This window comes from Sceloporus occidentalis, unplaced genomic scaffold (genome assembly GCF_023333645.1).
Source record: "Sceloporus occidentalis isolate IW3139 unplaced genomic scaffold, rSceOcc1.0.p SCAF_98, whole genome shotgun sequence".
NCBI classification, from domain to species: Eukaryota; Metazoa; Chordata; class Lepidosauria; order Squamata; family Phrynosomatidae; genus Sceloporus; species Sceloporus occidentalis.
In genome coordinates, this window is record NW_028317078.1 from 1693275 (window position 1) to 1763303 (window position 70029).

Here is a 70029-nt window from a genome sequence, read left to right on the forward strand (position 1 = left end):
AACAGAGTGTAAGAGAGTGTAGGAGACAGTAACAGAGTGTAGGAGAGTGTAAGAGACAGTAACAGAGTGTAAGAGACAGTAACAGAGTGTAAGAGACAGCAGCAGAGTGTAAGAGAGTGTAACATAGTGTAAGAGAGTGAAAGAGACAGTAGCAGAGTGTAATAGACAGTAAAAGAGTGTAGGAGAGTGTCAGAGACTGTAACAGAGTGTAAGAGTCAGCAGCAGAGTGTAAGAGAGTGTAACATAGTGTAAGAGAGTGTAAGAGACAGTAGCAGAGTGTAATAGACAGTAACAGAGTGTAAGACAGTGTTATAGACAGTAGCAGAGTGTAAGAGACAATAGCAGAGTGTAAGAGACAGTAACAGAGTGTAAGAGACAGTAACATAGTGTAAGAGACAGTAACAGAGTGTATGAGAGTGTAGTAGAGTGTAAGAGACAGTAACAGAGCGTAAGAGATAGTAGCAGAGTGTAAGAGACAGTAGCAGAGTGAAAGAGACAGTAGCAGAGTGTAAGAGACAGTAACAGAGTGTAAGAGATAGTAGCAGAGTGTAAGAGAGTGTAAGAGACAGTAACAGTGTGTAAGAGGGTGTAACAGCGTGTAAGAGAGTGTAACAGCATGTAAGAGAGTGTAACAGAGTGTAAGGGAGTGTAAGAGACAGTAACAGAGTGTAAGGGGGTGTAAGAGACAGTAGAAGAGTGTAGGAGAGTGTAGGAGAGTGTAATAGACAGTAACAGAGTGTAAGAGACAGTAACAGAGTGTAAGAGACAGCAGCAGAGTGTAAGAGAGTGTAAGAGACAGTAAGAGAGTGTAACAGAGTGTAAGAGACAGTAACAGAGTGTACGAGACAGTAACAGAGTGTAAGAGACAGTAACAGAGTGTAAGAGACAGTAACAGAGTATACGAGAGTGTAGTAGAGTGTAAGAGACAGTAACAGAGCGTAAGAGACAGTAGCAGTGTGTAAGAGACAGAAGCAAAGTGAAAGAGAGAGTAGCAGAGTGTAAGAGACAGTAGCAGAGTGTAAGAGACAGTAGCAGAGTGTAAGAGTGTAAGAGACAGTAACAGAGTGTAAGAGAGTGTAACAGCGTGTAAGAGAGTGTAACAGAGTGTAAGAGACAGTAAGAGAGTGTAACAGAGTGTAAGAGACAGTAACAGAGTGTAGGAGAGTGTAAGAGACAGTAACGGAGTGTAAGAGACAGTAACAGAGTGTAAGAGACAGCAGCAGAGTGTAAGAGAGTGTAACATAGTGTAAGAGAGTGTAAGAGACAGTAGCAGAGTGTAATAGACAGTAACAGAGTGTAATAGAGTGTAAGAGACAGTAGCAGAGTGTAATAGACTGTAACAGAGTGTAAGAGAGTGTAAGAGACAATAGCAGAGTGTAATAGACAGTAACAGAGTGTAAGAGAGTGTTATAGACAGTAGCAGAGTGCAAGAGACAATAGCAGAGTGTAAGAGACAGTAGCCGAGTGTAATAGACTGTAACAGAGTGTAACAGAGTGTAAGAGACAGTAGCAGAGTGTAATAGACTGTAACAGAGTGTAAGAGAGTGTAAGAGACAATAGCAGAGTGTAATAGACAGTAACAGAGTGTAAAAGAGTGTTATAGACAGTAGCAGAGTGTAAGAGACAATAGCAGAGTGTAATAGACTGGAGCAGAGTGTAACATAGTGTAAGAGAGTGTAAGAGACTGTAGCAGAGTGTAATAGACAGTAACAGAGTGTAAGAGAGTGTTATAGACAGTAGCAGAGTGTAAGAGACAATAGCAGAGTGTAAGAGACAGTAGCAGAGTGTAATAGACAGCAGCAGAGTGTAAGAGAGTGTAAGAGACAGTAGCAGAGTGTAATAGACAGTAACAGAGTGTAAGAGAGTGTTATAGACAGTAGCAGAGTGTAAGAGACAATAGCAGAGTGTAAGAGACAGTAGCAGAGTGTAATAGACTGTAGCAGAGTGTAACAGTGTAAGAGAGTGTAAGAGACAGTAGCAGAGTGTAATAGACATTAACAGAGTGTAAGAGAGTGTTATAGACAGTAGCAGAGTTTAAGAGACAGTAACAGAGTGTAAGAGACAGTAACAGAGTGTAAGAGGGTGTAAGAGACAGTAGCAGAGTGTAGGAGAGTGTAAGAGAGTGTAAGAGACAGTAACAGAGTGTAAGAGACAGTAACAGAGTGTAAGAGACAGCAGCAGAGTGTAAGAGAGTGTAACAGAGTGTAAGAGACAGTAACAGAGCGTAAGAGACAGTAGCAGAGTGTAAGAGACAGAAGCAGAGTGAAAGAGAGAGTAGCAGAGTGTAAGAGACAGTAGCAGAGAGTAAGAGACAGTAGCAGAGTGTAAGAGAGTGTAATAGACAGTAACAGAGTGTAAGAGAGTGTAACAGCATGTAAGAGAGTGTAACAGAGTGTAAGAGAGTGTAAGAGACAGTAACAGAGTGTAAGAGACAGTAACAGAGTGTAAGAGACAGCAGCAGAGTGTAAGAGTGTGTAACATAGTGTAAGAGAGTGAAAGAGATAGTAGCAGAGTGTAATAGACAGTAACAGAGTGTAATAGAGTGTAAGAGACAGTAGCAGAGTGTAAGAGACAATAGCAGAGTGTAAGAGACAGTAGCAGAGTGTAATAGACTGTAGCAGAGTGTAACAGAGTGTAAGAGAGTGTAAGAGACAATAGCAGAGTGTAATAGACAGTAACAGAGTGTAAGAGAGTGTTATAGACAGTAGCAGAGTGCAAGAGACAATAGCAGAGTGTAAGAGACAGTAGCAGAGTGTAATATACAGTAACAGAGTGTAAGAGACAGTAACAGAGTGTAAGAGACAGCAGCAGAGTGTAAGAGTGTAAGAGACAGTAACAGAGTGTAAGAGAGTGTAACAGAGTGTAAGAGACAGTAACAGAGTGTACGAGACAGTAACAGAGTGTACGAGACAGTAACAGAGTGTACGAGACAGTAACAGAGTGTAAGAGACAGTAACAGAGTATACGAGAGTGTAGTAGAGTGTAAGAGACAGTAACACAGCGTAAGAGACAGTAGCAGTGTGTAAGAGACAGAAGCAAAGTGAAAGAGAGAGTAGCAGAGTGTAAGAGACAGTAGCAGAGTGTAAGAGACAGTAGCAGAGTGTAAGAGTGTAAGAGACAGTAACAGAGTGTAAGAGAGTGTAACAGCGTGTAAGAGAGTGTAACAGAGTGTAAGAGACAGTAAGAGAGTGTAACAGAGTGTAAGAGACAGTAACAGAGTGTAGGAGAGTGTAAGAGACAGTAACGGAGTGTAAGAGACAGTAACAGAGTGTAAGAGACAGCAGCAGAGTGTTAGAGAGTGTAACATAGTGTAAGAGAGTGTAAGAGACAGTAGCAGAGTGTAATAGACAGTAACAGAGTGTAATAGAGTGTAAGAGACAGTAGCAGAGTGTAAGAGACAGTAGCAGAGTGTAATAGACTGTAGCAGAGTGTAACAGAGTGTAAGAGAGTGTAAGAGTCAATAGCAGAGTGTAATAGACAGTAACAGAGTGTAAGAGAGTGTTATAGACAGTAGCAGAGTGCAAGAGACAATAGCAGAGTGTAAGAGACAGTAGCAGAGTGTAATAGACTGTAACAGAGTGTAACAGAGTGTAAGAGAGTGTAAGAGACAGTAGCGGAGTGTAATAGACAGTAACAGAGTGTAAGAGAGTGTTATAGACAGTAGCAGAGTGTTATAGACAATAGCAGAGTGTAAGAGACAGTAGCAGAGTTTAATAGACAGCAGCAGAGTGTAAGAGAGTGTAAGAGACAGTAGCAGAGTGTAATAGACAGTAACAGAGTGTAAGAGAGTGTTATAGACAGTATCAGAGTGTAAGAGACAATAGCAGAGTGTAAGAAACAGTAGCAGAGTGTAATAGACTGTAGCAGAGTGTAACATAGTGTAAGAGAGTGTAAGAGACAGTAGCAGAGTGTAATAGACAGTAACAGAGTGTAAGAGAGTGTTATAGACAGTAGCAGAGTGTAAGAGAGTGTAAGAGACAGTTACAGAGTGTAAAAGAGTGTAACAGAGTGTAAGAGAGTGTAAGAGACAGTAACATAGTGTAGGAGAGTGTAAGAGACAGTAACAGAGTGTAAGAGACAGTAACAGAGTGTAAGAGGGTGTAAGAGACAGTAGCAGAGTGTAGGAGAGTGTAAGAGAGTGTAAGAGACAGTAAGAGTGTAAGAGACAGTAACAGAGTGTAAGAGACAGCAGCAGAGTGTAAGAGAGTGTAACAGAGTGTAAGAGACAGTAACAGAGCGTAAGAGACAGTAGCAGAGTGTAAGAGACAGAAGCAGAGTGAAAGAGAGAGTAGCAGAGTGTAAGAGACAGTAGCAGAGTGTAAGAGACAGTAGCAGAGTGTAAGAGAGTGTAAGAGACAGTAACAGAGTGTAAGAGAGTGTAACAGCATGTAAGAGAGTGTAACAGAGTGTAAGAGAGTGTAAGAGACAGTAACAGAGTGTAGTAGAGTGTAAGAGACAGTAACAGAGTGTAAGAGACAGCAGCAGAGTGTAAGAGAGTGTAACATAGTGTAAGAGAGTGAAAGAGACAGTAGCAGAGTGTAATAGACAGTAACAGAGTGTAGGAGAGTGTCAGAGACAGTAACAGAGTGTAAGAGTCAGCAGCAGAGTGTAAGAGAGTGTAACATAGTGTAAGAGAGTGTAAGAGACAGTAGCAGAGTGTAATAGACAGTAACAGAGTGTAAGAGAGTGTTATAGACAGTAGCAGAGTGTAAGATACAGTAGCAGAGTGTAAGAGACAGTAACAGAGTGTAAAAGACAGTAACAGAGTGTAAGAGACAGTAGCAGAGTGAAAGAGACAGTAGTAGAGTGTAGTAGAGTGTAAGAGAGTGTCACATGGCATATACCATCCTCTAGGATCACATAGTCCTGAATGATCTCAGTATACTGTGAACGTCTTTGGGGATCTCTTCGCGTAGACCTCGTAAACCTGTGTAAGAGACAGTAAAAGAGTGTATGAGACAGTAGTGGAGTGTAAGAAAGTGTAACAGAGTATAGGAGACAGTAACAGAGTGTAAGAGAGTGTAAGAGACAGTTACAGAGTGTAAGAGAGTGTAAGAGAGTGTAACAGAGTGTAAGAGACAGTAACAGAGTGTAAGAGACAGCAGCAGAGTGTAAGAGAGTGTAAGAGACAGTAGCAGAGTGTAATAGACAGTAACAGAGTGTAAGAGAGTGTTATAGACAGTAGCAGAGTGTTATAGACAATAGCAGAGTGTAAGAGACAGTAGCAGAGTGTAATAGACAGCAGCAGAGTGTAAGAGAGTGTAAGAGACAGTAGCAGAGTGTAATAGACAGTAACAGAGTGTAAGAGAGTGTTATAGACAGTAACAGAGTGTAAGAGACAATAGCAGAGTGTAAGAGACAGTAGCAGAGTGTAACATAGTGTAAGAGAGTGTAAGAGACAGTAGCAGAGTGTAATAGACAGTAACAGAGTGTAAGAGAGTGTTATAGACAGTAGCAGAGTGTAAGAGAGTGTAAGAGACAGTTACAGAGTGTAAGAGAGTGTAAGAGAGTGTAAGAGAGTGTAAGAGACAGTAACATAGTGTAGGAGAGTGTAAGAGACAGTAACAGAGTGTAAGAGACAGTAGCAGAGTGTAAGAGAGTGTAAGAGAGTGTTATAGACAGTAGCAGAGTGTAAGGGACAATAGCAGAGTGTAAGAGACAGTAGCAGAGTGTAATAGACTGTAGCAGAGTGTAAAATACTGTAAGAGAGTGTAAGAGACAGTAGCAGAGTGTAATAGACAGTAATAGAGTGTAAGAGAGTGTTATAGACAGTAGCAGAGTTTAAGAGACAGTAACAGAGTGTAAGAGACAGTAAGAGTGTAAGAGGGTGTAAGAGACAGTAGCAGAGTGTAGGAGAGTGTAAGAGAGTATAAGAGACAGTAACAGAGTGTAAAAGACAGCAGCAGAGTGTAAGAGACAGTAACATAGTGTAAGAGAGTGTAACAGAGTGTAAGAGACAGTAACAGAGTGTACGAGAGTGTAGTAGAGTGTAAGAGACAGTAACAGAGCATAAGAGACAGTAACAGAGCATAAGAGACAGAAGCAGAGTGTAAGAGACAGAAACAGAGTGAAAGAGAGAGTAGCAGAGTGTAAGAGACAGTAGCAGAGTGTAAGAGAGTGTAAGAGAAATTAACAGAGTGTAATAGAGTGTAACAGCGTGTAAGAGAGTGTAACAGAGTGTAAGAGAGTGTAGGAGACAGTAACAGAGTGTAGGAGAGTGTAAGAGACAGTAACAGAGTGTAAGAGACAGTAACAGAGTGTAAGAGACAGCAGCAGAGTGTAAGAGAGTGTAACATAGTGTAAGAGAGTGAAAGAGACAGTAGCAGAGTGTAATAGACAGTAACAGAGTGTAAGACAGTGTTATAGACAGTAGCAGAGTGTAAGAGACAATAGCAGAGTGTAAGAGACAGTAACAGAGTGTAAGAGACAGTAACAGAGTGTAAGATACAGTAACAGAGTGTATGAGAGTGTAGTAGAGTGTAAGAGACAGTAACAGAGCGTAAGAGATAGTAGCAGAGTGTAAGAGACAGTAGCAGAGTGAAAGAGACAGTAGTAGAGTGTAAGAGACAGTAGCAGAGTGTAAGAGACAGTAACAGAGTGTAAGAGATAGTAGCAGAGTGTAAGAGAGTGTAAGAGACAGTAACAGTGTGTAAGAGGGTGTAACAGCGTGTAAGAGAGTGTAACAGCATGTAAGAGAGTGTAACAGAGTGTAAGGGAGTGTAAGAGACAGTAACAGAGTGTAAGGGGGTGTAAGAGACAGTAGAAGAGTGTAGGAGAGTGTAGGAGAGTGTAAGAGAGTGTAATAGACAGTAACAGAGTGTAAGAGACAGTAACAGAGTGTAAGAGACAGCAGCAGAGTGTAAGAGAGTGTAAGAGACAGTAACAGAGTGTAAGAGAGTGTAACAGAGTGTAAGAGACAGTAACAGAGTGTACGAGACAGTAACAGAGTGTAAGAGACAGTAACAGAGTGTAAGAGACAGTAACAGAGTATACGAGAGTGTAGTAGAGTGTAAGAGACAGTAACAGAGCGTAAGAGACAGTAGCAGTGTGTAAGAGACAGAAGCAAAGTGAAAGAGAGAGTAGCAGAGTGTAAGAGACAGTAGCAGAGTGTAAGAGACAGTAGCAGAGTGTAAGAGAGTGTAAGAGACAGTAACAGAGTGTAAGAGAGTGTAACAGCGTGTAAGAGAGTGTAACAGAGTGTAAGAGACAGTAAGAGAGTGTAACAGAGTGTAAGAGACAGTAACAGAGTGTAGGAGAGTGTAAGAGACAGTAACGGAGTGTAAGAGACAGTAACAGTGTGTAAGAGACAGCAGCAGAGTGTAAGAGAGTGTAACATAGTGTAAGAGAGTGTAAGAGACAGTAGCAGAGTGTAATAGACAGTAACAGAGTGTAATAGAGTGTAAGAGACAGTAGCAGAGTATAAGAGACAATAGCAGAGTGTAAGAGACAGTAGTAGAGTGTAATAGACTGTAGCAGAGTGTAATAGACTGTAGCAGAGTGTAACAGAGTGTAAGAGACAATAGCAGAGTGTAATAGACAGTAACAGAGTGTAAGAGAGTGTTATAGACAGTAGCAGAGTGCAAGAGACAATAGCAGAGTGTAAGAGACAGTAGCAGAGTGTAATAGACAGTAACAGAGTGTAAGAGACAGTAACAGAGTGTAAGAGACAGCAGCAGAGTGTAAGAGTGTAAGAGACAGTAACAGAGTGTAAGAGAGTGTAACAGAGTGTAAGAGACAGTAACAGAGTGTACGAGACAGTAACAGAGTGTAAGAGACAGCAGAAGAGTGTAAGAGAGTGTAACATAGTGTAAGAGAGTGAAAGAGACAGTAGCAGAGTGTAATAGACAGTAACAGAGTGTAGGAGAGTGTAACAGCGTGTAAGAGAGTGTAACAGAGTGTAAGAGAGTGTAAGAGACAGTAACAGAGTGTAGGAGAGTGTAAGAGACAGTAACAGAGTGTAAGAGACAGTAACAGAGTGTAAGAGACAGTAACAGAGTGTAAGAGACAGCAGCAGAGTGTAAGAGAGTGTAACATAGTGTAAGAGAGTGTAAGAGACAGTAGCAGAGTGTAATAGACAGTAACAGTGTGTAAGAGAGTGTTATAGACAGTAGCAGAGTGTAAGAGACAATAGCAGAGTGTAAGATACAGTAGCAGAGTGTAAGAGACAGTAACAGAGTGTAAAAGACAGTAACAGAGTGTAAGAGAGTGTAAGAGACAGTAACAGAGTGTAAGAGAGTGTAACAGCATGTAAGATAGTGTAACAGAGTGTAAGAGAGTGTAAGAGACAGTAACAGAGTGTAGTAGAGTGTAAGAGACAGTAACAGAGTGTAAGAGACAGTAACAGAGTGTAAGAGACAGCAGCAGAGTGTAAGAGAGTGTAACATAGTGTAAGAGAGTGAAAGAGACAGTAGCAGAGTGTAATAGACAGTAACAGAGTGTAAGAGAGTGTTATAGACAGTAGCAGAGTGTAAGAGACAATAGCAGAGTGTAAGATACAGTAGCAAAGTGTAAGAGACAGTAACAGAGTGTAAGAGACAGTAGCAGAGTGAAAGAGGCAGTAGTAGAGTGTAGTAGAGTGTACCAGAGTGTCACATGGCATATACCGTCCTCTAGGATCACATAGTCCTGAATGATCTCAGTATACTGTGAACGTCTTTGGGGATCTCTTCGCGTAGACATCGTAAACCTGTGTAAGAGACAGTAAAAGAGTATATGAGACAGTAGCGGAGTGTAAGAGAGTGTGACAGAGCATAGGAAACAGTAACAGAGTATAGGAGACGGTAACAGAGTGTAAGAGAGTGTAAGAGACAGTAACAGAGTGTAAGAGACAGTAACAGAGTGTAAGAGACAGCAGCAGAGTGTAAGAGAGTGTAACATAGTGTAAGAGAGTGAAAGAGACAGTAGCAGAGTGTAATAGACAGTAACAGAGTGTAGGAGAGTGTAACAGCGTGTAAGAGAGTGTAACAGAGTGTAAGAGAGTGTAAGAGACAGTAACAGAGTGTAGGAGAGTGTAAGAGACAGTAACAGAGTGTAAGAGACAGTAACAGAGTGTAAGAGACAGTAACAGAGTGTAAGAGACAGCAGCAGAGTGTAAGAGAGTGTAACATAGTGTAAGAGAGTGAAAGAGACAGTAGCAGAGTGTAATAGACAGTAACAGAGTGTAGGAGAGTGTCAGAGACAGTAACAGAGTGTAAGAGTCAGCAGCAGAGTGTAAGAGAGTGTAACATAGTGTAAGAGAGTGTAAGAGACAGTAGCAGAGTGTAATAGACAGTAACAGAGTGTAAGAGAGTGTTATAGACAGTAGCAGAGTGTAAGAGACAATAGCAGAGTGTAAGATACAGTAGCAGAGTGTAAGAGACAGTAACAGAGTGTAAAAGACAGTAACAGAGTGTAAGAGACAGTAGCAGAGTGAAAGAGACAGTTGTAGAGTGTAGTAGAGTGTAAGAGAGTGTCACATGGCATATACCGTCCTCTAGGATCACATAGTACTGAATGATCTCAGTATACTGTGAACGTCTTTGGGGATCTCTTCGCGTAGACCTCGTAAACCTGTGTAAGAGACAGTAAAAGAGTATATGAGACAGTAGTGGAGTGTAAGAAAGTGTAACAGAGTATAGGAGACAGTAACAGAGTGTAAGAGAGTGTAAGAGACAGTTACAGAGTGTAAGAGAGTGTAAGAGAGTGTAACAGAGTGTAAGAGACAGTAACAGAGTGTAAGAGACAGCAGCAGAGTGTAAGAGAGTGTGAGAGACAGTAGCAGAGTGTAATAGACAGTAACAGAGTGTAAGAGAGTGTTATAGACAGTAGCAGAGTGTTATAGACAATAGCAGAGTGTAAGAGACAGTAGCAGAGTGTAATAGACAGCAGCAGAGTGTAAGAGAGTGTAAGAGACAGTAGCAGAGTGTAATAGACAGTAACAGAGTGTAAGAGAGTGTTATAGACAGTAGCAGAGTGTAAGAGACAATAGCAGAGTGTAAGAGACAGTAGCAGAGTGTAAGAGAGTGTTATAGACAGTAGCAGAGTGTAGGAGAGTGTAAGAGAGTGTAAGAGACAGTAGCAGAGTGTAATAGACAGTAACAGAGTGTAAGAGAGTGTTATAGACAGTAGCAGAGTTTAAGAGACAGTAACAGAGTGTAAGAGACAGTAACAGAGTGTAAGAGGGTGTAAGAGACAGTAGCAGAGTGTAGGAGAGTGTAAGAGAGTGTAAGAGAGTGTAAGAGACAGTAACAGAGTGTAAGAGACAGTAACAGAGTGTAAGAGACAGCAGCAGAGTGTAAGAGAGTGTAACAGAGTATAGGAGACAGTAACAGAGTATAGGAGACAGTAACAGAGTGTAAGAGAGTGTAAGAGACAGTTACAGAGTGTAAGAGAGTGTAACACAGTGTAAGAGACAGTAACAGAGTGTAAGAGACAGTAGCAGAGTGTAATAGACTGTAGCAGAGTGTAACATAGTGTAAGAGAGTGTAAGAGACAGTAGCAGAGTGTAATAGACAGTAACAGAGTGTAAGAGAGTGTTATAGACAGTAGCAGAGTGTAAGAGACAATATCAGAGTGTAATAGAGTGTAGCAGAGTGTAATAGAGTGTAGCAGAGTGTAAGAGAGTGTAAGAGACAGTAGCAGAGTGTAATAGACAGTAACAGAGTGTAAGAGAGTGTTATAGACAGTTGCAGAGTGTAAGAGACAATAGCAGAGTGTAAGATACAGTAGAAGAGTGTAAGAGACTGTAACAGAGTGTAAGAGACAGTAACAGAGTGTAAGAGACAGTAACAGAGTGTAAGAGACAGTAGCAGAGTGAAAGAGACATTAGTAGAGTGTAGTAGAGTGTAAGAGAGAGTCACGTGGCATACACCGTCCTCTAGGACCACATGGTCCCGAATGATCTCAGTATACTGTGAACGTCTTTGGGTATCTCTTCGCGTAGACATCGTAAACCTGTGTAAGAGACAGTAACAGAGTATATGAGACAGCAGCAGAGTGTAAGAGAGTGTAACATAGTGTAAGACAGTGTAAGAGACAGTAGCAGAGTGAAAGAGACAGTAGCAGAGTGTAAGAGACAGTAGCAGAGTGTAAGAAACAGTAACAGAGTGTAAGAGATAGTAGCAGAGTGTAAGAGAGTGTAAGAGACAGTAACAGTGTGTAAGAGGGTGTAACAGCGTGTAAGAGAGTGTAACAGCATGTAAGAGAGTGTAACAGAGTGTAAGGGAGTGTAAGAGACAGTAACAGAGTGTAAGGGGGTGTAAGAGACAGTAGAAGAGTGTAGGAGAGTGTAAGAGAGTGTAAGAGAGTGTAAGAGAGTGTAATAGACAGTAACAGAGTGTAAGAGACAGTAAAAGAGTGTAAGAGACAGCAGCAGAGTGTAAGAGAGTGTAAGAGACAGTAACAGAGTGTAAGAGACAGTAACAGAGTGTAAGAGACAGTAACAGAGTATACGAGAGTGTAGTAGAGTGTAAGAGACAGTAACAGAGTGTACGAGACAGTAACAGAGTGTAAGAGACAGTAACAGAGTATACGAGAGTGTAGTACAGTGTAAGACACAGTAACAGAGCGTAAGAGATAGTAGCAGAGTGTAAGAGACAGTAGCAGAGTGAAAGAGACAGTAGCAGAGTGTTAGAGACAGTAGCAGAGTGTAAGAAACAGTAACAGAGTGTAAGAGACAGTAGCAGAGTGTAAGAGAGTGTAAGAGACAGTAACAGTGTGTAAGAGGGTGTAACAGCGTGTAAGAGAGTGTAACAGCGTGTAAGAGAGTGTAACAGAGTGTAAGAGAGTGTAAGAGACAATAACAGAGTGTAAGAGGGTGTAAGAGACAGTAGCAGAGTGTAAGAGAGTGTAAGAGAGTGTTATAGACAGTAGCAGAGTGTAAGAGACAATAGCAGAGTGTAAGAGACAGTAGCAGAGTGTAATAGACTGTAGCAGAGTGTAACAGTGTAAGAGAGTGTAAGAGACAGTAGCAGAGTGTAATAGACAGTAACAGAGTGTACGAGAGTGTTATAGACAGTAGCAGAGTTTAAGAGACAGTAACAGAGTGTAAGAGACAGTAACAGAGTGTAAGAGGGTGTAAGAGACAGTAGGAGAGTGTAAGAGAGTGTAAGAGAGTGTAAGAGAGTGTAAGAGACAGTAACAGAGTGTAAGAGACAGTAACAGAGTGTAAGAGACAGCAGCAGAGTGTAAGAGAGTGTAACAGAGTATAGGAGACAGTAACAGAGTATAGGAGACAGTAACAGAGTGTAAGAGAGTGTAAGAGACAGTTACAGAGTGTAAGAGAGTGTAACATAGTGTAAGAGACAGTAACAGAGTGTAAGAGACAGCAGAAGAGTGTAAGAGAGTTGAAGAGACAGTCGCAGAGTGTAATAGACAGTAACAGAGTGTAAGAGAGTGTTATAGACAGTAGCAGAGTGTAAGAGACAATAGCAGAGTGTAATAGACTGGAGCAGAGTGTAGCATAGTGTAAGACAGTGTAAGAGACTGTAGCAGAGTGTAATAGACAGTAACAGAGTGTAAGAGAGTGTTATAGACAGTAGCAGAGTGTAAGAGACAATAGCAGAGTGTAAGAGACAGTAGCAGAGTGTAATAGACAGCAGCAGAGTGTAAGAGAGTGTAAGAGACAGTAGCAGAGTGTAATAGACAGTAACAGAGTGTAAGAGAGTGTTATAGACAGTAGCAGAGTGTAAGAGACAAAAGCAGAGTGTAAGAGACAGTAGCAGAGTGTAATAGACTGTAGCAGAGTGTAACATAGTGTAAGAGAGTGTAAGAGACAGTAGCAGAGTGTAATAGACAGTAACAGAGTGTAAGAGAGTGTTATAGACAGTAGCAGAGTGTAAGAGAGTGTAAGAGACAGTTACAGAGTGTAAGAGAGTGTAACAGAGTGTAAGAGAGTGTAAGAGACAGTAACATAGTGTAGGAGAGTGTAAGAGACAGTAACAGAGTGTAAGAGACAGTAGCAGAGTGTAAGAGAGTGTAAGAGAGTGTTATAGACAGTAGCAGAGTGTAAGGGACAATAGCAGAGTGTAAGAGACAGTAGCAGAGTGTAATAGACTGTAGCTGAGTGTAAAATAGTGTAAGAGAGTGTAAGAGACAGTAGCAGAGTGTAATAGACAGTAATAGAGTGTAAGAGAGTGTTATAGACAGTAGCAGAGTTTAAGAGACAGTAACAGAGTGTAAGAGACAGTAAGAGTGTAAGAGGGTGTAAGAGACAGTAGCAGAGTGTAGGAGAGTGTAAGAGAGTGTAAGAGACAGTAACAGAGTGTAAGAGACAGCAGCAGAGTGTAAGAGACAGTAACAGAGTGTAAGAGAGTGTAACAGAGTGTAAGAGACAGTAACAGAGTGTACGAGAGTGTAGTAGAGTGTAAGAGACAGTAACAGAGCATAAGAGACAGTAACAGAGCATAAGAGACAGAAGCAGAGTGTAAGAGACAGAAACAGAGTGAAAGAGAGAGTAGCAGAGTGTAAGAGACAGTAGCAGAGTGTAAGAGAGTGTAAGAGAAATTAACAGAGTGTAATAGAGTGTAACAGCGTGTAAGAGAGTGTAACAGAGTGTAAGAGAGTGTAGGAGACAGTAACAGAGTGTAGGAGAGTGTAAGAGACAGTAACAGAGTGTAAGAGACAGTAACAGAGTGTAAGAGACAGCAGCAGAGTGTAAGAGAGTGTAACATAGTGTAAGAGAGTGAAAGAGACAGTAGCAGAGTGTAATAGACAGTAAAAGAGTGTAGGAGAGTGTCAGAGACAGTAACAGAGTGTAAGAGTCAGCAGCAGAGTGTAAGAGAGTGTAACATAGTGTAAGAGAGTGTAAGAGACAGTAGCAGAGTGTAATAGACAGTAACAGAGTGTAAGACAGTGTTATAGACAGTAGCAGAGTGTAAGAGACAATAGCAGAGTGTAAGAGACAGTAACAGAGTGTATGAGAGTGTAGTAGAGTGTAAGAGACAGTAACAGAGCGTAAGAGATAGTAGCAGAGTGTAAGAGACAGTAGCAGAGTGAAAGAGACAGTAGCAGAGTGTAAGAGACAGTAACAGAGTGTAAGAGATAGTAGCAGAGTGTAAGAGAGTGTAAGAGACAGTAACAGTGTGTAAGAGGGTGTAACAGCGTGTAAGAGAGTGTAACAGCATGTAAGAGAGTGTAACAGAGTGTAAGGGAGTGTAAGAGACAGTAACAGAGTGTAAGGGGGTGTAAGAGACAGTAGAAGAGTGTAGGAGAGTGTAGGAGAGTGTAATAGACAGTAACAGAGTGTAAGAGACAGTAACAGAGTGTAAGAGACAGCAGCAGAGTGTAAGAGAGTGTAAGAGACAGTAAGAGAGTGTAACAGAGTGTAAGAGACAGTAACAGAGTGTACGAGACAGTAACAGAGTGTAAGAGACAGTAACAGAGTGTAAGAGACAGTAACAGAGTATACGAGAGTGTAGTAGAGTGTAAGAGACAGTAACAGAGCGTAAGAGACAGTAGCAGTGTGTAAGAGACAGAAGCAAAGTGAAAGAGAGAGTAGCAGAGTGTAAGAGACAGTAGCAGAGTGTAAGAGACAGTAGCAGAGTGTAAGAGTGTAAGAGACAGTAACAGAGTGTAAGAGAGTGTAACAGCGTGTAAGAGAGTGTAACAGAGTGTAAGAGACAGTAAGAGAGTGTAACAGAGTGTAAGAGACAGTAACAGAGTGTAGGAGAGTGTAAGAGACAGTAACGGAGTGTAAGAGACAGTAACAGAGTGTAAGAGACAGCAGCAGAGTGTAAGAGAGTGTAACATAGTGTAAGAGAGTGTAAGAGACAGTAGCAGAGTGTAATAGACAGTAACAGAGTGTAATAGAGTGTAAGAGACAGTAGCAGAGTGTAATAGACTGTAACAGAGTGTAAGAGAGTGTAAGAGACAATAGCAGAGTGTAATAGACAGTAACAGAGTGTAAGAGAGTGTTATAGACAGTAGCAGAGTGCAAGAGACAATAGCAGAGTGTAAGAGACAGTAGCCGAGTGTAATAGACTGTAACAGAGTGTAACAGAGTGTAAGAGACAGTAGCAGAGTGTAATAGACTGTAACAGAGTGTAAGAGAGTGTAAGAGACAATAGCAGAGTGTAATAGACAGTAACAGAGTGTAAGAGAGTGTTATAGACAGTAGCAGAGTGTAAGAGACAATAGCAGAGTGTAATAGACTGGAGCAGAGTGTAACATAGTGTAAGAGAGTGTAAGAGACTGTAGCAGAGTGTAATAGACAGTAACAGAGTGTAAGAGAGTGTTATAGACAGTAGCAGAGTGTAAGAGACAATAGCAGAGTGTAAGAGACAGTAGCAGAGTGTAATAGACAGCAGCAGAGTGTAAGAGAGTGTAAGAGACAGTAGCAGAGTGTAAGAGACAGTAACAGAGTGTAAGAGAGTGTTATAGACAGTAGCAGAGTGTAAGAGACAATAGCAGAGTGTAAGAGACAGTAGCAGAGTGTAATAGACTGTAGCAGAGTGTAACAGTGTAAGAGAGTGTAAGAGACAGTAGCAGAGTGTAATAGACATTAACAGAGTGTAAGAGAGTGTTATAGACAGTAGCAGAGTTTAAGAGACAGTAACAGAGTGTAAGAGACAGTAACAGAGTGTAAGAGGGTGTAAGAGACAGTAGCAGAGTGTAGGAGAGTGTAAGAGAGTGTAAGAGACAGTAACAGAGTGTAAGAGACAGTAACAGAGTGTAAGAGACAGCAGCAGAGTGTAAGAGAGTGTAACAGAGTGTAAGAGACAGTAACAGAGCGTAAGAGACAGTAGCAGAGTGTAAGAGACAGAAGCAGAGTGAAAGAGAGAGTAGCAGAGTGTAAGAGACAGTAGCAGAGAGTAAGAGACAGTAGCAGAGTGTAAGAGAGTGTAATAGACAGTAACAGAGTGTAAGAGAGTGTAACAGCATGTAAGAGAGTGTAACAGAGTGTAAGAGAGTGTAAGAGACAGTAACAGAGTGTAAGAGACAGTAACAGAGTGTAAGAGACAGCAGCAGAGTGTAAGAGTGTGTAACATAGTGTAAGAGAGTGAAAGAGATAGTAGCAGAGTGTAATAGACAGTAACAGAGTGTAATAGAGTGTAAGAGACAGTAGCAGAGTGTAAGAGACAATAGCAGAGTGTAAGAGACAGTAGCAGAGTGTAATAGACTGTAGCAGAGTGTAACAGAGTGTAAGAGAGTGTAAGAGACAATAGCAGAGTGTAATAGACAGTAACAGAGTGTAAGAGAGTGTTATAGACAGTAGCAGAGTGCAAGAGACAATAGCAGAGTGTAAGAGACAGTAGCAGAGTGTAATATACAGTAACAGAGTGTAAGAGACAGTAACAGAGTGTAAGAGACAGCAGCAGAGTGTAAGAGTGTAAGAGACAGTAACAGAGTGTAAGAGAGTGTAACAGAGTGTAAGAGACAGTAACAGAGTGTACGAGACAGTAACAGAGTGTACGAGACAGTAACAGAGTGTAAGAGACAGTAACAGAGTATACGAGAGTGTAGTAGAGTGTAAGAGACAGTAACACAGCGTAAGAGACAGTAGCAGTGTGTAAGAGACAGAAGCAAAGTGAAAGAGAGAGTAGCAGAGTGTAAGAGACAGTAGCAGAGTGTAAGAGTGTAAGAGACAGTAACAGAGTGTAAGAGAGTGTAACAGCGTGTAAGAGAGTGTAACAGAGTGTAAGAGACAGTAAGAGAGTGTAACAGAGTGTAAGAGACAGTAACAGAGTGTAGGAGAGTGTAAGAGACAGTAACGGAGTGTAAGAGACAGTAACAGAGTGTAAGAGACAGTAGCAGAGTGTTAGAGACAGTAGCAGAGTGTAAGAAACAGTAACAGAGTGTAAGAGACAGTAGCAGAGTGTAGGAGAGTGTAAGAGACAGTAACAGTGTGTAAGAGGGTGTAACAGCGTGTAAGAGAGTGTAACAGCGTGTAAGAGAGTGTAACAGAGTGTAAGAGAGTGTAAGAGACAGTAACAGAGTGTAAGAGGGTGTAAGAGACAGTAGCAGAGTGTAAGAGAGTGTAAGAGACAATAGCAGAGTGTAAGAGACAGTAGCAGAGTGTAATAGACTGTAGCAGAGTGTAACAGTGTAAGAGAGTGTAAGAGACAGTAGCAGAGTGTAATAGACAGTAACAGAGTGTAAGAGAGTGTTATAGACAGTAGCAGAGTGTAAGAGACAGTAGCAGAGTGTAAGAGACAATAGCAGAGTGTAAGAGACAGTAGCAGAGTGTAATAGACTGTAGCAGAGTGTAACATAGTGTAAGAGAGTGTAAGAGACAGTAGCAGAGTGTAATAGACAGTAACAGAGTGTACGAGAGTGTTATAGACAGTAGCAGAGTTTAAGAGACAGTAACAGAGTGTAAGAGACAGTAACAGAGTGTAAGAGGGTGTAAGAGACAGTAGGAGAGTGTAAGAGAGTGTAAGAGAGTGTAAGAGAGTGTAAGAGACAGTAACAGAGTGTAAGAGACAGCAGCAGAGTGTAAGAGAGTGTAACAGAGTATAGGAGACAGTAACAGAGTATAGGAGACAGTAACAGAGTATAGGAGACAGTAACAGAGTGTAAGAGAGTGTAAGAGACAGTTACAGAGTGTAAGAGAGTGTAACATAGTGCAAGAGACAGTAACAGAGTGTAAGAGACAGCAGAAGAGTGTAAGAGAGTTGAAGAGACAGTCGCAGAGTGTAATAGACAGTAAGAGTGTAAGAGAGTGTTATAGACAGTAGCACAGTGTAAGAGACAATAGCAGAGTGTAATAGACTGGAGCAGAGTGTAACATAGTGTAAGACAGTGTAAGAGACTGTAGCAGAGTGTAATAGACAGTAACAGAGTGTAAGAGAGTGTTATAGACAGTAGCAGAGTGTAAGAGACAATAGCAGAGTGTAAGAGACAGTAGCAGAGTGTAATAGACAGCAGCAGAGTGTAAGAGAGTGTAAGAGACAGTAGCAGAGTGTAATAGACAGTAACAGAGTGTAAGAGAGTGTTATAGACAGTAGCAGAGTGTAAGAGACAATAGCAGAGTGTAAGAGACAGTAGCAGAGTGTAATAGACTGTAGCAGAGTGTAACATAGTGTAAGAGAGTGTAAGAGACAGTAGCAGAGTGTAATAGACAGTAACAGAGTGTAAGAGAGTGTTATAGATAGTAGCAGAGTGTAAGAGAGTGTAAGAGACAGTTACAGAGTGTAAGAGAGTGTAACAGAGTGTAAGAGAGTGTAAGAGACAGTAACATAGTGTAGGAGAGTGTAAGAGACAGTAACAGAGTGTAAGAGACAGTAGCAGAGTGTAAGATAGTGTTATAGACAGTAGCAGAGTGTAATGGACAATAGCAGAGTGTAAGAGACAGTAGCAGAGTGTAATAGACTGTAGCAGAGTGTAAAATAGTGTAAGAGAGTGTAAGAGACAGTAGCAGAGTGTAATAGACAGTAATAGAGTGTAAGAGAGTGTTATAGACAGTAGCAGAGTTTAAGAGACAGTAACAGAGTGTAAGAGACAGTAAGAGTGTAAGAGGGTGTAAGAGACAGTAGCAGAGTGTAGGAGAGTGTAAGAGAGTGTAAGAGAGTGTAAGAGACAGTAACAGAGTGTAAGAGACAGTAACAGAGTGTAAGAGACAGCAGCAGAGTGTAAGAGAGTGTAACAGAGTATAGGAGACAGTAACAGAGTATAGGAGACAGTAACAGAGTGTAAGAGAGTGTAAGAGACAGTTACAGAGTGTAAGAGAGTGTAACATAGTGTAAGAGACAGTAACAGAGTGTAAGAGACAGCAGAAGAGTGTAAGAGAGTTGAAGAGACAGTCGCAGAGTGTAATAGACAGTAACAGAGTGTAAGAGAGTGTTATAGACAGTAGCAGAGTGTAAGAGACAATAGCAGAGTGTAATAGACTGGAGCAGAGTGTAACATAGTGTAAGAGAGTGTAAGAGATTGTAGCAGAGTGTAATAGACAGTAACAGAGTGTAAGAGAGTGTTATAGACAGTAGCAGAGTGTAAGAGACAATAGCAGAGTGTAAGAGACAGTAGCAGAGTGTAATAGACAGCAGCAGAGTGTAAGAGAGTGTAAGAGACAGTAGCAGAGTGTAATAGACAGTAACAGAGTGTAAGAGAGTGTTATAGACAGTAGCAGAGTGTAAGAGACAATAGCAGAGTGTAAGAGACAGTAGCAGAGTGTAATAGACTGTAGCAGAGTGTAACATAGTGTAAGAGAGTGTAAGAGACAGTAGCAGAGTGTAATAGACAGTAACAGAGTGTAAGAGAGTGTTATAGACAGTAGCAGAGTGTAAGAGAGTGTAAGAGACAGTTACAGAGTGTAAGAGAGTGTAACAGAGTGTAAGAGAGTGTAAGAGACAGTAACATAGTGTAGGAGAGTGTAAGAGACAGTAACAGAGTGTAAGAGACAGTAGCAGAGTGTAAGAGAGTGTAAGAGAGTGTTATAGACAGTAGCAGAGTGTAAGGGACAATAGCAGAGTGTAAGAGACAGTAGCAGAGTGTAATAGACTGTAGCAGAGTGTAAAATAGTGTAAGAGAGTGTAAGAGACAGTAGCAGAGTGTAATAGACAGTAATAGAGTGTAAGAGAGTGTTATAGACAGTAGCAGAGTTTAAGAGACAGTAACAGAGTGTAAGAGACAGTAAGAGTGTAAGAGGGTGTAAGAGACAGTAGCAGAGTGTAGGAGAGTGTAAGAGAGTGTAAGAGACAGTAACAGAGTGTAAGAGACAGCAGCAGAGTGTAAGAGACAGTAACAGAGTGTAAGAGAGTGTAACAGAGTGTAAGAGACAGTAACAGAGTGTACGAGAGTGTAGTAGAGTGTAAGAGACAGTAACAGAGCATAAGAGACAGTAACAGAGCATAAGAGACAGAAGCAGAGTGTAAGAGACAGAAACAGAGTGAAAGAGAGAGTAGCAGAGTGTAAGAGACAGTAGCAGAGTGTAAGAGAGTGTAAGAGAAATTAACAGAGTGTAATAGAGTGTAACAGCGTGTAAGAGAGTGTAACAGAGTGTAAGAGAGTGTAGGAGACAGTAACAGAGTGTAGGAGAGTGTAAGAGACAGTAACAGAGTGTAAGAGACAGTAACAGAGTGTAAGAGACAGCAGCAGAGTGTAAGAGAGTGTAACATAGTGTAAGAGAGTGAAAGAGACAGTAGCAGAGTGTAATAGACAGTAAAAGAGTGTAGGAGAGTGTCAGAGACAGTAAAAGAGTGTAAGAGTCAGCAGCAGAGTGTAAGAGAGTGTAACATAGTGTAAGAGAGTGTAAGAGACAGTAGCAGAGTGTAATAGACAGTAACAGAGTGTAAGACAGTGTTATAGACAGTAGCAGAGTGTAAGAGACAATAGCAGAGTGTAAGAGACAGTAACAGAGTGTAAGAGACAGTAACATAGTGTAAGAGACAGTAACAGAGTGTATGAGAGTGTAGTAGAGTGTAAGAGACAGTAACAGAGCGTAAGAGATAGTAGCAGAGTGTAAGAGACAGTAGCAGAGTGAAAGAGACAGTAGCAGAGTGTAAGAGACAGTAACAGAGTGTAAGAGATAGTAGCAGAGTGTAAGAGAGTGTAAGAGACAGTAACAGTGTGTAAGAGGGTGTAACAGCGTGTAAGAGAGTGTAACAGCATGTAAGAGAGTGTAACAGAGTGTAAGGGAGTGTAAGAGACAGTAACAGAGTGTAAGGGGGTGTAAGAGACAGTAGAAGAGTGTAGGAGAGTGTAGGAGAGTGTAATAGACAGTAACAGAGTGTAAGAGACAGTAACAGAGTGTAAGAGACAGCAGCAGAGTGTAAGAGAGTGTAAGAGACAGTAAGAGAGTGTAACAGAGTGTAAGAGACAGTAACAGAGTATACGAGACAGTAACAGAGTATACGAGAGTGTAGTAGAGTGTAAGAGACAGTAACAGAGCGTAAGAGACAGTAGCAGTGTGTAAGAGACAGAAGCAAAGTGAAAGAGAGAGTAGCAGAGTGTAAGAGACAGTAGCAGAGTGTAAGAGACAGTAGCAGAGTGTAAGAGTGTAAGAGACAGTAACAGAGTGTAAGAGAGTGTAACAGCGTGTAAGAGAGTGTAACAGAGTGTAAGAGACAGTAAGAGAGTGTAACAGAGTGTAAGAGACAGTAACAGAGTGTAGGAGAGTGTAAGAGACAGTAACGGAGTGTAAGAGACAGTAACAGAGTGTAAGAGACAGCAGCAGAGTGTAAGAGAGTGTAACATAGTGTAAGAGAGTGTAAGAGACAGTAGCAGAGTGTAATAGACAGTAACAGAGTGTAATAGAGTGTAAGAGACAGTAGCAGAGTGTAATAGACTGTAACAGAGTGTAAGAGAGTGTAAGAGACAATAGCAGAGTGTAATAGACAGTAACAGAGTGTAAGAGAGTGTTATAGACAGTAGCAGAGTGCAAGAGACAATAGCAGAGTGTAAGAGACAGTAGCCGAGTGTAATAGACTGTAACAGAGTGTAACAGAGTGTAAGAGACAGTAGCAGAGTGTAATAGACTGTAACAGAGTGTAAGAGAGTGTAAGAGACAATAGCAGAGTGTAATAGACAGTAACAGAGTGTAAGAGAGTGTTATAGACAGTAGCAGAGTGTAAGAGACAATAGCAGAGTGTAATAGACTGGAGCAGAGTGTAACATAGTGTAAGAGAGTGTAAGAGACTGTAGCAGAGTGTAATAGACAGTAACAGAGTGTAAGAGAGTGTTATAGACAGTAGCAGAGTGTAAGAGACAATAGCAGAGTGTAAGAGACAGTAGCAGAGTGTAATAGACAGCAGCAGAGTGTAAGAGAGTGTAAGAGACAGTAGCAGAGTGTAATAGACAGTAACAGAGTGTAAGAGAGTGTTATAGACAGTAGCAGAGTGTAAGAGACAATAGCAGAGTGTAAGAGACAGTAGCAGAGTGTAATAGACTGTAGCAGAGTGTAACAGTGTAAGAGAGTGTAAGAGACAGTAGCAGAGTGTAATAGACATTAACAGAGTGTAAGAGAGTGTTATAGACAGTAGCAGAGTTTAAGAGACAGTAACAGAGTGTAAGAGACAGTAACAGAGTGTAAGAGGGTGTAAGAGACAGTAGCAGAGTGTAGGAGAGTGTAAGAGAGTGTAAGAGACAGTAACAGAGTGTAAGAGACAGTAACAGAGTGTAAGAGACAGTAACAGAGTGTAAGAGACAGCAGCAGAGTGTAAGAGAGTGTAACAGAGTGTAAGAGACAGTAACAGAGCGTAAGAGACAGTAGCAGAGTGTAAGAGACAGAAGCAGAGTGAAAGAGAGAGTAGCAGAGTGTAAGAGACAGTAGCAGAGAGTAAGAGACAGTAGCAGAGTGTAAGAGAGTGTAATAGACAGTAACAGAGTGTAAGAGAGTGTAACAGCATGTAAGAGAGTGTAACAGAGTGTAAGAGAGTGTAAGAGACAGTAACAGAGTGTAAGAGACAGTAACAGAGTGTAAGAGACAGCAGCAGAGTGTAAGAGTGTGTAACATAGTGTAAGAGAGTGAAAGAGATAGTAGCAGAGTGTAATAGACAGTAACAGAGTGTAATAGAGTGTAAGAGACAGTAGCAGAGTGTAAGAGACAATAGCAGAGTGTAAGAGACAGTAGCAGAGTGTAATAGACTGTAGCAGAGTGTAACAGAGTGTAAGAGAGTGTAAGAGACAATAGCAGAGTGTAATAGACAGTAACAGAGTGTAAGAGAGTGTTATAGACAGTAGCAGAGTGCAAGAGACAATAGCAGAGTGTAAGAGACAGTAGCAGAGTGTAATATACAGTAACAGAGTGTAAGAGACAGTAACAGAGTGTAAGAGACAGCAGCAGAGTGTAAGAGTGTAAGAGACAGTAACAGAGTGTAAGAGAGTGTAACAGAGTGTAAGAGACAGTAACAGAGTGTACGAGACAGTAACAGAGTGTACGAGACAGTAACAGAGTGTACGAGACAGTAACAGAGTGTAAGAGACAGTAACAGAGTATACGAGAGTGTAGTAGAGTGTAAGAGACAGTAACACAGCGTAAGAGACAGTAGCAGTGTGTAAGAGACAGAAGCAAAGTGAAAGAGAGAGTAGCAGAGTGTAAGAGACAGTAGCAGAGTGTAAGAGACAGTAGCAGAGTGTAAGAGTGTAAGAGACAGTAACAGAGTGTAAGAGAGTGTAACAGCGTGTAAGAGAGTGTAACAGAGTGTAAGAGACAGTAAGAGAGTGTAACAGAGTGTAAGAGACAGTAACAGAGTGTAGGAGAGTGTAAGAGACAGTAACGGAGTGTAAGAGACAGTAACAGAGTGTAAGAGACAGCAGCAGAGTGTAAGAGTGTAAGAGACAGTAACAGAGTGTAAGAGAGTGTAACAGAGTGTAAGAGACAGTAACAGAGTGTACGAGACAGTAACAGAGTGTACGAGACAGTAACAGAGTGTACGAGACAGTAACAGAGTGTAAGAGACAGTAACAGAGTATACGAGAGTGTAGTAGAGTGTAAGAGACAGTAACACAGCGTAAGAGACAGTAGCAGTGTGTAAGAGACAGAAGCAAAGTGAAAGAGAGAGTAGCAGAGTGTAAGAGACAGTAGCAGAGTGTAAGAGACAGTAGCAGAGTGTAAGAGTGTAAGAGACAGTAACAGAGTGTAAGAGAGTGTAACAGCGTGTAAGAGAGTGTAACAGAGTGTAAGAGACAGTAAGAGAGTGTAACAGAGTGTAAGAGACAGTAACAGAGTGTAGGAGAGTGTAAGAGACAGTAACGGAGTGTAAGAGACAGTAACAGAGTGTAAGAGACAGCAGCAGAGTGTTAGAGAGTGTAACATAGTGTAAGAGAGTGTAAGAGACAGTAGCAGAGTGTAATAGACAGTAACAGAGTGTAATAGAGTGTAAGAGACAGTAGCAGAGTGTAAGAGACAGTAGCAGAGTGTAATAGACTGTAGCAGAGTGTAACAGAGTGTAAGAGAGTGTAAGAGACAATAGCAGAGTGTAATAGACAGTAACAGAGTGTAAGAGAGTGTTATAGACAGTAGCAGAGTGCAAGAGACAATAGCAGAGTGTAAGAGACAGTAGCAGAGTGTAATAGACTGTAACAGAGTGTAACAGAGTGTAAGAGAGTGTAAGAGACAGTAGCGGAGTGTAATAGACAGTAACAGAGTGTAAGAGAGTGTTATAGACAGTAGCAGAGTGTTATAGACAATAGCAGAGTGTAAGAGACAGTAGCAGAGTTTAATAGACAGCAGCAGAGTGTAAGAGAGTGTAAGAGACAGTAGCAGAGTGTAATAGACAGTAACAGAGTGTAAGAGAGTGTTATAGACAGTATCAGAGTGTAAGAGACAATAGCAGAGTGTAAGAAACAGTAGCAGAGTGTAATAGACTGTAGCAGAGTGTAACATAGTGTAAGAGAGTGTAAGAGACAGTAGCAGAGTGTAATAGACAGTAACAGAGTGTAAGAGAGTGTTATAGACAGTAGCAGAGTGTAAGAGAGTGTAAGAGACAGTTACAGAGTGTAAAAGAGTGTAACAGAGTGTAAGAGAGTGTAAGAGACAGTAACATAGTGTAGGAGAGTGTAAGAGACAGTAACAGAGTGTAAGAGACAGTAACAGAGTGTAAGAGGGTGTAAGAGACAGTAGCAGAGTGTAGGAGAGTGTAAGAGAGTGTAAGAGACAGTAAGAGTGTAAGAGACAGTAACAGAGTGTAAGAGACAGCAGCAGAGTGTAAGAGAGTGTAACAGAGTGTAAGAGACAGTAACAGAGCGTAAGAGACAGTAGCAGAGTGTAAGAGACAGAAGCAGAGTGAAAGAGAGAGTAGCAGAGTGTAAGAGACAGTAGCAGAGTGTAAGAGACAGTAGCAGAGTGTAAGAGAGTGTAAGAGACAGTAACAGAGTGTAAGAGAGTGTAACAGCATGTAAGAGAGTGTAACAGAGTGTAAGAGAGTGTAAGAGACAGTAACAGAGTGTAGTAGAGTGTAAGAGACAGTAACAGAGTGTAAGAGACAGTAACAGAGTGTAAGAGACAGCAGCAGAGTGTAAGAGAGTGTAACATAGTGTAAGAGAGTGAAAGAGACAGTAGCAGAGTGTAATAGACAGTAACAGAGTGTAGGAGAGTGTCAGAGACAGTAACAGAGTGTAAGAGTCAGCAGCAGAGTGTAAGAGAGTGTAACATAGTGTAAGAGAGTGTAAGAGACAGTAGCAGAGTGTAATAGACAGTAACAGAGTGTAAGAGAGTGTTATAGACAGTAGCAGAGTGTAAGATACAGTAGCAGAGTGTAAGAGACAGTAACAGAGTGTAAAAGACAGTAACAGAGTGTAAGAGACAGTAGCAGAGTGAAAGAGACAGTAGTAGAGTGTAGTAGAGTGTAAGAGAGTGTCACATGGCATATACCATCCTCTAGGATCACATAGTCCGGAATGATCTCAGTATACTGTGAACGTCTTTGGGGATCTCTTCGCGTAGACCTCGTAAACCTGTGTAAGAGACAGTAAAAGAGTGTATGAGACAGTAGTGGAGTGTAAGAAAGTGTAACAGAGTATAGGAGACAGTAACAGAGTGTAAGAGAGTGTAAGAGACAGTTACAGAGTGTAAGAGAGTGTAAGAGAGTGTAACAGAGTGTAAGAGACAGTAACAGAGTGTAAGAGACAGCAGCAGAGTGTAAGAGAGTGTAAGAGACAGTAGCAGAGTGTAATAGACAGTAACAGAGTGTAAGAGAGTGTTATAGACAGTAGCAGAGTGTTATAGACAATAGCAGAGTGTAAGAGACAGTAGCAGAGTGTAATAGACAGCAGCAGAGTGTAAGAGAGTGTAAGAGACAGTAGCAGAGTGTAATAGACAGTAACAGAGTGTAAGAGAGTGTTATAGACAGTAACAGAGTGTAAGAGACAATAGCAGAGTGTAAGAGACAGTAGCAGAGTGTAACATAGTGTAAGAGAGTGTAAGAGACAGTAGCAGAGTGTAATAGACAGTAACAGAGTGTAAGAGAGTGTTATAGACAGTAGCAGAGTGTAAGAGAGTGTAAGAGACAGTTACAGAGTGTAAGAGAGTGTAAGAGAGTGTAAGAGAGTGTAAGAGACAGTAACATAGTGTAGGAGAGTGTAAGAGACAGTAACAGAGTGTAAGAGACAGTAGCAGAGTGTAAGAGAGTGTAAGAGAGTGTTATAGACAGTAGCAGAGTGTAAGGGACAATAGCAGAGTGTAAGAGACAGTAGCAGAGTGTAATAGACTGTAGCAGAGTGTAAAATACTGTAAGAGAGTGTAAGAGACAGTAGCAGAGTGTAATAGACAGTAATAGAGTGTAAGAGAGTGTTATAGACAGTAGCAGAGTTTAAGAGACAGTAACAGAGTGTAAGAGACAGTAAGAGTGTAAGAGGGTGTAAGAGACAGTAGCAGAGTGTAGGAGAGTGTAAGAGAGTATAAGAGACAGTAACAGAGTGTAAAAGACAGCAGCAGAGTGTAAGAGACAGTAACATAGTGTAAGAGAGTGTAACAGAGTGTAAGAGACAGTAACAGAGTGTACGAGAGTGTAGTAGAGTGTAAGAGACAGTAACAGAGCATAAGAGACAGTAACAGAGCATAAGAGACAGAAGCAGAGTGTAAGAGACAGAAACAGAGTGAAAGAGAGAGTAGCAGAGTGTAAGAGACAGTAGCAGAGTGTAAGAGAGTGTAAGAGAAATTAACAGAGTGTAATAGAGTGTAACAGCGTGTAAGAGAGTGTAACAGAGTGTAAGAGAGTGTAGGAGACAGTAACAGAGTGTAGGAGAGTGTAAGAGACAGTAACAGAGTGTAAGAGACAGTAACAGAGTGTAAGAGACAGCAGCAGAGTGTAAGAGAGTGTAACATAGTGTAAGAGAGTGAAAGAGACAGTAGCAGAGTGTAATAGACAGTAACAGAGTGTAAGACAGTGTTATAGACAGTAGCAGAGTGTAAGAGACAATAGCAGAGTGTAAGAGACAGTAACAGAGTGTAAGAGACAGTAACAGAGTGTAAGATACAGTAACAGAGTGTATGAGAGTGTAGTAGAGTGTAAGAGACAGTAACAGAGCGTAAGAGATAGTAGCAGAGTGTAAGAGACAGTAGCAGAGTGAAAGAGACAGTAGTAGAGTGTAAGAGACAGTAGCAGAGTGTAAGAGACAGTAACAGAGTGTAAGAGATAGTAGCAGAGTGTAAGAGAGTGTAAGAGACAGTAACAGTGTGTAAGAGGGTGTAACAGCGTGTAAGAGAGTGTAACAGCATGTAAGAGAGTGTAACAGAGTGTAAGGGAGTGTAAGAGACAGTAACAGAGTGTAAGGGGGTGTAAGAGACAGTAGAAGAGTGTAGGAGAGTGTAGGAGAGTGTAAGAGAGTGTAATAGACAGTAACAGAGTGTAAGAGACAGTAACAGAGTGTAAGAGACAGCAGCAGAGTGTAAGAGAGTGTAAGAGACAGTAACAGAGTGTAAGAGAGTGTAACAGAGTGTAAGAGACAGTAACAGAGTGTACGAGACAGTAACAGAGTGTAAGAGACAGTAACAGAGTGTAAGAGACAGTAACAGAGTATACGAGAGTGTAGTAGAGTGTAAGAGACAGTAACAGAGCGTAAGAGACAGTAGCAGTGTGTAAGAGACAGAAGCAAAGTGAAAGAGAGAGTAGCAGAGTGTAAGAGACAGTAGCAGAGTGTAAGAGACAGTAGCAGAGTGTAAGAGAGTGTAAGAGACAGTAACAGAGTGTAAGAGAGTGTAACAGCGTGTAAGAGAGTGTAACAGAGTGTAAGAGACAGTAAGAGAGTGTAACAGAGTGTAAGAGACAGTAACAGAGTGTAGGAGAGTGTAAGAGACAGTAACGGAGTGTAAGAGACAGTAACAGTGTGTAAGAGACAGCAGCAGAGTGTAAGAGAGTGTAACATAGTGTAAGAGAGTGTAAGAGACAGTAGCAGAGTGTAATAGACAGTAACAGAGTGTAATAGAGTGTAAGAGACAGTAGCAGAGTATAAGAGACAATAGCAGAGTGTAAGAGACAGTAGTAGAGTGTAATAGACTGTAGCAGAGTGTAATAGACTGTAGCAGAGTGTAACAGAGTGTAAGAGACAATAGCAGAGTGTAATAGACAGTAACAGAGTGTAAGAGAGTGTTATAGACAGTAGCAGAGTGCAAGAGACAATAGCAGAGTGTAAGAGACAGTAGCAGAGTGTAATAGACAGTAACAGAGTGTAAGAGACAGTAACAGAGTGTAAGAGACAGCAGCAGAGTGTAAGAGTGTAAGAGACAGTAACAGAGTGTAAGAGAGTGTAACAGAGTGTAAGAGACAGTAACAGAGTGTACGAGACAGTAACAGAGTGTAAGAGACAGCAGCAGAGTGTAAGAGAGTGTAACATAGTGTAAGAGAGTGAAAGAGACAGTAGCAGAGTGTAATAGACAGTAACAGAGTGTAGGAGAGTGTAACAGCGTGTAAGAGAGTGTAACAGAGTGTAAGAGAGTGTAAGAGACAGTAACAGAGTGTAGGAGAGTGTAAGAGACAGTAACAGAGTGTAAGAGACAGTAACAGAGTGTAAGAGACAGTAACAGAGTGTAAGAGACAGCAGCAGAGTGTAAGAGAGTGTAACATAGTGTAAGAGAGTGTAAGAGACAGTAGCAGAGTGTAATAGACAGTAACAGTGTGTAAGAGAGTGTTATAGACAGTAGCAGAGTGTAAGAGACAATAGCAGAGTGTAAGATACAGTAGCAGAGTGTAAGAGACAGTAACAGAGTGTAAAAGACAGTAACAGAGTGTAAGAGAGTGTAAGAGACAGTAACAGAGTGTAAGAGAGTGTAACAGCATGTAAGATAGTGTATCAGAGTGTAAGAGAGTGTAAGAGACAGTAACAGAGTGTAGTAGAGTGTAAGAGACAGTAACAGAGTGTAAGAGACAGTAACAGAGTGTAAGAGACAGCAGCAGAGTGTAAGAGAGTGTAACATAGTGTAAGAGAGTGAAAGAGACAGTAGCAGAGTGTAATAGACAGTAACAGAGTGTAAGAGAGTGTTATAGACAGTAGCAGAGTGTAAGAGACAATAGCAGAGTGTAAGATACAGTAGCAAAGTGTAAGAGACAGTAACAGAGTGTAAGAGACAGTAGCAGAGTGAAAGAGGCAGTAGTAGAGTGTAGTAGAGTGTACCAGAGTGTCACATGGCATATACCGTCCTCTAGGATCACATAGTCCTGAATGATCTCAGTATACTGTGAACGTCTTTGGGGATCTCTTCGCGTAGACATCGTAAACCTGTGTAAGAGACAGTAAAAGAGTATATGAGACAGTAGCGGAGTGTAAGAGAGTGTGACAGAGCATAGGAGACAGTAACAGAGTATAGGAGACGGTAACAGAGTGTAAGAGAGTGTAAGAGACAGTAACAGAGTGTAAGAGACAGTAACAGAGTGTAAGAGACAGCAGCAGAGTATAAGAGAGTGTAACATAGTGTAAGAGAGTGAAAGAGACAGTAGCAGAGTGTAATAGACAGTAACAGAGTGTAGGAGAGTGTAACAGCGTGTAAGAGAGTGTAACAGAGTGTAAGAGAGTGTAAGAGACAGTAACAGAGTGTAGGAGAGTGTAAGAGACAGTAACAGAGTGTAAGAGACAGTAACAGAGTGTAAGAGACAGTAACAGAGTGTAAGAGACAGCAGCAGAGTGTAAGAGAGTGTAACATAGTGTAAGAGAGTGAAAGAGACAGTAGCAGAGTGTAATAGACAGTAACAGAGTGTAGGAGAGTGTCAGAGACAGTAACAGAGTGTAAGAGTCAGCAGCAGAGTGTAAGAGAGTGTAACATAGTGTAAGAGAGTGTAAGAGACAGTAGCAGAGTGTAATAGACAGTAACAGAGTGTAAGAGAGTGTTATAGACAGTAGCAGAGTGTAAGAGACAATAGCAGAGTGTAAGATACAGTAGCAGAGTGTAAGAGACAGTAACAGAGTGTAAAAGACAGTAATAGAGTGTAAGAGACAGTAGCAGAGTGAAAGAGACAGTTGTAGAGTGTAGTAGAGTGTAAGAGAGTGTCACATGGCATATACCGTCCTCTAGGATCACATAGTACTGAATGATCTCAGTATACTGTGAACGTCTTTGGGGATCTCTTCGCGTAGACCTCGTAAACCTGTGTAAGAGACAGTAAAAGAGTATATGAGACAGTAGTGGAGTGTAAGAAAGTGTAACAGAGTATAGGAGACAGTAACAGAGTGTAAGAGAGTGTAAGAGACAGTTACAGAGTGTAAGAGAGTGTAAGAGAGTGTAACAGAGTGTAAGAGACAGTAACAGAGTGTAAGAGACAGCAGCAGAGTGTAAGAGAGTGTGAGAGACAGTAGCAGAGTGTAATAGACAGTAACAGAGTGTAAGAGAGTGTTATAGACAGTAGCAGAGTGTTATAGACAATAGCAGAGTGTAAGAGACAGTAGCAGAGTGTAATAGACAGCAGCAGAGTGTAAGAGAGTGTAAGAGACAGTAGCAGAGTGTAATAGACAGTAACAGAGTGTAAGAGAGTGTTATAGACAGTAGCAGAGTGTAAGAGACAATAGCAGAGTGTAAGAGACAGTAGCAGAGTGTAAGAGAGTGTTATAGACAGTAGCAGAGTGTAGGAGAGTGTAAGAGAGTGTAAGAGACAGTAGCAGAGTGTAATAGACAGTAACAGAGTGTAAGAGAGTGTTATAGACAGTAGCAGAGTTTAAGAGACAGTAACAGAGTGTAAGAGACAGTAACAGAGTGTAAGAGGGTGTAAGAGACAGTAGCAGAGTGTAGGAGAGTGTAAGAGAGTGTAAGAGAGTGTAAGAGACAGTAACAGAGTGTAAGAGACAGTAACAGAGTGTAAGAGACAGCAGCAGAGTGTAAGAGAGTGTAACAGAGTATAGGAGACAGTAACAGAGTATAGGAGACAGTAACAGAGTGTAAGAGAGTGTAAGAGACAGTTACAGAGTGTAAGAGAGTGTAACACAGTGTAAGAGACAGTAACAGAGTGTAAGAGACAGTAGCAGAGTGTAATAGACTGTAGCAGAGTGTAACATAGTGTAAGAGAGTGTAAGAGACAGTAGCAGAGTGTAATAGACAGTAACAGAGTGTAAGAGAGTGTTATAGACAGTAGCAGAGTGTAAGAGACAATATCAGAGTGTAATAGAGTGTAGCAGAGTGTAATAGAGTGTAGCAGAGTGTAAGAGAGTGTAAGAGACAGTAGCAGAGTGTAATAGACAGTAACAGAGTGTAAGAGAGTGTTATAGACAGTTGCAGAGTGTAAGAGACAATAGCAGAGTGTAAGATACAGTAGAAGAGTGTAAGAGACTGTAACAGAGTGTAAGAGACAGTAACAGAGTGTAAGAGACAGTAACAGAGTGTAAGAGACAGTAGCAGAGTGAAAGAGACATTAGTAGAGTGTAGTAGAGTGTAAGAGAGAGTCACGTGGCATACACCGTCCTCTAGGACCACATGGTCCCGAATGATCTCAGTATACTGTGAACGTCTTTGGGTATCTCTTCGCGTAGACATCGTAAACCTGTGTAAGAGACAGTAACAGAGTATATGAGACAGCAGCAGAGTGTAAGAGAGTGTAACATAGTGTAAGACAGTGTAAGAGACAGTAGCAGAGTGAAAGAGACAGTAGCAGAGTGTAAGAGACAGTAGCAGAGTATAAGAAACAGTAACAGAGTGTAAGAGATAGTAGCAGAGTGTAAGAGAGTGTAAGAGACAGTAACAGTGTGTAAGAGGGTGTAACAGCGTGTAAGAGAGTGTAACAGCATGTAAGAGAGTGTAACAGAGTGTAAGGGAGTGTAAGAGACAGTAACAGAGTGTAAGGGGGTGTAAGAGACAGTAGAAGAGTGTAGGAGAGTGTAAGAGAGTGTAAGAGAGTGTAAGAGAGTGTAATAGACAGTAACAGAGTGTAAGAGACAGTAAAAGAGTGTAAGAGACAGCAGCAGAGTGTAAGAGAGTGTAAGAGACAGTAACAGAGTGTAAGAGACAGTAACAGAGTGTAAGAGACAGTAACAGAGTATACGAGAGTGTAGTAGAGTGTAAGAGACAGTAACAGAGTGTACGAGACAGTAACAGAGTGTAAGAGACAGTAACAGAGTATACGAGAGTGTAGTACAGTGTAAGACACAGTAACAGAGCGTAAGAGATAGTAGCAGAGTGTAAGAGACAGTAGCAGAGTGAAAGAGACAGTAGCAGAGTGTTAGAGACAGTAGCAGAGTGTAAGAAACAGTAACAGAGTGTAAGAGACAGTAGCAGAGTGTAAGAGAGTGTAAGAGACAGTAACAGTGTGTAAGAGGGTGTAACAGCGTGTAAGAGAGTGTAACAGCGTGTAAGAGAGTGTAACAGAGTGTAAGAGAGTGTAAGAGACAATAACAGAGTGTAAGAGGGTGTAAGAGACAGTAGCAGAGTGTAAGAGAGTGTAAGAGAGTGTTATAGACAGTAGCAGAGTGTAAGAGACAATAGCAGAGTGTAAGAGACAGTAGCAGAGTGTAATAGACTGTAGCAGAGTGTAACAGTGTAAGAGAGTGTAAGAGACAGTAGCAGAGTGTAATAGACAGTAACAGAGTGTACGAGAGTGTTATAGACAGTAGCAGAGTTTAAGAGACAGTAACAGAGTGTAAGAGACAGTAACAGAGTGTAAGAGGGTGTAAGAGACAGTAGGAGAGTGTAAGAGAGTGTAAGAGAGTGTAAGAGAGTGTAAGAGACAGTAACAGAGTGTAAGAGACAGTAACAGAGTGTAAGAGACAGCAGCAGAGTGTAAGAGAGTGTAACAGAGTATAGGAGACAGTAACAGAGTATAGGAGACAGTAACAGAGTGTAAGAGAGTGTAAGAGACAGTTACAGAGTGTAAGAGAGTGTAACATAGTGTAAGAGACAGTAACAGAGTGTAAGAGACAGCAGAAGAGTGTAAGAGAGTTGAAGAGACAGTCGCAGAGTGTAATAGACAGTAACAGAGTGTAAGAGAGTGTTATAGACAGTAGCAGAGTGTAAGAGACAATAGCAGAGTGTAATAGACTGGAGCAGAGTGTAACATAGTGTAAGAGAGTGTAAGAGACTGTAGCAGAGTGTAATAGACAGTAACAGAGTGTAATAGAGTGTTATAGACAGTAGCAGAGTGTAAGAGAGTGTAAGAGACAGTTACAGAGTGTAAGAGAGTGTAACAGAGTGTAACAGAGTGTAAGAGACAGTAACAGAGTGTAGGAGAGTGTAAGAGACAGTAACGGAGTGTAAGAGACAGTAACAGAGTGTAAGAGACAGTAGCAGAGTGTTAGAGACAGTAGCAGAGTGTAAGAAACAGTAACAGAGTGTAAGAGACAGCAGCAGAGTGTAAGAGAGTGTAAGAGACAGTAGCAGAGTGTAATAGACATTAACAGAGTGTAAGAGAGTGTTATAGACAGTAGCAGAGTTTAAGAGACAGTAACAGAGTGTAAGAGACAGTAACAGAGTGTAAGAGGGTGTAAGAGACAGTAGCAGAGTGTAGGAGAGTGTAAGAGAGTGTAAGAGACAGTAACAGAGTGTAAGAGACAGTAACAGAGTGTAAGAGACAGCAGCAGAGTGTAAGAGAGTGTAACAGAGTGTAAGAGACAGTAACAGAGCGTAAGAGACAGTAGCAGAGTGTAAGAGACAGAAGCAGAGTGAAAGAGAGAGTAGCAGAGTGTAAGAGACAGTAGCAGAGAGTAAGAGACAGTAGCAGAGTGTAAGAGAGTGTAATAGACAGTAACAGAGTGTAAGAGAGTGTAACAGCATGTAAGAGAGTGTAACAGAGTGTAAGAGAGTGTAAGAGACAGTAACAGAGTGTAAGAGACAGTAACAGAGTGTAAGAGACAGTAACAGAGTGTAAGAGACAGCAGCAGAGTGTAAGAGTGTGTAACATAGTATAAGAGAGTGAAAGAGATAGTAGCAGAGTGTAATAGACAGTAACAGAGTGTAATAGAGTGTAAGAGACAGTAGCAGAGTGTAAGAGACAATAGCAGAGTGTAAGAGACAGTAGCAGAGTGTAATAGACTGTAGCAGAGTGTAACAGAGTGTAAGAGAGTGTAAGAGACAATAGCAGAGTGTAATAGACAGTAACAGAGTGTAAGAGAGTGTTATAGACAGTAGCAGAGTGCAAGAGACAATAGCAGAGTGTAAGAGACAGTAGCAGAGTGTAATATACAGTAACAGAGTGTAAGAGACAGTAACAGAGTGTAAGAGACAGCAGCAGAGTGTAAGAGTGTAAGAGACAGTAACAGAGTGTAAGAGAGTGTAACAGAGTGTAAGAGACAGTAACAGAGTGTACGAGACAGTAACAGAGTGTACGAGACAGTAACAGAGTGTACGAGACAGTAACAGAGTGTAAGAGACAGTAACAGAGTATACGAGAGTGTAGTAGAGTGTAAGAGACAGTAACACAGCGTAAGAGACAGTAGCAGTGTGTAAGAGACAGAAGCAAAGTGAAAGAGAGAGTAGCAGAGTGTAAGAGACAGTAGCAGAGTGTAAGAGACAGTAGCAGAGTGTAAGAGTGTAAGAGACAGTAACAGAGTGTAAGAGAGTGTAACAGCGTGTAAGAGAGTGTAACAGAGTGTAAGAGACAGTAAGAGAGTGTAACAGAGTGTAAGAGACAGTAACAGAGTGTAGGAGAGTGTAAGAGACAGTAACGGAGTGTAAGAGACAGTAACAGAGTGTAAGAGACAGCAGCAGAGTGTTAGAGAGTGTAACATAGTGTAAGAGAGTGTAAGAGACAGTAGCAGAGTGTAATAGACAGTAACAGAGTGTAATAGAGTGTAAGAGACAGTAGCAGAGTGTAAGAGACAGTAGCAGAGTGTAATAGACTGTAGCAGAGTGTAACAGAGTGTAAGAGAGTGTAAGAGACAATAGCAGAGTGTAATAGACAGTAACAGAGTGTAAGAGAGTGTTATAGACAGTAGCAGAGTGCAAGAGACAATAGCAGAGTGTAAGAGACAGTAGCAGAGTGTAATAGACTGTAACAGAGTGTAACAGAGTGTAAGAGGGTGTAAGAGACAGTAGCGGAGTGTAATAGACAGTAACAGAGTGTAAGAGAGTGTTATAGACAGTAGCAGAGTGTTATAGACAATAGCAGAGTGTAAGAGACAGTAGCAGAGTTTAATAGACAGCAGCAGAGTGTAAGAGAGTGTAAGAGACAGTAGCAGAGTGTAATAGACAGTAACAGAGTGTAAGAGAGTGTTATAGACAGTATCAGAGTGTAAGAGACAATAGCAGAGTGTAAGAAACAGTAGCAGAGTGTAATAGACTGTAGCAGAGTGTAACATAGTGTAAGAGAGTGTAAGAGACAGTAGCAGAGTGTAATAGACAGTAACAGAGTGTAAGAGAGTGTTATAGACAGTAGCAGAGTGTAAGAGAGTGTAAGAGACAGTTACAGAGTGTAAAAGAGTGTAACAGAGTGTAAGAGAGTGTAAGAGACAGTAACAGAGTGTAAGAGACAGTAACAGAGTGTAAGAGACAGTAACAGAGTGTAAGAGACAGCAGCAGAGTGTAAGAGAGTGTAACAGAGTGTAAGAGACAGTAACAGAGCGTAAGAGACAGTAGCAGAGTGTAAGAGACAGAAGCAGAGTGAAAGAGAGAGTAGCAGAGTGTAAGAGACAGTAGCAGAGTGTAAGAGACAGTAGCAGAGTGTAAGAGAGTGTAAGAGACAGTAACAGAGTGTAAGAGAGTGTAACAGCATGTAAGAGAGTGTAACAGAGTGTAAGAGAGTGTAAGAGACAGTAACAGAGTGTAGTAGAGTGTAAGAGACAGTAACAGAGTGTAAGAGACAGTAACAGAGTGTAAGAGACAGCAGCAGAGTGTAAGAGAGTGTAACATAGTGTAAGAGAGTGAAAGAGACAGTAGCAGAGTGTAATAGACAGTAACAGAGTGTAGGAGAGTGTCAGAGACAGTAACAGAGTGTAAGAGTCAGCAGCAGAGTGTAAGAGAGTGTAACATAGTGTAAGAGAGTGTAAGAGACAGTAGCAGAGTGTAATAGACAGTAACAGAGTGTAAGAGAGTGTTATAGACAGTAGCAGAGTGTAAGATACAGTAGCAGAGTGTAAGAGACAGTAACAGAGTGTAAAAGACAGTAACAGAGTGTAAGAGACAGTAGCAGAGTGAAAGAGACAGTAGTAGAGTGTAGTAGAGTGTAAGAGAGTGTCACATGGCATATACCATCCTCTAGGATCACATAGTCCTGAATGATCTCAGTATACTGTGAACGTCTTTGGGGATCTCTTCGCGTAGACCTCGTAAACCTGTGTAAGAGACAGTAAAAGAGTGTATGAGACAGTAGTGGAGTGTAAGAAAGTCTAACAGAGTATAGGAGACAGTAACAGAGTGTAAGAGAGTGTAAGAGACAGTTACAGAGTGTAAGAGAGTGTAACAGAGTGTAAGAGACAGTAACAGAGTGTAAGAGACAGCAGCAGAGTGTAAGAGAGTGTAAGAGACAGTAGCAGAGTGTAATAGACAGTAACAGAGTGTAAGAGAGTGTTATAGACAGTAGCAGAGTGTTATAGACAATAGCAGAGTGTAAGAGACAGTAGCAGAGTGTAATAGACAGCAGCAGAGTGTAAGAGAGTGTAAGAGACAGTAGCAGAGTGTAATAGACAGTAACAGAGTGTAAGAGAGTGTTATAGACAGTAACAGAGTGTAAGAGACAATAGCAGAGTGTAAGAGACAGTAGCAGAGTGTAACATAGTGTAAGAGAGTGTAAGAGACAGTAGCAGAGTGTAATAGACAGTAACAGAGTGTAAGAGAGTGTTATAGACAGTAGCAGAGTGTAAGAGAGTGTAAGAGACAGTTACAGAGTGTAAGAGAGTGTAAGAGAGTGTAAGAGAGTGTAAGAGACAGTAACATAGTGTAGGAGAGTGTAAGAGACAGTAACAGAGTGTAAGAGACAGTAGCAGAGTGTAAGAGAGTGTAAGAGAGTGTTATAGACAGTAGCAGAGTGTAAGGGACAATAGCAGAGTGTAAGAGACAGTAGCAGAGTGTAATAGACTGTAGCAGAGTGTAAAATACTGTAAGAGAGTGTAAGAGACAGTAGCAGAGTGTAATAGACAGTAATAGAGTGTAAGAGAGTGTTATAGACAGTAGCAGAGTTTAAGAGACAGTAACAGAGTGTAAGAGACAGTAAGAGTGTAAGAGGGTGTAAGAGACAGTAGCAGAGTGTAGGAGAGTGTAAGAGAGTATAAGAGACAGTAACAGAGTGTAAAAGACAGCAGCAGAGTGTAAGAGACAGTAACATAGTGTAAGAGAGTGTAACAGAGTGTAAGAGACAGTAACAGAGTGTACGAGAGTGTAGTAGAGTGTAAGAGACAGTAACAGAGCATAAGAGACAGTAACAGAGCATAAGAGACAGAAGCAGAGTGTAAGAGACAGAAACAGAGTGAAAGAGAGAGTAGCAGAGTGTAAGAGACAGTAGCAGAGTGTAAGAGAGTGTAAGAGAAATTAACAGAGTGTAATAGAGTGTAACAGCGTGTAAGAGAGTGTAACAGAGTGTAAGAGAGTGTAGGAGACAGTAACAGAGTGTAGGAGAGTGTAAGAGACAGTAACAGAGTGTAAGAGACAGTAACAGAGTGTAAGAGACAGCAGCAGAGTGTAAGAGAGTGTAACATAGTGTAAGAGAGTGAAAGAGACAGTAGCAGAGTGTAATAGACAGTAAAAGAGTGTAGGAGAGTGTCAGAGACAGTAACAGAGTGTAAGAGTCAGCAGCAGAGTGTAAGAGAGTGTAACATAGTGTAAGAGAGTGTAAGAGACAGTAGCAGAGTGTAATAGACAGTAACAGAGTGTAAGACAGTGTTATAGACAGTAGCAGAGTGTAAGAGACAATAGCAGAGTGTAAGAGACAGTAACAGAGTGTATGAGAGTGTAGTAGAGTGTAAGAGACAGTAACAGAGCGTAAGAGATAGTAGCAGAGTGTAAGAGACAGTAGCAGAGTGAAAGAGACAGTAGCAGAGTGTAAGAGACAGTAACAGAGTGTAAGAGATAGTAGCAGAGTGTAAGAGAGTGTAAGAGACAGTAACAGTGTGTAAGAGGGTGTAACAGCGTGTAAGAGAGTGTAACAGCATGTAAGAGAGTGTAACAGAGTGTAAGGGAGTGTAAGAGACAGTAACAGAGTGTAAGGGGGTGTAAGAGACAGTAGAAGAGTGTAGGAGAGTGTAGGAGAGTGTAATAGACAGTAACAGAGTGTAAGAGACAGTAACAGAGTGTAAGAGACAGCAGCAGAGTGTAAGAGAGTGTAAGAGACAGTAAGAGAGTGTAACAGAGTGTAAGAGACAGTAACAGAGTGTACGAGACAGTAACAGAGTGTAAGAGACAGTAACAGAGTGTAAGAGACAGTAACAGAGTATACGAGAGTGTAGTAGAGTGTAAGAGACAGTAACAGAGCGTAAGAGACAGTAGCAGTGTGTAAGAGACAGAAGCAAAGTGAAAGAGAGAGTAGCAGAGTGTAAGAGACAGTAGCAGAGTGTAAGAGACAGTAGCAGAGTGTAAGAGTGTAAGAGACAGTAACAGAGTGTAAGAGAGTGTAACAGCGTGTAAGAGAGTGTAACAGAGTGTAAGAGACAGTAAGAGAGTGTAACAGAGTGTAAGAGACAGTAACAGAGTGTAGGAGAGTGTAAGAGACAGTAACGGAGTGTAAGAGACAGTAACAGAGTGTAAGAGACAGCAGCAGAGTGTAAGAGAGTGTAACATAGTGTAAGAGAGTGTAAGAGACAGTAGCAGAGTGTAATAGACAGTAACAGAGTGTAATAGAGTGTAAGAGACAGTAGCAGAGTGTAATAGACTGTAACAGAGTGTAAGAGAGTGTAAGAGACAATAGCAGAGTGTAATAGACAGTAACAGAGTGTAAGAGAGTGTTATAGACAGTAGCAGAGTGCAAGAGACAATAGCAGAGTGTAAGAGACAGTAGCCGAGTGTAATAGACTGTAACAGAGTGTAAGAGACAGTAGCAGAGTGTAATAGACTGTAACAGAGTGTAAGAGAGTGTAAGAGACAATAGCAGAGTGTAATAGACAGTAACATAGTGTAAGAGAGTGTTATAGACAGTAGCAGAGTGTAAGAGACAATAGCAGAGTGTAATAGACTGGAGCAGAGTGTAACATAGTGTAAGAGAGTGTAAGAGACTGTAGCAGAGTGTAATAGACAGTAACAGAGTGTAAGAGAGTGTTATAGACAGTAGCAGAGTGTAAGAGACAATAGCAGAGTGTAAGAGACAGTAGCAGAGTGTAATAGACAGCAGCAGAGTGTAAGAGAGTGTAAGAGACAGTAGCAGAGTGTAATAGACAGTAACAGAGTGTAAGAGAGTGTTATAGACAGTAGCAGAGTGTAAGAGACAATAGCAGAGTGTAAGAGACAGTAGCAGAGTGTAATAGACTGTAGCAGAGTGTAACAGTGTAAGAGAGTGTAAGAGACAGTAGCAGAGTGTAATAGACATTAACAGAGTGTAAGAGAGTGTTATAGACAGTAGCAGAGTTTAAGAGACAGTAACAGAGTGTAAGAGACAGTAACAGAGTGTAAGAGGGTGTAAGAGACAGTAGCAGAGTGTAGGAGAGTGTAAGAGAGTGTAAGAGACAGTAACAGAGTGTAAGAGACAGTAACAGAGTGTAAGAGACAGCAGCAGAGTGTAAGAGAGTGTAACAGAGTGTAAGAGACAGTAACAGAGCGTAAGAGACAGTAGCAGAGTGTAAGAGACAGAAGCAGAGTGAAAGAGAGAGTAGCAGAGTGTAAGAGACAGTAGCAGAGAGTAAGAGACAGTAGCAGAGTGTAAGAGAGTGTAATAGACAGTAACAGAGTGTAAGAGAGTGTAACAGCATGTAAGAGAGTGTAACAGAGTGTAAGAGAGTGTAAGAGACAGTAACAGAGTGTAAGAGACAGTAACAGAGTGTAAGAGACAGCAGCAGAGTGTAAGAGTGTGTAACATAGTGTAAGAGAGTGAAAGAGATAGTAGCAGAGTGTAATAGACAGTAACAGAGTGTAATAGAGTGTAAGAGACAGTAGCAGAGTGTAAGAGACAATAGCAGAGTGTAAGAGACAGTAGCAGAGTGTAATAGACTGTAGCAGAGTGTAACAGAGTGTAAGAGAGTGTAAGAGACAATAGCAGAGTGTAATAGACAGTAACAGAGTGTAAGAGAGTGTTATAGACAGTAGCAGAGTGCAAGAGACAATAGCAGAGTGTAAGAGACAGTAGCAGAGTGTAATATACAGTAACAGAGTGTAAGAGACAGTAACAGAGTGTAAGAGACAGCAGCAGAGTGTAAGAGTGTAAGAGACAGTAACAGAGTGTAAGAGAGTGTAACAGAGTGTAAGAGACAGTAACAGAGTGTACGAGACAGTAACAGAGTGTACGAGACAGTAACAGAGTGTAAGAGACAGTAACAGAGTATACGAGAGTGTAGTAGAGTGTAAGAGACAGTAACACAGCGTAAGAGACAGTAGCAGTGTGTAAGAGACAGAAGCAAAGTGAAAGAGAGAGTAGCAGAGTGTAAGAGACAGTAGCAGAGTGTAAGAGACAGTAGCAGAGTGTAAGAGTGTAAGAGACAGTAACAGAGTGTAAGAGAGTGTAACAGCGTGTAAGAGAGTGTAACAGAGTGTAAGAGACAGTAAGAGAGTGTAACAGAGTGTAAGAGACAGTAACAGAGTGTAGGAGAGTGTAAGAGACAGTAACGGAGTGTAAGAGACAGTAACAGAGTGTAAGAGACAGCAGCAGAGTGTTAGAGAGTGTAACATAGTGTAAGAGAGTGTAAGAGACAGTAGCAGAGTGTAATAGACAGTAACAGAGTGTAATAGAGTGTAAGAGACAGTAGCAGAGTGTAAGAGACAGTAGCAGAGTGTAATAGACTGTAGCAGAGTGTAACAGAGTGTAAGAGAGTGTAAGAGACAATAGCAGAGTGTAATAGACAGTAACAGAGTGTAAGAGAGTGTTATAGACAGTAGCAGAGTGCAAGAGACAATAGCAGAGTGTAAGAGACAGTAGCAGAGTGTAATATACTGTAACAGAGTGTAACAGAGTGTAAGAGAGTGTAAGAGACAGTAGCGGAGTGTAATAGACAGTAACAGAGTGTAAGAGAGTGTTATAGACAGTAGCAGAGTGTTATAGACAATAGCAGAGTGTAAGAGACAGTAGCAGAGTGTAATAGACAGCAGCAGAGTGTAAGAGAGTGTAAGAGACAGTAGCAGAGTGTAATAGACAGTAACAGAGTGTAAGAGAGTGTTATAGACAGTATCAGAGTGTAAGAGACAATAGCAGAGTGTAAGAGACAGTAGCAGAGTGTAATAGACTGTAGCAGAGTGTAATAGACAGTAACAGAGTGTAAGAGAGTGTTATAGACAGTAGCAGAGTGTAAGAGAGTGTAAGAGACAGTTACAGAGTGTAAAAGAGTGTAACAGAGTTAAGAGAGTGTAAGAGACAGTAACATAGTGTAGGAGAGTGTAAGAGACAGTAACAGAGTGTAAGAGACAGTAACAGAGTGTAAGAGGGTGTAAGAGACAGTAGCAGAGTGTAGGAGAGTGTAAGAGAGTGTAAGAGACAGTAAGAGTGTAAGAGACAGTAACAGAGTGTAAGAGACAGCAGCAGAGTGTAAGAGAGTGTAACAGAGTGTAAGAGACAGTAACAGAGCGTAAGAGACAGTAGCAGAGTGTAAGAGACAGAAGCAGAGTGAAAGAGAGAGTAGCAGAGTGAAAGAGAGAGTAGCAGAGTGTAAGAGACAGTAGCAGAGTGTAAGAGACAGTAGCAGAGTGTAAGAGAGTGTAAGAGACAGTAACAGAGTGTAAGAGAGTGTAACAGCATGTAAGAGAGTGTAAGAGACAGTAACAGAGTGTAGTAGAGTGTAAGAGACAGTAACAGAGTGTAAGAGACAGTAACAGAGTGTAAGAGACAGCAGCAGAGTGTAAGAGAGTGTAACATAGTGTAAGAGAGTGAAAGAGACAGTAGCAGAGTGTAATAGACAGTAACAGAGTGTAGGAGAGTGTCAGAGACAGTAACAGAGTGTAAGAGTCAGCAGCAGAGTGTAAGAGAGTGTAACATAGTGTAAGAGAGTGTAAGAGACAGTAGCAGAGTGTAATAGACAGTAACAGAGTGTAAGAGAGTGTTATAGACAGTAGCAGAGTGTAAGAGACAATAGCAGAGTGTAAGATACAGTAGCAGAGTGTAAGAGACAGTAACAGAGTGTAAAAGACAGTAACAGAGTGTAAGAGACAGTAGCAGAGTGAAAGAGACAGTAGTAGAGTGTAGTAGAGTGTAAGAGAGTGTCACATGGCATATACCGTCCTCTAGGATCACATAGTCCTGAATGATCTCAGTATACTGTGAACGTCTTTGGGGATCTCTTCGCGTAGACCTCGTAAACCTGTGTAAGAGACAGTAAAAGAGTATATGAGACAGTAGTGGAGTGTAAGAAAGTGTAACAGAGTATAGGAGACAGTAACAGAGTGTAAGAGAGTGTAAGAGACAGTTACAGAGTGTAAGAGAGTGTAAGAGAGTGTAACAGAGTGTAAGAGACAGTAACAGAGTGTAAGAGACAGCAGCAGAGTGTAAGAGAGTGTAAGAGACAGTAGCAGAGTGTAATAGACAGTAACAGAGTGTAAGAGAGTGTTATATACAGTAGCAGAGTGTTATAGACAATAGCAGAGTGTAAGAGACAGTAGCAGAGTGTAATAGACAGCAGCAGAGTGTAAGAGAGTGTAAGAGACAGTAGCAGAGTGTAATAGATAGTAACAGAGTGTAAGAGAGTGTTATAGACAGTAGCAGAGTGTAAGAGACAATAGCAGAGTGTAAGAGACAGTAGCAGAGTGTAATAGACTGTAGCAGAGTGTAACATAGTGTAAGAGAGTGTAAGAGACAGTAGCAGAGTGTAATAGACAGTAACAGAGTGTAAGAGAGTGTTATAGACAGTAGCAGAGTGTAAGAGAGTGTAAGAGACAGTTACAGAGTGTAAGAGAGTGTAACAGAGTGTAAGAGAGTGTAAGAGACAGTAACATAGTGTAGGAGAGTGTAAGAGACAGTAACAGAGTGTAAGAGACAGTAATAGAGTGTAAGAGAGTGTTATAGACAGTAGCAGAGTGTAAGGGACAATAGCAGAGTGTAAGAGACAGTAGCAGAGTGTAATAGACTGTAGCAGAGTGTAAAATAGTGTAAGAGAGTGTAAGAGACAGTAGCAGAGTGTAATAGACAGTAATAGAGTGTAAGAGAGTGTTATAGACAGTAGCAGAGTTTAAGAGACAGTAACAGAGTGTAAGAGACAGTAAGAGTGTAAGAGGGTGTAAGAGACAGTAGCAGAGTGTAGGAGAGTGTAAGAGAGTGTAAGAGACAGTAACAGAGTGTAAGAGACAGCAGCAGAGTGTAAGAGACAGTAACAGAGTGTAAGAGAGTGTAACAGAGTTTAAGAGACAGTAACAGAGTGTACGAGAGTGTAGTAGAGTGTAAGAGACAGTAACAGAGCATAAGAGACAGTAACAGAGCATAAGAGACAGAAGCAGAGTGTAAGAGACAGAAACAGAGTGAAAGAGAGAGTAGCAGAGTGTAAGAGACAGTAGCAGAGTGTAAGAGAGTGTAAGAGAAATTAACAGAGTGTAATAGAGTGTAACAGCGTGTAAGAGAGTGTAACAGAGTGTAAGAGAGTGTAGGAGACAGTAACAGAGTGTAGGAGAGTGTAAGAGACAGTAACAGAGTGTAAGAGACAGTAACAGAGTGTAAGAGACAGCAGCAGAGTGTAAGAGAGTGTAACATAGTGTAAGAGAGTGAAAGAGACAGTAGCAGAGTGTAATAGACAGTAACAGAGTGTAAGACAGTGTTATAGACAGTAGCAGAGTGTAAGAGACAATAGCAGAGTGTAAGAGACAGTAACAGAGTGTAAGAGACAGTAACAGAGTGTAAGATACAGTAACAGAGTGTATGAGAGTGTAGTAGAGTGTAAGAGACAGTAACAGAGCGTAAGAGATAGTAGCAGAGTGTAAGAGACAGTAGCAGAGTGAAAGAGACAGTAGTAGAGTGTAAGAGACAGTAGCAGAGTGTAAGAGACAGTAACAGAGTGTAAGAGATAGTAGCAGAGTGTAAGAGAGTGTAAGAGACAGTAACAGTGTGTAAGAGGGTGTAACAGCGTGTAAGAGAGTGTAACAGCATGTAAGAGAGTGTAACAGAGTGTAAGGGAGTGTAAGAGACAGTAACAGAGTGTAAGGGGGTGTAAGAGACAGTAGAAGAGTGTAGGAGAGTGTAGGAGAGTGTAAGAGAGTGTAATAGACAGTAACAGAGTGTAAGAGACAGTAACAGAGTGTAAGAGACAGCAGCAGAGTGTAAGAGAGTGTAAGAGACAGTAGCAGAGTGTAATAGACAGTAGCAGAGTGTAATAGACAGCAGCAGAGTGTAAGAGAGTGTAAGAGACAGTAGCAGAGTGTAATAGACAGTAACAGAGTGTAAGAGAGTGTTATAGACAGTAGCAGAGTGTAAGAGACAATAGCAGAGTGTAAGAGACAGTAGCAGAGTGTAACACAGTGTAAGAGAGTGTAAGAGACAGTAGCAGAGTGTAATAGACAGTAACAGAGTGTAAGAGAGTGTTATAGACAGTAGCAGAGTGTAAGAGAGTGTAAGAGACAGTTACAGAGTGTAAGAGAGTGTAACAGAGTGTAAGAGAGTGTAAGAGACAGTAACATAGTGTAGGAGAGTGTAAGAGACAGTAACAGAGTGTAAGAGACAGTAACAGAGTGTAAGAGGGTGTAAGATACAGTAGCAGAGTGTAGGAGAGTGTAAGAGAGTGTAAGAGACAGTAAGAGTGTAAGAGACAGTAACAGAGTGTAAGAGACAGCAGCAGAGTGTAAGAGAGTGTAACAGAGTGAAAGAGACAGTAACAGAGCGTAAGAGACAGTAGCAGAGTGTAAGAGACAGAAGCAGAGTGAAAGAGAGAGTAGCAGAGTGTAAGAGACAGTAGCAGAGTGTAAGAGAGTGTAAGAGACAGTAACAGAGTGTAAGAGAGTGTAACAGCATGTAAGAGAGTGTGACAGAGTGTAAGAGAGTGTAAGAGACAGTAACAGAGTGTAGTAGAGTGTAAGAGACAGTAACAGAGTGTAAGAGACAGTAACAGAGTGTAAGAGACAGCAGCAGAGTGTAAGAGAGTGTAACATAGTGTAAGAGAGTGAAAGAGACAGTAGCAGAGTGTAATAGACAGTAACAGAGTGTAGGAGAGTGTCAGAGACAGTAACAGAGTGTAAGAGACAGCAGCAGAGTGTAAGAGAGTGTAACATAGTGTAAGAGAGTGAAAGAGACAGTAGCAGAGTGTAATAGACAGTAACAGAGTGTAGGAGAGTGTCAGAGACAGTAACAGAGTGTAAGAGTCAGCAGCAGAGTGTAAGAGAGTGTAACATAGTGTAAGAGAGTGTAAGAGACAGTAGCAGAGTGTAATAGACAGTAACAGAGTGTAAGAGACAATAGCAGAGTGTAAGATACAGTAGCAGAGTGTAAGAGACAGTAACAGAGTGTAAAAGACAGTAACAGAGTGTAAGAGACAGTAGCAGAGTGAAAGAGACAGTAGTAGAGTGTAGTAGAGTGTAAGAGAGTGTCACATGGCATATACCGTCCTCTAGGATCACATAGTCCTGAATGATCTCAGTATACTGTGAACGTCTTTGGGGATCTCTTCGCGTAGACCTCGTAAACCTGTGTAAGAGACAGTAAAAGAGTATATGAGACAGTAGTGGAGTGTAAGAAAGTGTAACAGAGTATAGGAGACAGTAACAGAGTGTAAGAGAGTGTAAGAGACAGTTACAGAGTGTAAGAGAGTGTAACAGAGTGTAAGAGAGTGTAACAGAGTGTAAGAGACAGTAACAGAGTGTAAGAGACAGCAGCAGAGTGTAAGAGAGTGTAAGAGACAGTAGCAGAGTGTAATAGACAGTAACAGAGTGTAAGAGAGTGTTATAGACAGTAGCAGAGTGTTATAGACAATAGCAGAGTGTAAGAGACAGTAGCAGAGTGTAATAGACAGCAGCAGAGTGTAAGAGAGTGTAAGAGACAGTAGCAGAGTGTAATAGATAGTAACAGAGTGTAAGAGAGTGTTATAGACAGTAGCAGAGTGTAAGAGACAATAGCAGAGTGTAAGAGACAGTAGCAGAGTGTAATAGACTGTAGCAGAGTGTAACATAGTGTAAGAGAGTGTAATAGACAGTAGCAGAGTGTAATAGACAGTAACAGAGTGTAAGAGAGTGTTATAGACAGTAGCAGAGTGTAAGAGAGTGTAAGAGACAGTTACAGAGTGTAAGAGAGTGTAACAGAGTGTAAGAGAGTGTAAGAGACAGTAACATAGTGTAGGAGAGTGTAAGAGACAGTAACAGAGTGTAAGAGACAGTAAGAGAGTGTAAGAGAGTGTTATAGACAGTAGCAGAGTGTAAGGGACAATAGCAGAGTGTAAGAGACAGTAGCAGAGTGTAATAGACTGTAGCAGAGTGTAAAATAGTGTAAGAGAGTGTAAGAGACAGTAGCAGAGTGTAATAGACAGTAATAGAGTGTAAGAGAGTGTTATAGACAGTAGCAGAGTTTAAGAGACAGTAACAGAGTGTAAGAGACAGTAAGAGTGTAAGAGGGTGTAAGAGACAGTAGCAGAGTGTAGGAGAGTGTAAGAGAGTGTAAGAGACAGTAACAGAGTGTAAGAGACAGCAGCAGAGTGTAAGAGACAGTAACAGAGTGTAAGAGAGTGTAACAGAGTTTAAGAGACAGTAACAGAGTGTATGAGAGTGTAGTAGAGTGTAAGAGACAGTAACAGAGCATAAGAGACAGTAACAGAGCATAAGAGACAGAAGCAGAGTGTAAGAGACAGAAACAGAGTGAAAGAGAGAGTAGCAGAGTGTAAGAGACAGTAGCAGAGTGTAAGAGAGTGTAAGAGAAATTAACAGAGTGTAATAGAGTGTAACACCGTGTAAGAGAGTGTAACAGAGTGTAAGAGAGTGTAGGAGACAGTAACAGAGTGTAGGAGAGTGTAAGAGACAGTAACAGAGTGTAAGAGACAGTAACAGAGTGTAAGAGACAGCAGCAGAGTGTAAGAGAGTGTAACATAGTGTAAGAGAGTGAAAGAGACAGTAGCAGAGTGTAATAGACAGTAACAGAGTGTAAGACAGTGTTATAGACAGTAGCAGAGTGTAAGAGACAATAGCAGAGTGTAAGAGACAGTAACAGAGTGTAAGAGACAGTAACAGAGTGTAAGATACAGTAACAGAGTGTATGAGAGTGTAGTAGAGTGTAAGAGACAGTAACAGAGCGTAAGAGATAGTAGCAGAGTGAAAGAGACAGTAGTAGAGTGTAAGAGACAGTAGCAGAGTGTAAGAGACAGTAACAGAGTGTAAGAGATAGTAGCAGAGTGTAAGAGAGTGTAAGAGACAGTAACAGTGTGTAAGAGGGTGTAACAGCGTGTAAGAGAGTGTAACAGCATGTAAGAGAGTGTAACAGAGTGTAAGGGAGTGTAAGAGACAGTAACAGAGTGTAAGGGGGTGTAAGAGACAGTAGAAGAGTGTAGGAGAGTGTAGGAGAGTGTAAGAGAGTGTAATAGACAGTAACAGAGTGTAAGAGACAGTAACAGAGTGTAAGAGACAGCAGCAGAGTGTAAGAGAGTGTAAGAGACAGTAACAGAGTTTAAGAGAGTGTAACAGAGTGTAAGAGACAGTAACAGAGTGTAAGAGACAGTAACAGAGTATACGAGAGTGTAGTAGAGTGTAAGAGACAGTAACAGAGCGTAAGAGACAGTAGCAGTGTGTAAGAGGCAGAAGCAAAGTGAAAGAGAGAGTAGCAGAGTGTAATAGACAGTAGCAGAGTGTAAGAGACAGTAGCAGAGTGTAAGAGAGTGTAAGAGACAGTAACAGAGTGTAAGAGAGTGTAACAGCGTGTAAGAGAGTGTAACAGAGTGTAAGAGACAGTAAGAGAGTGTAAGAGAGTGTAAGAGACAGTAACAGAGTGTAGGAGAGTGTAAGAGACAGTAACAGAGTGTAAGAGACAGTAACAGAGTGTAAGAGACAGCAGCAGAGTGTAAGAGAGTGTAACATAGTGTAAGAGAGTGTAAGAGACAGTAGCAGAGTGTAATAGACAGTAACAGAGTGTAATAGAGTGTAAGAGACAGTAGCAGAGTGTAAGAGACAATAGCAGAGTGTAAGAGACAGTAGCAGAGTGTAACATAGTGTAAGAGAGTGTTATAGACAGTAGCAGAGTGTAAGAGACAGTAACAGAGTGTAAGAGACAGTAACAGAGTGAAAGAGACAGTAGCAGAGTGAAAGAGACAGTAGTAGAGTGTAGTAGAGTGTAAGAGATAGGAGTGTAAGAGACAGTAACAGAGTGTAAGAGACAGTAACAGAGTGTAAGAGACAGCAGCAGAGTGTAAGAGAGTGTAATAGACAGTAACAGAGTATACAAGAGTGTAGTAGAGTGTAAGAGACAGTAGCAGAGTGTAAGAGAGTGTAACAGGGTGTAAGAGACAGTAACAGAGTATAGGAGACAGTAACAGAGTGTAAGAGACAGTAACAGAGTGTACGAGACAGTAACATAGTGTAAGATACAGTAACATAGTGTAAGATACAGTAACAGAGTGTATGACAGTGTAGTACAGTGTAAGACACAGTAACAGAGCGTAAGAGATAGTAGCAGAGTGTAAGAGACAGTAGCAGAGTGAAAGAGACAGTAGCAGAGTGTTAGAGACAGTAGCAGAGTGTAAGAAACAGTAACAGAGTGTAAGAGACAGTAGCAGAGTGTAGGAGAGTGTAAGAGACAGTAACAGTGTGTAAGAGGGTGTAACAGCGTGTAAGAGAGTGTAACAGCGTGTAAGAGAGTGTAACAGAGTGTAAGAGAGTGTAAGAGACAGTAACAGAGTGTAAGAGGGTGTAAGAGACAGTAGCAGAGTGTAAGAGAGTGTAAGAGACAATAGCAGAGTGTAAGAGACAGTAGCAGAGTGTAATAGACTATAGCAGAGTGTAACAGTGTAAGAGAGTGTAAGAGACAGTAGCAGAGTGTAATAGACAGTAACAGAGTGTAAGAGAGTGTTATAGACAGTAACAGAGTGTAAGAGACAGTAGCAGAGTGTAAGAGACAATAGCAGAGTGTAAGAGACAGTAGCAGAGTGTAATAGACTGTAGCAGAGTGTAACATAGTGTAAGAGAGTGTAAGAGACAGTAGCAGAGTGTAATAGACAGTAACAGAGTGTACGAGAGTGTTATAGACAGTAGCAGAGTTTAAGAGACAGTAACAGAGTGTAAGAGACAGTAACAGAGTGTAAGAGGGTGTAAGAGACAGTAGGAGAGTGTAAGAGAGTGTAAGAGAGTGTAAGAGAGTGTAAGAGAGTGTAAGAGACAGTAACAGAGTGTAAGAGACAGTAACAGAGTATACGAGAGTGTAGTAGAGTGTAAGAGACAGTAACAGAGCGTAAGAGACAGTAGCAGTGTGTAAGAGGCAGAAGCAAAGTGAAAGAGAGAGTAGCAGAGTGTAATAGACAGTAGCAGAGTGTAAGAGACAGTAGCAGAGTGTAAGAGAGTGTAAGAGACAGTAACAGAGTGTAAGAGAGTGTAACAGCGTGTAAGAGAGTGTAACAGAGTGTAAGAGACAGTAAGAGAGTGTAAGAGAGTGTAAGAGACAGTAACAGAGTGTAGGAGAGTGTAAGAGACAGTAACAGAGTGTAAGAGACAGTAACAGAGTGTAAGAGACAGCAGCAGAGTGTAAGAGAGTGTAACATAGTGTAAGAGAGTGTAAGAGACAGTAGCAGAGTGTAATAGACAGTAACAGAGTGTAATAGAGTGTAAGAGACAGTAGCAGAGTGTAAGAGACAATAGCAGAGTGTAAGAGACAGTAGCAGAGTGTAACATAGTGTAAGAGAGTGTTATAGACAGTAGCAGAGTGTAAGAGACAGTAACAGAGTGTAAGAGACAGTAACAGAGTGAAAGAGACAGTAGCAGAGTGAAAGAGACAGTAGTAGAGTGTAGTAGAGTGTAAGAGATAGGAGTGTAAGAGACAGTAACAGAGTGTAAGAGACAGTAACAGAGTGTAAGAGACAGCAGCAGAGTGTAAGAGAGTGTAATAGACAGTAACAGAGTATACGAGAGTGTAGTAGAGTGTAAGAGACAGTAGCAGAGTGTAAGAGAGTGTAACAGGGTGTAAGAGACAGTAACAGAGTATAGGAGACAGTAACAGAGTGTAAGAGACAGTAACAGAGTGTACGAGACAGTAACATAGTGTAAGATACAGTAACATAGTGTAAGATACAGTAACAGAGTGTATGACAGTGTAGTACAGTGTAAGACACAGTAACAGAGCGTAAGAGATAGTAGCAGAGTGTAAGAGACAGTAGCAGAGTGAAAGAGACAGTAGCAGAGTGTTAGAGACAGTAGCAGAGTGTAAGAAACAGTAACAGAGTGTAAGAGACAGTAGCAGAGTGTAGGAGAGTGTAAGAGACAGTAACAGTGTGTAAGAGGGTGTAACAGCGTGTAAGAGAGTGTAACAGCGTGTAAGAGAGTGTAACAGAGTGTAAGAGAGTGTAAGAGACAGTAACAGAGTGTAAGAGGGTGTAAGAGACAGTAGCAGAGTGTAAGAGAGTGTAAGAGACAATAGCAGAGTGTAAGAGACAGTAGCAGAGTGTAATAGACTATAGCAGAGTGTAACAGTGTAAGAGAGTGTAAGAGACAGTAGCAGAGTGTAATAGACAGTAACAGAGTGTAAGAGAGTGTTATAGACAGTAACAGAGTGTAAGAGACAGTAGCAGAGTGTAAGAGACAATAGCAGAGTGTAAGAGACAGTAGCAGAGTGTAATAGACTGTAGCAGAGTGTAACATAGTGTAAGAGAGTGTAAGAGACAGTAGCAGAGTGTAATAGACAGTAACAGAGTGTACGAGAGTGTTATAGACAGTAGCAGAGTTTAAGAGACAGTAACAGAGTGTAAGAGACAGTAACAGAGTGTAAGAGGGTGTAAGAGACAGTAGGAGAGTGTAAGAGAGTGTAAGAGAGTGTAAGAGAGTGTAAGAGAGTGTAAGAGACAGTAACAGAGTGTAAGAGACAGCAGCAGAGTGTATGAGAGTGTAACAGAGTATAGGAGACAGTAACAGAGTATAGGAGACAGTAACAGAGTATAGGAGACAGTAACAGAGTGTAAGAGAGTGTAAGAGACAGTTACAGAGTGTAAGAGAGTGTAACATAGTGTAAGAGACAGTAACAGAGTGTAAGAGACAGCAGAAGAGTGTAAGAGAGTTGAAGAGACAGTCGCAGAGTGTAATAGACATTAACAGAGTGTAAGAGAGTGTTATAGACAGTAGCAGAGTGTAAGAGACAATAGCAGAGTGTAATAGACTGGAGCAGAGTGTAACATAGTGTAAGACAGTGTAAGAGACTGTAGCAGAGTGTAATAGACAGTAACAGAGTGTAAGAGAGTGTTATAGACAGTAGCAGAGTGTAAGAGACAATAGCAGAGTGTAAGAGACAGTAGCAGAGTGTAATAGACAGCAGCAGAGTGTAAGAGAGTGTAAGAGACAGTAGCAGAGTGTAATAGACAGTAACAGAGTGTAAGAGAGTGTTATAGACAGTAGCAGAGTGTAAGAGACAATAGCAGAGTGTAAGAGACAGTAGCAGAGTGTAATAGACTGTAGCAGAGTGTAACATAGTGTAAGAGAGTGTAAGAGACAGTAGCAGAGTGTAATAGACAGTAACAGAGTGTAAGAGAGTGTTATAGACAGTAGCAGAGTGTAAGAGAGTGTAAGAGACAGTTACAGCGTGTAAGAGAGTGTAACAGAGTGTAAGAGAGTGTAAGAGACAGTAACATAGTGTAGGAGAGTGTAAGAGACAGTAACAGAGTGTAAGAGACAGTAGCAGAGTGTAAGAGAGTGTAAGAGAGTGTTATAGACAGTAGCAGAGTGTAAGAGACAATAGCAGAGTGTAAGAGACAGTAGCAGAGTGTAATAGACTGTAGCAGAGTGTAACAGTGTAAGAGAGTGTAAGAGACAGTAGCAGAGTGTAATAGACATTAACAGAGTGTAAGAGAGTGTTATAGACAGTAGCAGAGTGTAAGAGACAGTAGCAGAGTGTAAGAGACAATAGCAGAGTGTAAGAGACAGTAGCAGAGTGTAATAGACTGTAGCAGAGTGTAACATAGTGTAAGAGAGTGTAAGAGACAGTAGCAGAGTGTAATAGACAGTAACAGAGTGTACGAGAGTGTTATAGACAGTAGCAGAGTTTAAGAGACAGTAACAGAGTGTAAGAGACAGTAACAGAGTGTAAGAGGGTGTAAGAGACAGTAGGAGAGTGTAAGAGAGTGTAAGAGAGTGTAAGAGAGTGTAAGAGACAGTAACAGAGTGTAAGAGACAGCAGCAGAGTGTAAGAGAGTGTAACAGAGTATAGGAGACAGTAACAGAGTATAGGAGACAGTAACAGAGTATAGGAGACAGTAACAGAGTGTAAGAGAGTGTAAGAGACAGTTACAGAGTGTAAGAGAGTGTAACATAGTGTAAGAGACAGTAACAGAGTGTAAGAGACAGCAGAAGAGTGTAAGAGAGTTGAAGAGACAGTCGCAGAGTGTAATAGACAGTAACAGAGTGTAAGAGAGTGTTATAGACAGTAGCAGAGTGTAAGAGACAATAGCAGAGTGTAATAGACTGGAGCAGAGTGTAACATAGTGTAAGACAGTGTAAGAGACTGTAGCAGAGTGTAATAGACAGTAACAGAGTGTAAGAGAGTGTTATAGACAGTAGCAGAGTGTAAGAGACAATAGCAGAGTGTAAGAGACAGTAGCAGAGTGTAATAGACAGCAGCAGAGTGTAAGAGAGTGTAAGAGACAGTAGCAGAGTGTAATAGACAGTAACAGAGTGTAAGAGAGTGTTATAGACAATAGCAGAGTGTAAGAGACAATAGCAGAGTGTAAGAGACAGTAGCAGAGTGTAATAGACTGTAGCAGAGTGTAACATAGTGTAAGAGAGTGTAAGAGACAGTAGCAGAGTGTAATAGACAGTAACAGAGTGTAAGAGAGTGTTATAGACAGTAGCAGAGTGTAAGAGAGTGTAAGAGACAGTTACAGAGTGTAAGAGAGTGTAACAGAGTGTAAGAGAGTGTAAGAGACAGTAACATAGTGTAGGAGAGTGTAAGAGACAGTAACAGAGTGTAAGAGACAGTAGCAGAGTGTAAGAGAGTGTAAGAGAGTGTTATAGACAGTAGCAGATTGTAAGGGACAATAGCAGAGTGTAAGAGACAGTAGCAGAGTGTAATAGACTGTAGCAGAGTGTAACAGAGTGTAAGAGAGTGTAAGAGACAATAGCAGAGTGTAATAGACAGTAACAGAGTGTAAGAGAGTGTTATAGACAGTAGCAGAGTGCAAGAGACAATAGCAGAGTGTAAGAGACAGTAGCAGAGTGTAATATACAGTAACAGAGTGTAAGAGACAGTAACAGAGTGTAAGAGACAGCAGCAGAGTGTAAGAGTGTAAGAGACAGTAACAGAGTGTAAGAGAGTGTAACAGAGTGTAAGAGACAGTAACAGAGTGTACGAGACAGTAACAGAGTGTACGAGACAGTAACAGAGTGTACGAGACAGTAACAGAGTGTAAGAGACAGTAACAGAGTATACGAGAGTGTAGTAGAGTGTAAGAGACAGTAACACAGCGTAAGAGACAGTAGCAGTGTGTAAGAGACAGAAGCAAAGTGAAAGAGAGAGTAGCAGAGTGTAAGAGACAGTAGCAGAGTGTAAGAGACAGTAGCAGAGTGTAAGAGTGTAAGAGACAGTAACAGAGTGTAAGAGAGTGTAACAGCGTGTAAGAGAGTGTAACAGAGTGTAAGAGACAGTAAGAGAGTGTAACAGAGTGTAAGAGACAGTAACAGAGTGTAGGAGAGTGTAAGAGACAGTAACGGAGTGTAAGAGACAGTAACAGAGTGTAAGAGAGTGTAACATAGTGTAAGAGAGTGAAAGAGACAGTAGCAGAGTGTAATAGACAGTAACAGAGTGTAAGACAGTGTTATAGACAGTAGCAGAGTGTAAGAGACAATAGCAGAGTGTAAGAGACAGTAACAGAGTGTAAGAGACAGTAACAGAGTGTAAGATACAGTAACAGAGTGTATGAGAGTGTAGTAGAGTGTAAGAGACAGTAACAGAGCGTAAGAGATAGTAGCAGAGTGTAAGAGACAGTAGCAGAGTGTAAGAGAGTGTAAGAGAAATTAACAGAGTGTAATAGAGTGTAACAGTGTGTAAGAGAGTGTAACAGAGTGTAAGAGAGTGTAGGAGACAGTAACAGAGTGTAGGAGAGTGTAAGAGACAGTAACAGAGTGTAAGAGACAGTAACAGAGTGTAAGAGAGTGTAACATAGTGTAAGAGAGTGAAAGAGACATTAGCAGAGTGTAATAGACATAACAGAGTGTAAGACAGTGTTATAGACAGTAGCAGAGTGTAAGAGACAATAGCAGAGTGTAAGAGACAGTAACAGAGTGTAAGAGACAGTAACAGAGTGTAAGATACAGTAACAGAGTGTATGAGAGTGTAGTAGAGTGTAAGAGACAGTAACAGAGCGTAAGAGATAGTAGCAGAGTGTAAGAGACAGTAGCAGAGTGAAAGAGACAGTAGTAGAGTGTAAGAGACAGTAGCAGAGTGTAAGAGACAGTAACAGAGTGTAAGAGATAGTAGCAGAGTGTAAGAGAGTGTAAGAGACAGTAACAGTGTGTAAGAGGGTGTAACAGCGTGTAAGAGAGTGTAACAGCATGTAAGAGAGTGTAACAGAGTGTAAGGGAGTGTAAGAGACAGTAACAGAGTGTAAGGGGGTGTAAGAGACAGTAGAAGAGTGTAGGAGAGTGTAAGAGACAGTAACAGAGTGTAAGAGACAGTAACAGAGTGTAAGAGACAGCAGCAGAGTGTAAGAGAGTGTAACAGAGTATAGGAGACAGTAACAGAGTATAGGAGACAGTAACAGAGTGTAAGAGAGTGTAAGAGACAGTTACAGAGTGTAAGAGAGTGTAACATAGTGTAAGAGACAGTAACAGAGTGTAAGAGACAGCAGAAGAGTGTAAGAGAGTTGAAGAGACAGTCGCAGAGTGTAATAGACAGTAACAGAGTGTAAGAGAGTGTTATAGACAGTAGCAGAGTGTAAGAGACAATAGCAGAGTGTAATAGACTGGAGCAGAGTGTAACATAGTGTAAGAGAGTGTAAGAGACTGTAGCAGAGTGTAATAGACAGTAACAGAGTGTAAGAGAGTGTTATAGACAGTAGCAGAGTGTAAGAGACAATAGCAGAGTGTAAGAGACAGTAGCAGAGTGTAATAGACAGCAGCAGAGTGTAAGAGAGTGTAAGAGACAGTAGCAGAGTGTAATAGACAGTAACAGAGTGTAAGAGAGTGTTATAGACAGTAGCAGAGTGTAAGAGACAATAGCAGAGTGTAAGAGACAGTAGCAGAGTGTAATAGACTGTAGCAGAGTGTAACAGTGTAAGAGAGTGTAAGAGACAGTAGCAGAGTGTAATAGACATTAACAGAGTGTAAGAGAGTGTTATAGACAGTAGCAGAGTTTAAGAGACAGTAACAGAGTGTAAGAGACAGTAACAGAGTGTAAGAGGGTGTAAGAGACAGTAGCAGAGTGTAGGAGAGTGTAAGAGAGTGTAAGAGACAGTAACAGAGTGTAAGAGACAGTAACAGAGTGTAAGAGACAGCAGCAGAGTGTAAGAGAGTGTAACAGAGTGTAAGAGACAGTAACAGAGCGTAAGAGACAGTAGCAGAGTGTAAGAGACAGAAGCAGAGTGAAAGAGAGAGTAGCAGAGTGTAAGAGACAGTAGCAGTGAGTAAGAGACAGTAGCAGAGTGTAAGAGAGTGTAATAGACAGTAACAGAGTGTAAGAGAGTGTAACAGCATGTAAGAGAGTGTAACAGAGTGTAAGAGAGTGTAAGAGACAGTAACAGAGTGTAAGAGACAGTAACAGAGTGTAAGAGACAGCAGCAGAGTGTAAGAGTGTGTAACATAGTGTAAGAGAGTGAAAGAGATAGTAGCAGAGTGTAATAGACAGTAACAGAGTGTAATAGAGTGTAAGAGACAGTAGCAGAGTGTAAGAGACAATAGCAGAGTGTAAGAGACAGTAGCAGAGTGTAATAGACTGTAGCAGAGTGTAACAGAGTGTAAGAGAGTGTAAGAGACAATAGCAGAGTGTAATAGACAGTAACAGAGTGTAAGAGAGTGTTATAGACAGTAGCAGAGTGCAAGAGACAATAGCAGAGTGTAAGAGACAGTAGCAGAGTGTAATATACAGTAACAGAGTGTAAGAGACAGTAACAGAGTGTAAGAGACAGCAGCAGAGTGTAAGAGTGTAAGAGACAGTAACAGAGTGTAAGAGAGTGTAACAGAGTGTAAGAGACAGTAACAGAGTGTACGAGACAGTAACAGAGTGTACGAGACAGTAACAGAGTGTACGAGACAGTAACAGAGTGTAAGAGACAGTAACAGAGTATACGAGAGTGTAGTAGAGTGTAAGAGACAGTAACACAGCGTAAGAGACAGTAGCAGTGTGTAAGAGACAGAAGCAAAGTGAAAGAGAGAGTAGCAGAGTGTAAGAGACAGTAGCAGAGTGTAAGAGACAGTAGCAGAGTGTAAGAGTGTAAGAGACAGTAACAGAGTGTAAGAGAGTGTAACAGCGTGTAAGAGAGTGTAACAGAGTGTAAGAGACAGTAAGAGAGTGTAACAGAGTGTAAGAGACAGTAACAGAGTGTAGGAGAGTGTAAGAGACAGTAACGGAGTGTAAGAGACAGTAACAGAGTGTAAGAGACAGCAGCAGAGTGTTAGAGAGTGTAACATAGTGTAAGAGAGTGTAAGAGACAGTAGCAGAGTGTAATAGACAGTAACAGAGTGTAATAGAGTGTAAGAGACAGTAGCAGAGTGTAAGAGACAGTAGCAGAGTGTAATAGACTGTAGCAGAGTGTAACAGAGTGTAAGAGAGTGTAAGAGACAATAGCAGAGTGTAATAGACAGTAACAGAGTGTAAGAGAGTGTTATAGACAGTAGCAGAGTGCAAGAGACAATAGCAGAGTGTAAGAGACAGTAGCAGAGTGTAATATACTGTAACAGAGTGTAACAGAGTGTAAGAGAGTGTAAGAGACAGTAGCGGAGTGTAATAGACAGTAACAGAGTGTAAGAGAGTGTTATAGACAGTAGCAGAGTGTTATAGACAATAGCAGAGTGTAAGAGACAGTAGCAGAGTGTAATAGACAGCAGCAGAGTGTAAGAGAGTGTAAGAGACAGTAGCAGAGTGTAATAGACAGTAACAGAGTGTAAGAGAGTGTTATAGACAGTATCAGAGTGTAAGAGACAATAGCAGAGTGTAAGAGACAGTAGCAGAGTGTAATAGACTGTAGCAGAGTGTAATAGACAGTAACAGAGTGTAAGAGAGTGTTATAGACAGTAGCAGAGTGTAAGAGAGTGTAAGAGACAGTTACAGAGTGTAAAAGAGTGTAACAGAGTGTAAGAGAGTGTAAGAGACAGTAACATAGTGTAGGAGAGTGTAAGAGACAGTAACAGAGTGTAAGAGACAGTAACAGAGTGTAAGAGGGTGTAAGAGACAGTAGCAGAGTGTAGGAGAGTGTAAGAGAGTGTAAGAGACAGTAAGAGTGTAAGAGACAGTAACAGAGTGTAAGAGACAGCAGCAGAGTGTAAGAGAGTGTAACAGAGTGTAAGAGACAGTAACAGAGCGTAAGAGACAGTAGCAGAGTGTAAGAGACAGAAGCAGAGTGAAAGAGAGAGTAGCAGAGTGAAAGAGAGAGTAGCAGAGTGTAAGAGACAGTAGCAGAGTGTAAGAGACAGTAGCAGAGTGTAAGAGAGTGTAAGAGACAGTAACAGAGTGTAAGAGAGTGTAACAGCATGTAAGAGAGTGTAAGAGACAGTAACAGAGTGTAGTAGAGTGTAAGAGACAGTAACAGAGTGTAAGAGACAGTAACAGAGTGTAAGAGACAGCAGCAGAGTGTAAGAGAGTGTAACATAGTGTAAGAGAGTGAAAGAGACAGTAGCAGAGTGTAATAGACAGTAACAGAGTGTAGGAGAGTGTCAGAGACAGTAACAGAGTGTAAGAGTCAGCAGCAGAGTGTAAGAGAGTGTAACATAGTGTAAGAGAGTGTAAGAGACAGTAGCAGAGTGTAATAGACAGTAACAGAGTGTAAGAGAGTGTTATAGACAGTAGCAGAGTGTAAGAGACAATAGCAGAGTGTAAGATACAGTAGCAGAGTGTAAGAGACAGTAACAGAGTGTAAAAGACAGTAACAGAGTGTAAGAGACAGTAGCAGAGTGAAAGAGACAGTAGTAGAGTGTAGTAGAGTGTAAGAGAGTGTCACATGGCATATACCGTCCTCTAGGATCACATAGTCCTGAATGATCTCAGTATACTGTGAACGTCTTTGGGGATCTCTTCGCGTAGACCTCGTAAACCTGTGTAAGAGACAGTAAAAGAGTATATGAGACAGTAGTGGAGTGTAAGAAAGTGTAACAGAGTATAGGAGACAGTAACAGAGTGTAAGAGAGTGTAAGAGACAGTTACAGAGTGTAAGAGAGTGTAACAGAGTGTAAGAGAGTGTAACAGAGTGTAAGAGACAGTAACAGAGTGTAAGAGACAGCAGCAGAGTGTAAGAGAGTGTAAGAGACAGTAGCAGAGTGTAATAGACAGTAACAGAGTGTAAGAGAGTGTTATAGACAGTAGCAGAGTGTTATAGACAATAGCAGAGTGTAAGAGACAGTAGCAGAGTGTAATAGACAGCAGCAGAGTGTAAGAGAGTGTAAGAGACAGTAGCAGAGTGTAATAGATAGTAACAGAGTGTAAGAGAGTGTTATAGACAGTAGCAGAGTGTAAGAGACAATAGCAGAGTGTAAGAGACAGTAGCAGAGTGTAATAGACTGTAGCAGAGTGTAACATAGTGTAAGAGAGTGTAATAGACAGTAGCAGAGTGTAATAGACAGTAACAGAGTGTAAGAGAGTGTTATAGACAGTAGCAGAGTGTAAGAGAGTGTAAGAGACAGTTACAGAGTGTAAGAGAGTGTAACAGAGTGTAAGAGAGTGTAAGAGACAGTAACATAGTGTAGGAGAGTGTAAGAGACAGTAACAGAGTGTAAGAGACAGTAAGAGAGTGTAAGAGAGTGTTATAGACAGTAGCAGAGTGTAAGGGACAATAGCAGAGTGTAAGAGACAGTAGCAGAGTGTAATAGACTGTAGCAGAGTGTAAAATAGTGTAAGAGAGTGTAAGAGACAGTAGCAGAGTGTAATAGACAGTAATAGAGTGTAAGAGAGTGTTATAGACAGTAGCAGAGTTTAAGAGACAGTAACAGAGTGTAAGAGACAGTAAGAGTGTAAGAGGGTGTAAGAGACAGTAGCAGAGTGTAGGAGAGTGTAAGAGAGTGTAAGAGACAGTAACAGAGTGTAAGAGACAGCAGCAGAGTGTAAGAGACAGTAACAGAGTGTAAGAGAGTGTAACAGAGTTTAAGAGACAGTAACAGAGTGTATGAGAGTGTAGTAGAGTGTAAGAGACAGTAACAGAGCATAAGAGACAGTAACAGAGCATAAGAGACAGAAGCAGAGTGTAAGAGACAGAAACAGAGTGAAAGAGAGAGTAGCAGAGTGTAAGAGACAGTAGCAGAGTGTAAGAGAGTGTAAGAGAAATTAACAGAGTGTAATAGAGTGTAACACCGTGTAAGAGAGTGTAACAGAGTGTAAGAGAGTGTAGGAGACAGTAACAGAGTGTAGGAGAGTGTAAGAGACAGTAACAGAGTGTAAGAGACAGTAACAGAGTGTAAGAGACAGCAGCAGAGTGTAAGAGAGTGTAACATAGTGTAAGAGAGTGAAAGAGACAGTAGCAGAGTGTAATAGACAGTAACAGAGTGTAAGACAGTGTTATAGACAGTAGCAGAGTGTAAGAGACAATAGCAGAGTGTAAGAGACAGTAACAGAGTGTAAGAGACAGTAACAGAGTGTAAGATACAGTAACAGAGTGTATGAGAGTGTAGTAGAGTGTAAGAGACAGTAACAGAGCGTAAGAGATAGTAGCAGAGTGAAAGAGACAGTAGTAGAGTGTAAGAGACAGTAGCAGAGTGTAAGAGACAGTAACAGAGTGTAAGAGATAGTAGCAGAGTGTAAGAGAGTGTAAGAGACAGTAACAGTGTGTAAGAGGGTGTAACAGCGTGTAAGAGAGTGTAACAGCATGTAAGAGAGTGTAACAGAGTGTAAGGGAGTGTAAGAGACAGTAACAGAGTGTAAGGGGGTGTAAGAGACAGTAGAAGAGTGTAGGAGAGTGTAGGAGAGTGTAAGAGAGTGTAATAGACAGTAACAGAGTGTAAGAGACAGTAACAGAGTGTAAGAGACAGCAGCAGAGTGTAAGAGAGTGTAAGAGACAGTAACAGAGTTTAAGAGAGTGTAACAGAGTGTAAGAGACAGTAACAGAGTGTAAGAGACAGTAACAGAGTATACGAGAGTGTAGTAGAGTGTAAGAGACAGTAACAGAGCGTAAGAGACAGTAGCAGTGTGTAAGAGGCAGAAGCAAAGTGAAAGAGAGAGTAGCAGAGTGTAATAGACAGTAGCAGAGTGTAAGAGACAGTAGCAGAGTGTAAGAGAGTGTAAGAGACAGTAACAGAGTGTAAGAGAGTGTAACAGCGTGTAAGAGAGTGTAACAGAGTGTAAGAGACAGTAAGAGAGTGTAAGAGAGTGTAAGAGACAGTAACAGAGTGTAGGAGAGTGTAAGAGACAGTAACAGAGTGTAAGAGACAGTAACAGAGTGTAAGAGACAGCAGCAGAGTGTAAGAGAGTGTAACATAGTGTAAGAGAGTGTAAGAGACAGTAGCAGAGTGTAATAGACAGTAACAGAGTGTAATAGAGTGTAAGAGACAGTAGCAGAGTGTAAGAGACAATAGCAGAGTGTAAGAGACAGTAGCAGAGTGTAACATAGTGTAAGAGAGTGTTATAGACAGTAGCAGAGTGTAAGAGACAGTAACAGAGTGTAAGAGACAGTAACAGAGTGAAAGAGACAGTAGCAGAGTGAAAGAGACAGTAGTAGAGTGTAGTAGAGTGTAAGAGATAGGAGTGTAAGAGACAGTAACAGAGTGTAAGAGACAGTAACAGAGTGTAAGAGACAGCAGCAGAGTGTAAGAGAGTGTAATAGACAGTAACAGAGTATACGAGAGTGTAGTAGAGTGTAAGAGACAGTAGCAGAGTGTAAGAGAGTGTAACAGGGTGTAAGAGACAGTAACAGAGTATAGGAGACAGTAACAGAGTGTAAGAGACAGTAACAGAGTGTACGAGACAGTAACATAGTGTAAGATACAGTAACATAGTGTAAGATACAGTAACAGAGTGTATGACAGTGTAGTACAGTGTAAGACACAGTAACAGAGCGTAAGAGATAGTAGCAGAGTGTAAGAGACAGTAGCAGAGTGAAAGAGACAGTAGCAGAGTGTTAGAGACAGTAGCAGAGTGTAAGAAACAGTAACAGAGTGTAAGAGACAGTAGCAGAGTGTAGGAGAGTGTAAGAGACAGTAACAGTGTGTAAGAGGGTGTAACAGCGTGTAAGAGAGTGTAACAGCGTGTAAGAGAGTGTAACAGAGTGTAAGAGAGTGTAAGAGACAGTAACAGAGTGTAAGAGGGTGTAAGAGACAGTAGCAGAGTGTAAGAGAGTGTAAGAGACAATAGCAGAGTGTAAGAGACAGTAGCAGAGTGTAATAGACTATAGCAGAGTGTAACAGTGTAAGAGAGTGTAAGAGACAGTAGCAGAGTGTAATAGACAGTAACAGAGTGTAAGAGAGTGTTATAGACAGTAACAGAGTGTAAGAGACAGTAGCAGAGTGTAAGAGACAATAGCAGAGTGTAAGAGACAGTAGCAGAGTGTAATAGACTGTAGCAGAGTGTAACATAGTGTAAGAGAGTGTAAGAGACAGTAGCAGAGTGTAATAGACAGTAACAGAGTGTACGAGAGTGTTATAGACAGTAGCAGAGTTTAAGAGACAGTAACAGAGTGTAAGAGACAGTAACAGAGTGTAAGAGGGTGTAAGAGACAGTAGGAGAGTGTAAGAGAGTGTAAGAGAGTGTAAGAGAGTGTAAGAGAGTGTAAGAGACAGTAACAGAGTGTAAGAGACAGCAGCAGAGTGTATGAGAGTGTAACAGAGTATAGGAGACAGTAACAGAGTATAGGAGACAGTAACAGAGTATAGGAGACAGTAACAGAGTGTAAGATAGTGTAAGAGACAGTTACAGAGTGTAAGAGAGTGTAACATAGTGTAAGAGACAGTAACAGAGTGTAAGAGACAGCAGAAGAGTGTAAGAGAGTTGAAGAGACAGTCGCAGAGTGTAATAGACATTAACAGAGTGTAAGAGAGTGTTATAGACAGTAGCAGAGTGTAAGAGACAATAGCAGAGTGTAATAGACTGGAGCAGAGTGTAACATAGTGTAAGACAGTGTAAGAGACTGTAGCAGAGTGTAATAGACAGTAACAGAGTGTAAGAGAGTGTTATAGACAGTAGCAGAGTGTAAGAGACAATAGCAGAGTGTAAGAGACAGTAGCAGAGTGTAATAGACAGCAGCAGAGTGTAAGAGAGTGTAAGAGACAGTAGCAGAGTGTAATAGACAGTAACAGAGTGTAAGAGAGTGTTATAGACAGTAGCAGAGTGTAAGAGACAATAGCAGAGTGTAAGAGACAGTAGCAGAGTGTAATAGACTGTAGCAGAGTGTAACATAGTGTAAGAGAGTGTAAGAGACAGTAGCAGAGTGTAATAGACAGTAACAGAGTGTAAGAGAGTGTTATAGACAGTAGCAGAGTGTAAGAGAGTGTAAGAGACAGTTACAGCGTGTAAGAGAGTGTAACAGAGTGTAAGAGAGTGTAAGAGACAGTAACATAGTGTAGGAGAGTGTAAGAGACAGTAACAGAGTGTAAGAGACAGTAGCAGAGTGTAAGAGAGTGTAAGAGAGTGTTATAGACAGTAGCAGAGTGTAAGAGACAATAGCAGAGTGTAAGAGACAGTAGCAGAGTGTAATAGACTGTAGCAGAGTGTAACAGTGTAAGAGAGTGTAAGAGACAGTAGCAGAGTGTAATAGACATTAACAGAGTGTAAGAGAGTGTTATAGACAGTAGCAGAGTGTAAGAGACAGTAGCAGAGTGTAAGAGACAATAGCAGAGTGTAAGAGACAGTAGCAGAGTGTAATAGACTGTAGCAGAGTGTAACATAGTGTAAGAGAGTGTAAGAGACAGTAGCAGAGTGTAATAGACAGTAACAGAGTGTACGAGAGTGTTATAGACAGTAGCAGAGTTTAAGAGACAGTAACAGAGTGTAAGAGACAGTAACAGAGTGTAAGAGACAGCAGCAGAGTGTAAGAGAGTGTAACATAGTGTAAGAGAGTGAAAGAGACAGTAGCAGAGTGTAATAGACAGTAACAGAGTGTAGGAGAGTGTAACAGCGTGTAAGAGAGTGTAACAGAGTGTAAGAGAGTGTAAGAGACAGTAACAGAGTGTATGAGAGTGTAAGAGACAGTAACAGAGTGTAAGAGACAGTAACAGAGTGTAAGAGACAGTAACAGGGTGTAAGAGACAGCAGCAGAGTGTAAGAGAGTGTAACATAGTGTAAGAGAGTGAAAGAGACAGTAGCAGAGTGTAATAGACAGTAACAGAGTGTAGGAGAGTGTCAGAGACAGTAACAGAGTGTAAGAGTCAGCAGCAGAGTGTAAGAGAGTGTAACATAGTGTAAGAGAGTGTAAGAGACAGTAGCAGAGTGTAATAGACAGTAACAGAGTGTAAGAGAGTGTTATAGACAGTAGCAGAGTGTAAGAGACAATAGCAGAGTGTAAGATACAGTAGCAGAGTGTAAGAGACAGTAACAGAGTGTAAAAGACAGTAACAGAGTGTAAGAGACAGTAGCAGAGTGAAAGAGACAGTAGTAGAGTGTAGTAGAGTGTAAGAGAGTGTCACATGGCATATACCGTCCTCTAGGATCACATAGTCCTGAATGATCTCAGTATACTGTGAACGTCTTTGGGGATCTCTTCGCGTAGACCTCGTAAACCTGTGTAAGAGACAGTAAAAGAGTGTAAGAGAGTGTAAGAGACAGTTACAGAGTGTAAGAGAGTGTAAGAGAGTGTAACAGAGTGTAAGAGACAGTAACAGAGTGTAAGAGACAGCAGCAGAGTGTAAGAGAGTGTAAGAGACAGTAGCAGAGTGTAATAGACAGTAACAGAGTGTAAGAGAGTGTTATAGACAGTAGCAGAGTGTTATAGACAATAGCAGAGTGTAAGAGACAGTAGCAGAGTGTAATAGACAGCAGCAGAGTGTAAGAGAGTGTAAGAGACAGTAGCAGAGTGTAATAGACAGTAACAGAGTGTAAGAGAGTGTTATAGACAGTAGCAGAGTGTAAGAGACAATAGCAGAGTGTAAGAGACAGTAGCAGAGTGTAACATAGTGTAAGAGAGTGTAAGAGACAGTAGCAGAGTGTAATAGACAGTAACAGAGTGTAAGAGAGTGTTATAGACAGTAGCAGAGTGTAAGAGAGTGTAAGAGACAGTTACAGAGTGTAAGAGAGTGTAACAGAGTGTAAGAGAGTGTAAGAGACAGTAACATAGTGTAGGAGAGTGTAAGAGACAGTAACAGAGTGTAAGAGACAGTAACAGAGTGTAAGAGGGTGTAAGATACAGTAGCAGAGTGTAGGAGAGTGTAAGAGAGTGTAAGAGACAGTAAGAGTGTAAGAGACAGTAACAGAGTGTAAGAGACAGCAGCAGAGTGTAAGAGAGTGTAACAGAGTGAAAGAGACAGTAACAGAGCGTAAGAGACAGTAGCAGAGTGTAAGAGACAGAAGCAGAGTGAAAGAGAGAGTAGCAGAGTGTAAGAGACAGTAGCAGAGTGTAAGAGAGTGTAAGAGACAGTAACAGAGTGTAAGAGAGTGTAACAGCATGTAAGAGAGTGTAACAGAGTGTAAGAGAGTGTAAGAGACAGTAACAGAGTGTAGTAGAGTGTAAGAGACAGTAACAGAGTGTAAGAGACAGTAACAGAGTGTAAGAGACAGCAGCAGAGTGTAAGAGAGTGTAACATAGTGTAAGAGAGTGAAAGAGACAGTAGCAGAGTGTAATAGACAGTAACAGAGTGTAGGAGAGTGTCAGAGACAGTAACAGAGTGTAAGAGACAGCAGCAGAGTGTAAGAGAGTGTAACATAGTGTAAGAGAGTGAAAGAGACAGTAGCAGAGTGTAATAGACAGTAACAGAGTGTAGGAGAGTGTCAGAGACAGTAACAGAGTGTAAGAGTCAGCAGCAGAGTGTAAGAGAGTGTAACATAGTGTAAGAGAGTGTAAGAGACAGTAGCAGAGTGTAATAGACAGTAACAGAGTGTAAGAGACAATAGCAGAGTGTAAGATACAGTAGCAGAGTGTAAGAGACAGTAACAGAGTGTAAAAGACAGTAACAGAGTGTAAGAGACAGTAGCAGAGTGAAAGAGACAGTAGTAGAGTGTAGTAGAGTGTAAGAGAGTGTCACATGGCATATACCGTCCTCTAGGATCACATAGTCCTGAATGATCTCAGTATACTGTGAACGTCTTTGGGGATCTCTTCGCGTAGACCTCGTAAACCTGTGTAAGAGACAGTAAAAGAGTATATGAGACAGTAGTGGAGTGTAAGAAAGTGTAACAGAGTATAGGAGACAGTAACAGAGTGTAAGAGAGTGTAAGAGACAGTTACAGAGTGTAAGAGAGTGTAACAGAGTGTAAGAGAGTGTAACAGAGTGTAAGAGACAGTAACAGAGTGTAAGAGACAGCAGCAGAGTGTAAGAGAGTGTAAGAGACAGTAGCAGAGTGTAATAGACAGTAACAGAGTGTAAGAGAGTGTTATAGACAGTAGCAGAGTGTTATAGACAATAGCAGAGTGTAAGAGACAGTAGCAGAGTGTAATAGACAGCAGCAGAGTGTAAGAGAGTGTAAGAGACAGTAGCAGAGTGTAATAGATAGTAACAGAGTGTAAGAGAGTGTTATAGACAGTAGCAGAGTGTAAGAGACAATAGCAGAGTGTAAGAGACAGTAGCAGAGTGTAATAGACTGTAGCAGAGTGTAACATAGTGTAAGAGAGTGTAATAGACAGTAGCAGAGTGTGATAGACAGTAACAGAGTGTAAGAGAGTGTTATAGACAGTAGCAGAGTGTAAGAGAGTGTAAGAGACAGTTACAGAGTGTAAGAGAGTGTAACAGAGTGTAAGAGAGTGTAAGAGACAGTAACATAGTGTAGGAGAGTGTAAGAGACAGTAACAGAGTGTAAGAGACAGTAAGAGAGTGTAAGAGAGTGTTATAGACAGTAGCAGAGTGTAAGGGACAATAGCAGAGTGTAAGAGACAGTAGCAGAGTGTAATAGACTGTAGCAGAGTGTAAAATAGTGTAAGAGAGTGTAAGAGACAGTAGCAGAGTGTAATAGACAGTAATAGAGTGTAAGAGAGTGTTATAGACAGTAGCAGAGTTTAAGAGACAGTAACAGAGTGTAAGAGACAGTAAGAGTGTAAGAGGGTGTAAGAGACAGTAGCAGAGTGTAGGAGAGTGTAAGAGAGTGTAAGAGACAGTAACAGAGTGTAAGAGACAGCAGCAGAGTGTAAGAGACAGTAACAGAGTGTAAGAGAGTGTAACAGAGTTTAAGAGACAGTAACAGAGTGTATGAGAGTGTAGTAGAGTGTAAGAGACAGTAACAGAGCATAAGAGACAGTAACAGAGCATAAGAGACAGAAGCAGAGTGTAAGAGACAGAAACAGAGTGAAAGAGAGAGTAGCAGAGTGTAAGAGACAGTAGCAGAGTGTAAGAGAGTGTAAGAGAAATTAACAGAGTGTAATAGAGTGTAACACCGTGTAAGAGAGTGTAACAGAGTGTAAGAGAGTGTAGGAGACAGTAACAGAGTGTAGGAGAGTGTAAGAGACAGTAACAGAGTGTAAGAGACAGTAACAGAGTGTAAGAGACAGCAGCAGAGTGTAAGAGAGTGTAACATAGTGTAAGAGAGTGAAAGAGACAGTAGCAGAGTGTAATAGACAGTAACAGAGTGTAAGACAGTGTTATAGACAGTAGCAGAGTGTAAGAGACAATAGCAGAGTGTAAGAGACAGTAACAGAGTGTAAGAGACAGTAACAGAGTGTAAGATACAGTAACAGAGTGTATGAGAGTGTAGTAGAGTGTAAGAGACAGTAACAGAGCGTAAGAGATAGTAGCAGAGTGAAAGAGACAGTAGTAGAGTGTAAGAGACAGTAGCAGAGTGTAAGAGACAGTAACAGAGTGTAATAGATAGTAGCAGAGTGTAAGAGAGTGTAAGAGACAGTAACAGTGTGTAAGAGGGTGTAACAGCGTGTAAGAGAGTGTAACAGCATGTAAGAGAGTGTAACAGAGTGTAAGGGAGTGTAAGAGACAGTAACAGAGTGTAAGGGGGTGTAAGAGACAGTAGAAGAGTGTAGGAGAGTGTAGGAGAGTGTAAGAGAGTGTAATAGACAGTAACAGAGTGTAAGAGACAGTAACAGAGTGTAAGAGACAGCAGCAGAGTGTAAGAGAGTGTAAGAGACAGTAACAGAGTTTAAGAGAGTGTAACAGAGTGTAAGAGACAGTAACAGAGTGTAAGAGACAGTAACAGAGTATACGAGAGTGTAGTAGAGTGTAAGAGACAGTAGCAGAGTGTAAGAGAGTGTAACAGGGTGTAAGAGACAGTAACAGAGTATAGGAGACAGTAACAGAGTGTAAGAGACAGTAACAGAGTGTACGAGACAGTAACATAGTGTAAGATACAGTAACATAGTGTAAGATACAGTAACAGAGTGTATGACAGTGTAGTACAGTGTAAGACACAGTAACAGAGCGTAAGAGATAGTAGCAGAGTGTAAGAGACAGTAGCAGAGTGAAAGAGACAGTAGCAGAGTGTTAGAGACAGTAGCAGAGTGTAAGAAACAGTAACAGAGTGTAAGAGACAGTAGCAGAGTGTAGGAGAGTGTAAGAGACAGTAACAGTGTGTAAGAGGGTGTAACAGCGTGTAAGAGAGTGTAACAGCGTGTAAGAGAGTGTAACAGAGTGTAAGAGAGTGTAAGAGACAGTAACAGAGTGTAAGAGGGTGTAAGAGACAGTAGCAGAGTGTAAGAGAGTGTAAGAGACAATAGCAGAGTGTAAGAGACAGTAGCAGAGTGTAATAGACTATAGCAGAGTGTAACAGTGTAAGAGAGTGTAAGAGACAGTAGCAGAGTGTAATAGAAAGTAACAGAGTGTAAGAGAGTGTTATAGACAGTAACAGAGTGTAAGAGACAGTAGCAGAGTGTAAGAGACAATAGCAGAGTGTAAGAGACAGTAGCAGAGTGTAATAGACTGTAGCAGAGTGTAACATAGTGTAAGAGAGTGTAAGAGACAGTAGCAGAGTGTAATAGACAGTAACAGAGTGTACGAGAGTGTTATAGACAGTAGCAGAGTTTAAGAGACAGTAACAGAGTGTAAGAGACAGTAACAGAGTGTAAGAGGGTGTAAGAGACAGTAGGAGAGTGTAAGAGAGTGTAAGAGAGTGTAAGAGAGTGTAAGAGAGTGTAAGAGACAGTAACAGAGTGTAAGAGACAGTAACAGAGTATACGAGAGTGTAGTAGAGTGTAAGAGACAGTAACAGAGCGTAAGAGACAGTAGCAGTGTGTAAGAGGCAGAAGCAAAGTGAAAGAGAGAGTAGCAGAGTGTAATAGACAGTAGCAGAGTGTAAGAGACAGTAGCAGAGTGTAAGAGAGTGTAAGAGACAGTAACAGAGTGTAAGAGAGTGTAACAGCGTGTAAGAGAGTGTAACAGAGTGTAAGAGACAGTAAGAGAGTGTAAGAGAGTGTAAGAGACAGTAACAGAGTGTAGGAGAGTGTAAGAGACAGTAACAGAGTGTAAGAGACAGTAACAGAGTGTAAGAGACAGCAGCAGAGTGTAAGAGAGTGTAACATAGTGTAAGAGAGTGTAAGAGACAGTAGCAGAGTGTAATAGACAGTAACAGAGTGTAATAGAGTGTAAGAGACAGTAGCAGAGTGTAAGAGACAATAGCAGAGTGTAAGAGACAGTAGCAGAGTGTAACATAGTGTAAGAGAGTGTTATAGACAGTAGCAGAGTGTAAGAGACAGTAACAGAGTGTAAGAGACAGTAACAGAGTGAAAGAGACAGTAGCAGAGTGAAAGAGACAGTAGTAGAGTGTAGTAGAGTGTAAGAGATAGGAGTGTAAGAGACAGTAACAGAGTGTAAGAGACAGTAACAGAGTGTAAGAGACAGCAGCAGAGTGTAAGAGAGTGTAATAGACAGTAACAGAGTATACGAGAGTGTAGTAGAGTGTAAGAGACAGTAGCAGAGTGTAAGAGAGTGTAACAGGGTGTAAGAGACAGTAACAGAGTATAGGAGACAGTAACAGAGTGTAAGAGACAGTAACAGAGTGTACGAGACAGTAACATAGTGTAAGATACAGTAACATAGTGTAAGATACAGTAACAGAGTGTATGACAGTGTAGTACAGTGTAAGACACAGTAACAGAGCGTAAGAGATAGTAGCAGAGTGTAAGAGACAGTAGCAGAGTGAAAGAGACAGTAGCAGAGTGTTAGAGACAGTAGCAGAGTGTAAGAAACAGTAACAGAGTGTAAGAGACAGTAGCAGAGTGTAGGAGAGTGTAAGAGACAGTAACAGTGTGTAAGAGGGTGTAACAGCGTGTAAGAGAGTGTAACAGCGTGTAAGAGAGTGTAACAGAGTGTAAGAGAGTGTAAGAGACAGTAACAGAGTGTAAGAGGGTGTAAGAGACAGTAGCAGAGTGTAAGAGAGTGTAAGAGACAATAGCAGAGTGTAAGAGACAGTAGCAGAGTGTAATAGACTATAGCAGAGTGTAACAGTGTAAGAGAGTGTAAGAGACAGTAGCAGAGTGTAATAGACAGTAACAGAGTGTAAGAGAGTGTTATAGACAGTAACAGAGTGTAAGAGACAGTAGCAGAGTGTAAGAGACAATAGCAGAGTGTAAGAGACAGTAGCAGAGTGTAATAGACTGTAGCAGAGTGTAACATAGTGTAAGAGAGTGTAAGAGACAGTAGCAGAGTGTAATAGACAGTAACAGAGTGTACGAGAGTGTTATAGACAGTAGCAGAGTTTAAGAGACAGTAACAGAGTGTAAGAGACAGTAACAGAGTGTAAGAGGGTGTAAGAGACAGTAGGAGAGTGTAAGAGAGTGTAAGAGAGTGTAAGAGAGTGTAAGAGAGTGTAAGAGAGTGTAAGAGACAGTAACAGAGTGTAAGAGACAGCAGCAGAGTGTATGAGAGTGTAACAGAGTATAGGAGACAGTAACAGAGTATAGGAGACAGTAACAGAG